We start from the raw sequence: 70,684 nt of genomic DNA on the forward strand, positions 1-70,684 counted from the left end.
TTAAGGGTAGACTTCCATTTGTTTGCAAAGCTCTGTCCTTCAGTCATGGAAGCACCCAGAGTTTTCTGAATCGTGCCTTGAACCTATAAAACTGCTGTAGCTACAGAGAGTGCATAAAACAGAAGCAGTCTTAGCAACTATAGCTTCCCAATATGCATCCTAGAATTGTGGGTGTGCTTGCAAACATGTTGCTTTGTGCACATTCACATGCTACATTTTTATCCGCACACTTAGAAGATCTCCTATGCTCGTCTTGAACATGCAGTACAGTATAAGAATTGGCCCTGAGAAGTGTAAAAACTTCCTGGATCTGCAATCGCCACAGAATCATTGCCTGCAACCTTCAAAGCTCAAAGTATTTCTCAAACACTGTCATAGGCTTTATTGTTGGTGTGGTGAGATTGCAGAGCGCTAGGTGGATTCTGATGGGGGGTAGTTGGAAGAGGTTTTGAACAAAGTACTGGCACTGGGGAAATGCCCAGGAAAGAGCTCACATGCTATCAGAAACATAACATCACAGGGTTATGTTGCACAACAGAATGCACACCAGCTCTGGCTCCCTGCAACTTCTGAGAATAGTACCCCCTGAGCATTGTCCTCCTGGGGCTTCTACTGCAAAGTCTCCTAGGGCACTTCCAGATTGGGGTTTGATTCAATCACATACTGATAAATGCAGGCTGCACAACTATAGTTGCTTGGGAGGTCTTGTGCAACAAACCCCAAAATATTGGACTTTTTGCAATAAGTGAGAGGGGAAACAAAATAAAAAAATTCCTTCCAGTAGCACCTTAGAGACCAACTAAGTTTGTTATTGGTATGACCTTTCGCATGCATGAATAGGTATCTGAAAAAGTGTGCGTGCACGTGAAAGCTCATACCAATAACTAACTTAGTTGGTCTCTAGGGTGCTACTGGAAGGCATTTTTTTATTTTGTTTCAACTATGGCAGACCAACACAGCTACCCACCTGTGATAGGGGGAATGCACTGATACGCTGTCTAGCCTCTCCACAAGCAAGTCAGGGTGAATACTCCATCTGGAGGCACCCTTAGCATGTCTGGCACACAGCACAGTTGGCCATTTGCCATTCCCAGCAAGAACCTGACTCTGATGACCAACAGCATCAACCACAAATATGGTTTGTGGATATGCTTTAGTGCAACTCCCATTCATTTACACAGATCTTGTGCAGGAGAAGCTCCTAGTGGCTCGTGTGACCCCTGACTTTTATGTAAGTAAATCCAAACAAGTCAAAGTGCATTACTGAAACATTGTTTATATCAGTTTTGTATATAAATATATATTTACATACACACACAATTTCTCATCACGCTTGTTTCAGGAAAAATAAAACCAGGAAACCCCATGATAAGAAATCCAAGAAAATGCTGCTGCTCACCCAGGTTAGAAGAAATCATCATTGTGATGAAATGTCAGAAGTTGGGAAACAAACCCTCACTGATGTACCTTTTTAGTTCAACAGATACTGCAGGTTGGAATTAAACAAAAAAAATTCCACCATCATAAAGACAAGACCTCAAACAACCCAAAACTGAGCTAGATTTAATTTGTTAAAAAAATCAGAGAAACCCACAACACAAAGTCAGCTGTTCCTTCGCAAAGGACTATTTCCTTTCTTTCATCAGAAAGGCAAAGCTCTTGAGTGAAGGCAGACAAGTTGCATACATTTTCTCAAAGTGAGCTGGAGAAAAACCACACTGCAGGGATGGTTTTTAAGGGCTTTCATGGCCCCACGGACGCACAATGTTATGGAAGATGCTTGGAACAGATGACAGGGGACGAGGGGCAACACAATACTGAAGCAGTGATAACTCTGCAGAAGGACAGAGTGTCAGGCCAATCCCTTTTAAACCTTGTATGAATACAAGATGAGATGGCTGCATATTTCCACCTTTGAGTGTTAAACTCTTTCAAAAACACAGAGTTAACAAGACAACCCTCCCAGGCCATCAATGCTCTGTCAGTGAAGATGCACTTGATCCATCTGTGTTTTGTGATGCAGCTCTCTTGTTCAAGCCAACAGGAAAACTTGGGAAGTACCCATTTTCTTTTCAAGAGGAGGGGGGTGAAGGACATGCATAAATTCCAGATACCATGTATTCAAGGGCCTGCCTGTGCCTCTTTGCAGGTTCATCATCGCTGTGCACTGTTTTCAATGGGAAGAATAGAATGGTGGAGAGCTCTTGTGTGCTGCTTGGGGTCTAATGGTTCGTGTTCTTCTGTGAAACTGTCTGGGCTTCCTGCTCCATCTAATGAGCTTCCACAGCTTGAGTTTGGAGACAACATGTCCTGAAGAAGGTCCTCTTGCACCAGGCCACTCTCTTTGCTGACTTTACCCCTTTGGTTTCCTTCTTCTTCCTGGTCATTGAGCAGCTTGGCCAAGAAATTGATGTATTTCATAGCCAGGCGTAAGATTTCGTTCTTGCTCAGCTTTTTGTCAGGCGGGTGAGTTGGGATGAGCTTGCGGAGCTCAGCAAAAGCTCCATTGACATTCTGCTGCCTCCACCTCTCCCGGCTATTTGTGAATATTCGACGGACCACCTTTGTGTGAGGACCTACAAATAAAAAGAAATGCAAGTTTAGCAGTGACAGAATTCATGGGGAAACAGTAACATGAACACATCGAAACAACTTATTAAAGTGTGGCTTTCAAGTAGGGATGGGCGAATCTCTCGTTTTTCCCATCTTGAATTCAGTTCACCATATTTCTGCATCAGTTTGCAATTTTTTTGAATTAAAAAACCTCACAAAAATTACTCAGCATTTTAGTGTAAATTTCCCCTAAAATACACAATTTTGTTTGTATGCAAATGTTTCAGTTTGTGTATTTTTTCAGAAGTGTGAATTAGATACGGTTGCATAAAAACTGGATTTCTCCTTCATTCCTACAGTACAATCTGTAGATATCTTAGCAGAGCCAGCCAGGTACACTTTTCATCACTGGAACGGGAGACAGAAATTAGACAGGTGCCCAATTCTATCTTCTCATAAGGTGTGGCACAAACTATAATCAGTTCGTATTTCAACCCAATCTCTTCTGCAGCAACATAACCTGAAGTCTCATCCCACAGTGCAGCTTGGCTAGCTACTAATCAGAGAATCCTTAACAGAAAGGAATATACATACAGCACTTCAGGGAGACACTATCTCTATCTATCTATCTATCTATCTATCTATCTATCTATCTATCTATCTATCATCTATCATCTATAGCATATTGGTGGTGGTGGGTGCTAAATTGACACTTTTCAATAGTGGGTCAGTTGCTGTCTCTTAGCCTAAGCTACCTCACAGGGTAGTTGTGAGGATATGATGGGGAGGCGGGAAAGCATATATGCCACCTTGAGTTCCTTGAGGGAAAGATGGGATATAAATCAAACAACCAAATATTATGCAGACTGTGAATTGTTTCATCTTACAAAAACTCATAACACCCAGTTGGATAGTCTGGTGTTCATGATATGACACATGCTATGTGCATTGGGGTCCTTAAGATCCACCAAATACTCTTATAACTGAGGCCCAGTGTTGAGGAGGGGGCCAAGAGAGAGAGAGAGAGAACTTCAACTGCTTGGTACAGAATGCATCCCAAGTTGGCTTTGTTCCAGTGAAAAAAAGCTTCTGCTTGTGCAACGCAGGGCCCCTAATTTTTGTCACACGTACACAAAAGACCTCCATCTACTGCAACCCTCTGGTTCATATTCCATACTGATCAGGAGGGTCTCCTAACCATCAGAAACAACTTTTCAGGGGACACCTGGGTTGCAGTGGGTAGGAGAGATTAGTTGAGGTGCCCATTGAGACTGGTATGGCAGAAGTCAGAGTGGCGCACAGTAGGTGGAACCATGCCTAGGCAGAGCCAACTAATTCTAGTTTTGCCCCATCCTCCTCATTACTGAGTTCCATAATGATGACACTGAGGACTCAGTGATACAGATGCAAATAAAACATTTTAAATGTGTTGTGAAGTGCAATATACAAATGTGACACTAGAGGGCGAAAGTGAGCTATGCCAAATTCAATGTATTTTTCCAAACTTTTTTTAAAAGCATTTTCGCATCATTTTTTTAAAAAAAAAAAATGTGTGTAGATTCCACCTGAGAGTAATGAGGAGGAAGCTGACAACCAACACTGCCCCTCTCTGGGCTCACTATACAAAAGATGGCAGGCAGGTGGGAACTTCGACTTGGGCTGATGGGGCATTGCTCCATTCCTCCAAACAGACTAGCTTCTCCTGGAGATCAGTAAAAATCATCTTGGGCAAACAGAAATGATTTCCACTAGTGCAAAACCGCCATGGATACAGCCCAATAACTGTAATTCACAACCCATTTCCAGCAATTTGCACATACTCAATTTTAGCAGAATTCAATGCCCGTTGGCAGTCACCTCCCAAGGGAAAGGGGCCTAGGACCCAGCAGTTCCCCACAAGTTAGTCCACCCAACAATCGAAGCAGGAAATTGATCGTGTGGGATACGCCCACCTGATCCTAACAGATGATCCTGCTCAATGCTCCAGAGGAAGGCGAAAAAGCCCCGGTGTCTGCCAATGTGCCGCGGGGGGAATTTCCTTCCCGATGCCAACCCAGGTGACCAGGAAAACCCTGTGCATAAGAGCAAGAATCACCACATGTTACAGCAGAAGGCAGTAGCAAGTGTCATTCCCCTGTCTTTTCCATAAGCAATGTTTACCCTTATATTCTGCATGAATTATGCACTGTGCAGATGAAGGAGATTGCACATACTTGACTTACGAGGCATTGTGGAACGCCCTCCCTTCAGATGTCAAAGAGATAAACAACTACCTGACATTCAGAAGACATCTTAAGGCAGCCCTGTTCAGGGAAGTTTTTAATGTGTGACATTTTAGTGTATTTTTGGTCTCTGTGGAAGCCGCCCAGTGGCTGGAGAAACCCAGCCAGATGGGAGGGGTACAAATAAATTATTATTATTATTATTATTATTATTATTATTATTATTATTATTATTATTATTTACTTCAGCATGAATTTGGCATTTTTTAAATCAGCAGCACTGGTGGCAGTGGTGAAGGGTAACTGGTCTGAGTGGGCAGTCAGGTATGAAGGGTCAGGGGGCTGGAGATGTAATGAGGTCAACTGTTGCAACAGGGAAATCTGAATCGATAGGTATTAAGCGGAGGAAGCTGTTGCTCAAAGCTGGATTTGGTTCTCAGTTTGCAAAGGGATAAGCACTAAGGCAAAAAAACTTATTGATGGATCCCCTGCCCTCTGATCCAGAAGCCAGGTGAATGGAATTGACAGAGACAGGGTCAACTCTAGGACTCAAGGAGCAAATTGCCCTCTGGCGGGTCTTCTACATTCGTGGGCACTGCAGACGTGGTGGCAATGACATCCCGCTAGGAGGCTCCATTTTAAATTTCACACAGTGCCCCTGACAGAACATTGTCATGGGCCACTAAAGAAATCACAAAATGGTGGTTGTCAGGCTATATTGGCAGCATTGTGGGAAATTTTAAAATGCCAAATTCAGGGCAGACGTCACTGTCAGTGACCTCTGATTCAGTACTGGGGGCTCGGCAGTGGCCTGGTGCTGACACCAAGCCTGGACTGAGATGAATTAATGCTTAAGAAAAACAATTCTTTACATGCTCACAGACACTCTGCTTTTAGTCACACCAAGAGCCAATTCCCTCCTGACAATCCACACTTAATATACAATTATTTTGAAACCTGGAGTGGCTGTCTTCTCCCCCAGCAGCACCACCCTGTACATATGCCTGGGTGAGTCTGCAAGGACTGGCTTCCTGATGTATATGTTGCAAGGAAGAAATAGCCCAGTGCATCCATCTCTGCATACAAAATTACATAGTTTGTCTCTTTATTCAGAGTAGAGATGGGCAATTGCTGAGAAAAGCAGACATGTGTCAAGGATTTATTTAGGTGCCTATTTGAGTAGGGCTGCCATATGTCCAGGAATTGGAGTGCCAAAATGGCGTCTGGATGGATTTTCACAGAATCGGCCAAATGTCGGTGGGAATCCAGATGTATGGCAACTAGAGCAATATTTTTTTAAAAAAATGCTTTAAAAACACTTATTTTTTTGGAAGATGCTCCCCAAAGGTCAACAACTTTTCCGGATTTTAACTTTGGGGAATATGGCGACCCTGTATTTGAGATCCTTGTGCCCTTGTGCATATACAGATTATAAATCCCTCCTTGCAGGAGGTTCAACAGAAGGAGCTCCACCTGCCTAACAGTTTTCATGACAAGAAGAGTGGCAGTAAAACTGGAAACTGGCCCTGTTCCTGATCCATTTATGCATGGCTTAAAAATATTGAGGGCTTATCTTAAGAACATGTCATGACTGAGAAAACAAATATTACATCTACTTCCACTGAAGCGCTCAATCTGAGAGGATATTTTTCACAACCCATGAGCAAAACTTCTTTAAAAAAAAAAATAGAAATAAAAATCTAGCATTATCCAAATTGATCTGCCAATCTAAATTTTATATCCTGAGTTTTGATGGCTGAACTAAGCACTAAGCCCTAAAAACTCTTTGACTGTGGAGACATTTTTCTTAAGTTACGGGGGTATTGGTGGCATTGAGCTTTTTTCATTGGATCACAAACTTGGTAGCTGTGAAAAAGTTGTGAGAAGGCAACTCTCTATTCTCCAGACCTTATACTTCAGATCAACCTACTGCAGCAACGGTAGAGAATCTCTGGCCCACAGACTTAACTAGGGCCAGCAAGGGTCCCAGTTTGGCCTGCAAAGCTATTCCCAACAAGCCACACCCAACTGTCAAAGTTGATCCATTGGGTTGCAGATAGATAGTGATCTGGCCCACTGAGCCAAAAAGATTCCCCACCTTCTTTAATATACCAGAAGCCTTATCCTGTGGACTTGATTTCATGCATTTATTTTGGGGTGAAAGAGGGTCTCTGTTTGGGGAACTTCTCCAGGAACCCCAACCATCTTACCTGTGCTTGGAGAAAGTCATGTGTTGCAGGCACATCTGAAGTAATCTCAGTTCATAAATAAGATGGAATATGAACTCTCATCCCACAGATACAAATCCAACTTTTTAGTCCTGGTCCTATCAGTCTACCACATCCAATCTACCGCATCACAGAGATCACAAAGTTCTACCTTAGTTTCCCTGAACAAGGTGGCGTTTTGCCAGTTGATTGGTGCACATCTTTTAGACTAAAAATACTTCCCAAGTCTTGCCTTTGAGGATGAAAAGCAGGGGTAGTTCACCAAAAGCCCAGCTCCCCTCCCCCAAGTTCTTCCCTATGGCCCCTGAGAATTTGGCGGCAGCAATGGAACAAAAAATAATGATGATGTCCTCACCAGCATTGGGACTCTGCTGTCGCATGGAGGAGTACCCGCCATAGGTTTCTGCTGTAGAGGGGTGAAAAGAAGGAGGGTACAGGGAAAATTGTGTTCAGTTGTGGAAAATTGTCCTGAGATTGCTATCTAGGGTCATGGTTTCAAATCCCACCCAACCTCAGCAGTGTGTGTGTGTGTGTGTGTCCTGGAGACAGTGGGTGTGAATGTAGGGCAACCTCTTGATCACCCCACACACTTTATAGGTCACTGGCACAAGGCCCTTGGAGAGGTCCCCAGAGGTCAAAGCAGCCCACAGGCCACCCTTGACATAATGCAAAACTGCATTTAGAATGGATTGAATCAAATATATTAGGATCACTGTTGGTTTGGGCTTCTGTAGGCTTAGGGCTCATTGGGGTTGATCATTTTCTGCTTTCTTTTCTTAGCTTGTTCAGGTGACAGAACCACAGAAATACCCCACAGAGTTAATCCATCACAAAATTAATCCCAGTTTTTGAAAACGCCTGTAAAAATAATTGAATAGCCCTGGCGTGTGGATTCATTGTACTGCTTTTCCAGCAGCCTCCCAACCCAGGGTTGTGGCTTAGTGGCAAAGCATCTGCTTCGCATGCAGAAGGTCTCAGGTTCAATCCCTAGGAAGAGCTGGAGGAGGCCCCTATCTGAAACCCTGGAGAGATGCTGCCAATCTGTATACTTTTCAATGAGGCATCCAAATTATATCCAGTCCTTTTATAAATTGTGGAAATATCAATAGGTGAACAACTGAGTTAGCAACAGACAAAGTCAAATGTTTGATGAAATATAAAAATGGGCTCATTAATAGAGCCAGCACGACTGTTAATGTGAATATTGAGGATTACTAAGCATATGTAAAGCAGCATAGCTAGCAAGCAAGCAACCACCTTGCCAATATGGATGGAGGAAATGTCAAACCTGATATTTAAAATATAATATTAAAAGGGTGGGAGATATATTTCAATCTTTTCAGGTGATTTTGTTTTGTTTTGTTTGATGCCTAATTTAAACATAAATGATTGAAAAGCAGCAAGATCATGACCACTGGATATTTCTATTGCTTTGAAATACATTACAAATCCTCACCATGTTCTGTAAGTGGCGACCTCTCACTGGGAAGGAGTTCTGACCTCCAAATGGCATTTTGCCAGTTAATTACCCTGGGATTATCAGGCTGCCATGGTCACAATAACCCAATTTCTCCATAGCAGTTCTTGAGCAAATGAGGTGTGGGTGACAGCATGTGTCCCATTCATGGAATTAGTTCCAGGGGTTTTTAACAAAGTTTCTACTTCATGTCATTATCCCACATCAATAAAACCTGTTCTGCATCCTCACTTTGGCTTCTTTGATTCTCGACCTGCACAAGTTGTGCCCCACTAAGGCAAACCCTCTTTGTCATATTGCTGCCTGCCTAAGGCTACGAAAGGGCTGCCGAGAATCTGGACATGACTGATTGGGCTGTGTTCAGCTTGGTGGTTACAAGAACACATGCCCAGTTTATACACAGTCCAGACAGGCTAGTAGTACTTCTGGGGCTTAAGTTCATGTCCTCAGTATATATAAGCCAAGAAGGAACATCTCACCAGTCAAGTATACACTGATGCTTCACATGGTTCAGGTGTAAAGAAGCCTAAAATCAACCTTTTGCTCATAGGCAGCTTTTAAATTATTCCATGAACTTCAAGGCCAGTATATATACATTCATAGTTTCCAGCAACTGGTGCTCAGAGGCATATGCCTTCTTTGATAGTGGAGGTAGAACATAGGCATCAGTAGTAGCCACTGATAAGCCCTCTCCTCCATGAATTTGTCTAATCCTGTTTTGAAGCCATCCATGTTGGTGCCCATCGATGCCTCTTGTGGAAGCAAATGCCATAGTTCAATGAGGCTCTATCAAGGACATTGTTTTGTCTGCCTGAACCTTCCAACATTCAGTTTCAGGGGATGAAGAGAGAGGGAGCGTGACTTCTCTCTCTCCACTTTCTCCACACCTTACACACCTCTATCCTGCCACCTGTCTTACTCATCTCTTTTTGTTTTTTTAAACAAAGAAAGGCTCAAGTGTTGTAACCTTTCCTCCTGTCCTGTGATCGTTTTGGCTGTCCTTTAGCTATTCTTTTTCCAGCTGCATAATATCCATTTTGAGGTAAGGTGGCCAGAACTGGACACAATAGGTTCCTATAACAGCATCACGATATTGGCAGCTTTATTTTCAATCCCATGGAATTTGCATTTTTCACAGCTACAATATTGTGTATTGCTTCAAAATGTGGTCAGCCAGTCCTGCTGCTTCAGAGGACCCTCCTTCTTGTTCTGCTGATTGAGGCCCTGGGCTTCTGCACCCAAGTCCAGCCCTGAAAGCTCCAGAACATCTGGACACATGACCCAGCTGAAGGTCCAAAGGCCTCACCCCCTCAAACCCCATCCAACACTGATGGCTACGCTCCTTTGATTTCCAAAAACTGGTTTTGCTTAGTGCATATTGCCTAAATACATGAATAACTACAGGACCAGGGCAATATAGTAGGCAAATATTGTCTTCTCCCTCCTAGGGTGGTCATCAACTAAGCTTTACTCAGAGTAGAAGAACCACAGAACTTAATGGACCTAACTTAGTCATGCCTATTCATTTCAATGGATCTGCTCTGAGTAAAACTTTAATGAATACCACCCAATTGGTTTCATCCCAACATTTTCCCATTATTGCTACTGTCACCATCATCATCACTACTATGAAGCCAACACGGTGCCTTCCAGGTGCTGTAGGTCTATAGCTCCCATCATCTCCGGCCATTAGTCATGCTGGCTGGGGCTGATGGGAGTTGGAGTCCGACAACTATGTTAATTACCTCTGATTTATGTACTTAGGCATCGTATATTCACCAAATGCAGATCCTTAAGTCGCCAAAATGACACACCATCCACACACAAGAGGGAAGTGATAGCAGGCTTGGGGGAACCTCAATGTTTGCTAGGTACAAAAATCATTTGGAGGGGGGAGGAAAACCTGAAAGCAGGACAACAGCCCAAGCAGAACTCAGCATGCTGAATGGCTATGGAATGCTGTGGAGTGAAGGAAGCATGACAGGAGGTGTGGCTGGCTGGAACGCTGAGCAGGAGGACTGCTACTACAACGTTTTGTTGCAAGTTCCACCTGTAGATCATAATCTGTCCGTCCCCCGTCCCCCCGCCAGCACAAAAATAACAGGAAATTAACTAGCAGCTCACAGTTCTTGAGACTCTCAAATTTAAAAAGCTTCCTCACCATCAGAGAGCTCCACTTCATAGGGGGACGGTCTTCTTTTTACTCGGTTGTTGCTGTACATTGAGAAGTTATCTGGCTCTCCAAAGAAACCACTGCAAAGCAAGAGGCAGAACACAGGAGAAAATGAGGAGAGAGAGCACAGTACTGCAAGGCAGATCTCTGCTGAGGACACTGGGCAGTCTTTGAACGTACTCCCATTCAGCTGAGCATATGCAGAGAGAGTGTGAGTGTGGGAAGGGGGGCATTGTGTGATGAGCATTCATAACATCACACATATATGCACATATTACAGATGCTCATCACACACACCGAGAAACCTTGAGCTGCAATTCTAAGCACATTTATTTGGATGTAAGTTCCCCTGAAACCCATTCACCTTCTAAATAAGATGCTCTTAGGATTCAGATGTATTACACACGGGCCTGAAGCACTTTCAGAGTGCTTCTAATGGAAGAATTAAGGTATACTTTGCAGCACCTTTTTTTAAGCCCAAGGGATGCTTACCAGGGTTAAAGGATTTGTGTAACAAGGGGGGGGGGGGGAATCATTGTGGAAGCATCTACTAACCTCAAAGAAGGCTTGGCCCTGGCATGACAGAGCTTTTTAATATACATATGAATTGCGATTAAACTGCATTGCATTTCTGCAGGCAGTGAAAAGGAACCTCAACAATTTCCTAACTAATGGAGGCAACACATTGATTAAACACTCAGAATAATCCCTGGGAGGAAATGTTTCCTCTCTGTTTTTGATCTCTTCCACTATAGACAATTTCTCGGCGAGGGAGGGTGGGAGAGGGATCCAGAGCGCTAGCATTACCTTTGTTACTTTAAGGCTATCAACGTCTGCTGGTTAGTAATGCTAGTTAGTTCAATGGCATTTCACGGCACAGCCTTTTTTACAGTTCTAGCCCGTACACTTAACAAATGGCATTAAAAAAAAAAAAAAGACCTGGCAGTCAACGGGTTCCTTCATCATTATTGTTTTAAAAATGATGCATAATTGTGGTTTAGAAAATGACGTATACAGAGGGGCCACTGAATTTGATTGTCAATAGAGAACAGGCGATCCACCAGAGAGAATCTGTTTCCTTCTGGCTCCTATAGACGAAGGTGGCGGCTATTAATTTCGTAGCAAGTAAGGCAAAAAATCAATTCTCTCTATAGCAAGCGGACAAAAGGGAAAGGCAGACACAGCTCAGGTTTGGCACTCAGAGGGCATAAGAAGGCGAGAGGACAAAAAAAAAAGAGCGGGGAAAGAAACAGATGTTGGTTTGTAAAAGAAAAATGAAGGAGAGAGAGGAAGCGTGGGGGCATGGCAAAGCCCCCAAACCAGAGCATGAGACTCTTAAACTCAAGGTCGTGGGTTCGAAGCCTACGCTGGGCAAAATATTCCTCCACTGCAGGGCCCTCGTGCTCCCTTCCAATTCTACAATTCTGTGATTCTGTGAAACCGGAGGACATCCTCGACAATGGTGGCATATGACAAAGGCGACCCTAAGCAAACCAAGCCGAGAACGGATGGCCCAGGCAGAAAAATCCCTTCCTCCCCCCTCTCCCTCCCCCGACGCTGCGGCGGACCTGCTGGCGGTGCTGAGCGGGGGGCCGAGGCCGTAGAGCATGGCTCGCGCAGGTGGCTGGAGCGGGAGCGCAGGGGCTGCCGTGGGGCTGAGCTGCACCATGCGGGCGTCGCTGCTGGCGTTGCTGCTGCTGCTGCTGGTGAGGTTGGCGCCGGCGGGGGGCGTGCCCGTGCCTGTGCCCGCGGCGGTGGCGAGGGCGAGGGCAAGGGCGCTGGCCGGCTCGGCGCGCTGCGCTCGGCTGTTGGTGCTGCTGCTGCTGTTGGTGCTGCTGCCTCCGTCTCGCTCGCGCTGGCTCTGCCTGGCGCCGCTCGGCGCGTCCGCGGCTTTTATAGGGCGCCCGGCGCGCACCAGCTCGATCACGGGCACCGGCGCGGCGGGGGGCGCCGGGCCGGGGGAGGGGGGCGGCCGGCCTGTCTCCTTGGCAACCCCATTGAGCAGCGCCGGCTCCCCCGGGAGGGCCATCCCCCCGCGCCTCCGATCGCCAACGCCGCCGACGCTGTGGCTGCCCGAGCCCAAGCCCAAGTCCGGCTCGCCGACGCCCTCCGCTGCGGCTCCGGCTCCGTGCGCGGCATCCCGCGGCGGGTCACTGGGGGGCCTCTCCATCAGCATCCTGGGGAGAAAGAGGGAGAGGAGAGCCGTGAGGGAGGGAGGGGCGCGCGGGGGGGCGGGGAGGGGAGGGAAAGGAGGAGAAAGGGAAAGTGGAGGAAGAGGAAGGAAGGAAGGAAGGAAGGAAGGAAGGAAGGAAGGAAGGAAGGAAGGAAGGAAGGAAGGAAGGAAGGAAGGAAGGAAGATGAAACGGGGAGGGAGACGAGGGAGGAAAATTGCGCTCAGGGTGAAGAAAGGAGAAGGGCGAACGAGACGAGCTTCCACCCCAAAAAAGGGCTGGAAGACTGGGAGGAGGAAGGATCGGGAAAGAAAGCGACGCCTTCCCCGCCCGCGACGTCGCCCGCTTGTCATTGGCAGCGCAGCGGGCGCCCAGAGGGGTTGGGCACCGGCTCAGGGCCGCTCAGCAGCCGCGGAGGACAGTTGTGCGGCTAGCATGGCGCGCCGCGTAGAGCGCGCGGCCCTTGTGTGGCCCGGTGGCCGGGCAAGCTCGGGCGGGGACCCCCACGCGAATCTAAGACGGGAGAAGAGGGCAGAGCAAAGGGGGTCCCTTCCCCAACCTCCGGCTCTGAGACTTCCCTGCGTCCCAGGAAAGCGAAAGGATTTTCTCTTCAACCCGCCCTCCATCCTCTTGCGGGAAACTCTTTGCCTGCCCTGCCCATATCTCGTTTTTGCTTTTTAATTCCACACACGCACCCTTCGGACTTCGTGGCAATCGGGCGCGCATACCGCGCAAAGGTGTTGCGCGGGTGCGTTTCCTAAGAGAGTGAGGGTGGCCTCGGGGAAGTCATGCTAACAGATATGAGGTGGGTGGGGAGAGCGGCCGGAGGATCAGATATCTACCATTTGGTGGAAGAGGAGGACGGTGGCAGAGTGACAGTGTCAACCAAAAGAGGAGGAGTTGTGCAGTGGGGAGAAGGAGACGGAGACGAAGGGAAGCCAGCAAAGCATCTTTGTTGCTGAAATAAAAAGAAAATCGCCACCATTCGCTGAAGCAGCCTGCGCGGAAGAGAAACTTTTTCATTCCACATTAATGTCAGGGATAATTGGGGGGGGGGGTGTAATAAGAAATCATATCACAATGGAAGAGTGAAAAGGAAGGAAAGAAGGAAAGAAGGAATTCACCTGTCTGTAATAACCTCTTAAAAAACAGCGCTGTAACTGCGTTCCCATCTCCTTTTTTATTTATTCTACCGATCCAAAATTAAAATGAAATGAAAACTCAGGTGTTTCTTGAGTGAATCGCAATGCTGATGTATTCTGTTATGGTGTTTTTCCGGATAAAAAGGTAAAGGACCCCTGACAGTTAAGTCCAGTCGCGAACGACTCTGGGGTTGATATCAGCTTTTAAATTAACTTTGCATAGCCATATCGATGCCTTCAACTAATAATACTTTGGGGGGGGGGTAATAGGACTCTCGTCCTGAGTGTTCCCTCTAGCCAACACTTGCCTTGCCTTCCTCGCTGCAACAAAGCGCGAAATAAAGGCACTTTCCCAAAGTCGGCTGCGCCCAGGCTCTGAGAACAGAGCCAGATTTGTTAACCTCCAAGCGCTCCACGAAATAGATGAATTATCCCGAACCTGGGCGCGCGCACACACACACAGCCAGTTAAATTCGAATATTTGGGCTTCACAACACATTTTGACTCGAATTCTCCCGATTACGTCAATAGGCCTTTCTCCAAGTAAATGTTCCGATCGGCGATAGTATTGTGATCAGCAGAACCAAACGTGTCTCAGTTCCAACTCTTCTGGCCGCAGCCAACACAGTTTTATTATAACGAACGGAGACCCTCCCCCTCTATCGCTTTGCAGCCATCAGATTTCTGGGGATCGCGATGAACTCTAAGGCTATTTGGTGGCACAGACTGCTGCGGGGGTGGGGAATGGCTTCCGGTTTGATCCAGAAACGCCAAACAACAGGAAGCTGTCTGTGAGCCCAAACTCGGTTTTTCCAACTATCTCCATAATACTTGCAGAGGGAGTAGCCGTGCTGATATCTTGACACCTCTCCCCGCCCCCCAAAAGGAGTACTGTTGCACCTCAAAGACTAAAAATTATTACGGCATAAGCTTCATCTTAAATACTTGGTAGACCAGGTAGCCCTTTCAGATGGCAATCCGATATGCACTTAATTGGAAGCAAGTCCCACGAGAATGAGGGGTGCTATCTTCCGAATATACATCCCTAGAACCACCCACCTACACACACACACAACACATCGCTGGGGTGATTTTCCCGGAGTCCCTCTGAGTCCAAGGAGATTGGTTCCCGAGGACCGAGTGAAATATGTTCAGGATTTCAGCCTCAAACCGGCGGTCCTGGTTAGCTAGTGAATGGGTTGGTTGCGTTCAAGCAAACAGTAGATCAGGGCTCCCGTTTAAAGCAAGAACAAAACAAAGCACGAAGAAATAGAGGCGTTTGAAACGCAATTTATATTGGGGCTGATTGGCGGAGGGGGCCTAGAGAAATCCATATTTTATGGTGTTTCGTTTAAATCGCTTAAATGCAGCGGAATTATTCCCGTCCGGCTTTCTCCGCTGAGCTGCGGGCTGTTAATTTCACGCCTGGAGCATAAATCCGGTCAGCGCCTCGCTCGGCTGCATAGAAAAACCGAGGCTTATATTGGTTTCTGGCGAACTGAAACCACAACAGCCCCCGGGGATCGGCCGAGGAGTTGTCTCTGCCCACCCAGCGGGGCTCTCCTCCGAACACTGGCGCGTCGAAAGGCAAGCAAGACCAGCGGCTGAAGCGGGGAGCGGAACGCGGGGAGCCCAAGACCATTGAGGGCGGGTGGCCTAACCCAACTCCTACGCTTGTTGGACCTCAAAGGTCAAAACACCACACTGAGTTTCTCGAGTACATAAGGAAGGATTCCCAACGCCTTGGCTACTAGTGCATAGGGTCTTAATTTAATAATAATAATAATAATAATAATAATAATAATAATAATAATAATAAATTTTATTATTTATACCCCGCCCAGGATTTATACCCCGTAAGGGCAGCATGGAGAACGTTTAGAATATCTAGCATTCAGACCTGCCCGACTGTCCCCAGACTTACGCTGCAGCCCATAAGACCCATGAACTCGATAGTATTTTATCATTTATCTCAACGATTGGTATGACGCTTGATTGCGGTTGTCTCTGTGTGCAGGAGACCTAACCTATCATAAAAAGACGAACGCGAGTTAAAACTATAAAATCATAATTCATCCTGCAGGAAATACGACGACAATCTTCAGTAAGTTCAGGGGTGGAAGGACTTGTCTGGCCTCAACTGGGAGGGAGCTGCACAAAATTAGACCTCGCAACGTTGAAGGCAGGAGGACTCTTTGTGGTTACAAATTGAGCATCATCCCAGCCACCGCACCGCCCCCAGTGACTTCCCTGAAGACTTCAGTAGTCCAGCAGGGATATAATGGATCTGGCGATCCCTGGTACCTCTGGACCGACCCAAGTTGGGAATTAATACAAAGACCTGACCCAGCAGCGAATATGACAAGTGGCTTATATATGCGATTGTCGCTTTGCTGCTCGGAATTAATCAGTTCGTATGCTGTGGCAGCAAAGCATCATTTAAACCAAGGGACCTGATTTCAAGGCTTTGTAGGCAGACGGACCTGCCCAAGCCCAGCCCAACCATACCAGTGAAGGACCACGCCACCAAGAATGTCCTAAACGCCCGCGAAACCAGCAGGATTTCCTTGTTGTCAAAATCTCCGTTTGGGACCGGGGCTTTTCTTTCCATTCCTTCGGCTTCTGCCGGGATGGGTTGGAAGAGGGAGATCTTTGGGTGGCAGCTTTGGAGAGAGTAAGGGGGCTGGAGGGGGGCGTCGTGGAGAAGGAGGAAAGCGCCATCAAGATAGCACGACTCTATCTTTGACCAGTCACGACCCCTCCCCTGCTTTCAACTGCCTCGGCAGCAGCACCCACCCAATCCGGCCGCCTCCTTCCTCCTTTTAATTGGACTTTCTGATACTGTACAAGGAGGTAGAATTGGCCTCTGCCAGATGTTAAGCAGCGGCAGCCCCTCGCCTCTTGCCTCCACAAAGCCCCTCTCATTATCAAGGCCGCCTCTCCTCCTCCTCCTACCTCGAGGGGGCTCGCATTTAGGGAGGGGCTAGCCCAGGATGCTGCCTCCTGCCACGGCTTAAGCAGAGGAAGAAGCATCTCGGATCAGGAGGGATCCGTCCCGGATATGGGACTGAGGAAGTGGAGCGCGAGGAGAGCTATTTAGATCTGGGCAGGGTAGGGGGTATATTTAACTAGAAAGCCAGGGGAAAATGAGTGTCTGTGCAAATGGGCCATAACATAATATTTCACATCAATGCTCACATCCTAAACGCATTCTCGGTCTGAAATAAGTACAATTGATTTTGATGGGGTTAGTTTCGAAGGAAATGTTAAGGTTCGCAGTCTGGTTTCGATTTCCGGTTCATGCGTCAATTATCATATGTATGTGAGAAGTGCCTTTCCTACCAGTAACCACAGGAGTCCAGCAGGAGGGAGGGGGGGACAGAAAGCTTCACCCCCATCTCTCCATTCCCCACGCCACTAACAATCTTGTCTCAAAGAAGTCAGTCTCACCAATGAGAGAGAAGTCGTCTACCACTGGTATGTCTAGCCTAGTAAAGGAGACTGAGAGGAGATATGATAGACATCTTCAAATATCTAAAGGGCTGTCACACTGAGGATAGAAAAAGTTGTTTTCTCCTGCTCCGAAGGCTAGGGCCCGAACCAATGGCGTCTAGCTACAAGATTCCGACTAAACATCAGAAGTAACTGTTCGACAGTGGAACAGACTCCCACCAGAGGTGGTGGACTCTCCTTCCTCGGAGGTTTTTAAGTAGAGATGGGATGGCTGTCTGTCATGTATGATCTAGTTGAGATTCCTGGATTTAAGGAGGCTGGACTAGTTGACCTTCAGTGTCCCTTCCAACTCTACAATTCTATGATTCTATGACAATTTAATTTCGCTTTATGTACCCCTAAATATTTGCCGAACCACATTTTGGGATGTGAAAAGTCTGAAGGAACGGGATAGCTTCTATCTCTTACCACCCCCTCCTTCTAATCGAGTATGCTTTTGCAGGCAAAAAAACCCCTACCCACAATATTATTATTATTATTATTATTATTATTATTATTATTTGCAGCTTCAGGCCTGGTGAAGATTCCTGTGCGACTCAGAAGCTTGTTTTTGTACCCTGCCTTTTGTATTCGCTCTTGGGCGCAAAGGAAACGATCGTTTTCTTTCCTTCGACGCTTCCTTCCCATTGTATTGTTGTGGGGGAGAGGTGTGGGGCTCTTCCTTTTACATAGAAGGAAGCCGCGATCCCTGCGGTAGTTGTTCGCTCTGCTCCTGACACAAGCCCTGGATCTCCAGCAGCCTTGAGTCTGTCCAACCACGGAACTGCGGGAGAAGCGAGCGGCCAGCAAATTGCAGATAAGTGGCGGGAAAAGTCCGGCGCACGTCTTAGCAGGGTCTGGAGGAGTGAGCTGCGTTTGGGGTTTTGTTGTACGCACGCTGTACCCAGAAAGAAATGTATGAAACGCGAAAATGTGTGTGTTTGGGGGATGGGGAGAGAAGCATTCGAGAGACGTGGATTACACGCACACACCATACTGAATTCACCGTCAGCATATGCACTGCTACAAAATCGAGAGATGGCCAGGAGAAGCAAGTTTGTGGAGGAAGATGACGTCTGTTAAAGGTTATCTGCGGAGCTTCCATTTCGGAGGCAGTCTACCCCTGGTAACCGGATGCCTGAACAAAAGAGGAGAGTACCGCTCTCTTGCCTTGCCTTTTATTCTAACAATAAGTTACCAGTGCCAAATTTAATTATTTAAAATTTAGATGCACGGGCTGCTTTTAAAAGACAAAATAAAAGAGTTACAAAAAGATGATTAAGACATAATAGGGATGGCATAGGACACCATTTAAAGCTTAAATTGAATTAAACGAGAGTTGTAAACTAGAGTATCATCCAGCTGCATTAACTATTTATTTATTATTGGACTTATTCGTCTTTTTTACAGACTGTAAACTCAAAACAACTTACAATGTAATCGCAAAACTAAAACCAATATAAAGTTTCAATACAACAACAACACCGATATACATTAAAAGCATTCTGACACAACTGACCTACTGAAAAAGGCCTCAATAGCTAAAAGTCTCCAGGATAAAGGTCGGGGGCGGGGACACGTTCGTGATTGGCTCCCAAAAGCAGCCAGTAATCGCATCAGGCGCAATTCCCTGGAGAGAGAGCATTCTATAAACTGGGAGCCACCACTGAAAAGGTCCCTTATTGTGTTGTCACCCTGCAGACCTAATTCAGAGGGGGCACATGGAGAAAGAGCTCCCGTGATGATCACAGGGCTGGGGTTGGTTCACCTGGCGAGAGGCGGTCCCTGAGGTAGTGGGGTCCCGAGTGGCACAAAGCGTTACAGGTCGAAACCAGCACTTCGAATTGAGCTCGGAAACTAATTGGCAGCCAGTGAGTCGTGTCAGAATTAGCTTTATACGCTCAGATCATCTTGCGCCCGTCAGCAATGCGGTCGCGGAATTTCGCACCGGTGTGGTTTCTGAACTGTCTTCAAGACAGCCCTACGTATAATGCATTGCAGTAATCTAGCCTAAATACGCATGCTTCTGTCTGGCCACAGTTGCAGAGAGGCTGCTGAGCCGATGGGCTTGTAAAGGTCATTCTGTTCTGAAGCATAGCTTAGCAGCCTTGAGGGGCTGTGGGTGTCTTCTCCTACAAAGTTATCACGCATTTCAAGCGAGATGTGGGTTTTACCATCAGGACATCGCGCAGCCTGCTTGTGTGTTTACCTGATCTGTCTGTCAATAAATCAAGGGCGGAAGCGCGAGTGGAAACGTCTACAGGGAGAAAGCCTCAGTACAGGCTTCTACACGATCTGGATGTTTTTTGCGTGTAAGCCAATACACGCAGAGGGAAGGAGGAGGAGCTGCTTGGTAAGGCTCCGCCCCCCGATTTGGACCTAGGCGACCTTTCTACATTCCCACACAAACGTCTATCTATCTATCCATCTATCTATCTATCCATCTATCTATCCATCTCTCCATCATCTAAATGCAATGTATTCTTTTGCTCTCAGTTCCTAAGCGCGCAGATGCCATAATTGTGGTGTACATATTTTGATGGATGCAAATATATCACTTTTCTGCTCTACTGTAAAACACACAACGCTCCCTGTATTAGTAGGCAGATGATAGTCTATTTTATTTATTCTTTGTACCACGAGGAATTAGAGGACTGTATGCACCAGCATGCTGGCTGCAGGAAACCGAAGGAAAAAAGAGAACGAAAGGAAACATTTGAGCAGGCTAGCGCCTCGCTTGGCTTTTGGGGCTATATTATTCAGAAATACCGTTTTAAGTGAAAATTGGTATGGGGGAGGGGGGAAGTTTTAAAATTTTATTTGAAGGAACCCGTTTTACAGGAAATATTCAGAATCGGAATTCCTAAAAGACGAAGAAGGGAGCAGGGTGCGACAAATTACAGTTCGGAATGTGTTGCATTTTCAGCCTTCTGCTGTTTTTATGCACACGTGCATTAGCTGAATACTGTAACACGGTAGATCTTGACAGCATCTGAATTGGGAGAACGAAATTCCCACCCTCTGCAATATTGCCCATCTGCAAATAGGTTCTGTTTTAAGTTAATAAATAATAATCATAAAATAATAATAATTGCACTGCTCCAAATGAGCTTTCTTAAAGAATCCACCTTGTCTGCTCCCAAATCTTTAGCTTTCTCGCGGAAAACATGGGACGACAACGCACAGAGGGCCGCCCAAGCCTTCTCTTCGCGGCCTGTTAGGCTGCCACGCACTTCGGTATCCGCTTAAGAGAGATTCTGCGCCTTCTCAGACAGGCCGTCTTTCCTGGACGCTTCCCATCCCTCTCCCATCAATACCTCGCACTTCTTATTAGTCTTTTAGTCTAATGCGCAAAAAAACGCATTTGATTTCCATCCCTGCAAATCCAAGTATCTCAGGGAGAAAAAGAGGCGACTAGAAGCGGGAAACGAGTCTGAATCTGGGATCTGAGCGCCTGAATCCGCCGGCTAACTCGGTTTGCCGCCTGCGGACTGGCTTAGCTTCTTTTGTTTTACCGATCCGCAGCCACCACCGTAGACATTTCCCCCGCCTTAAAATACCGGGCCAAGCCTGAGCTTCTTAGTGCTGGTTATCTACAGCAACAGGGATAAAGTCCAGCTGCAGTCTTCTGTACACGCGTGCCGGGGAGCAGACGTGCAGAGAATGCGGGACCGGGTTCGCACGCAACCAGCCCGCCTCCCGCTTCCACTTTATTCCACATTTGCTTCTGGACTCACAGCAGGCCGTTTGCTGGATGGGAACGGGCTCCAGCACAAAGAAAAATAGAGAGTTTTTAAAACAACAACAACTCCCAGATAGCAAAAGCAGCTGAAGAGCAACCGCCCTGACGGATAGCTACCTCGTTTCGTTAGCTAACCTGAAAACATCCAGGGGTTTTGCAGTGGAAAGGCGAGGCAGCGAGCGGGCGAAGAAATAAATGAAAATACACATCCACATAATTTGATATTTCTTTCATCCTGCTTTCCTCCCTTCCTCAGTGTGTATATAGGCGTTTGTGTGTGTGCATATATATGTATATGCACATGTGCGCATGAGAGCGACCTCAGAGTCTGGGAATGACGCGGGGATTTATATATATGTAAGTATTTCTATTACTTCTTTGGCCGCCTCCCATCCCTCTTCTCTGTCGGAGGCAAGGCTACCTAATCCAGGCCCATTGGCAGGCCGGCTGCGGAGCGAAGATACCCAAAAAAACACACACACGCACAAAATAACCCGCGAGAAAACAATATCGAGCGCGTCTCGATCGTCTCTCTCTTTTACTCACCATTTGCTTTTCATTGGTGAAAATGACTGGAGCCATTTTGTGGCCTATTCATGGCGGATGGATGCAATTTTTTCCCCCTCTCCCCCTTTTCCTTTCTCCCCGCCTCCCTCTACCGTAAAAAAAAGAAAAAGAAAAAAGATAAAGCAAAAAAAAAAAAAAAAGGAGAAAAGAGAAAGAGAGTGTTGGGTGGCTTCGCAGCGCCGGGATCTCATTCCCACATCACGTCCAGTTTCCTATTTAGTATGGAGAGCGGAACACCGGAGCAATGTGGCCAAGAGAGATAAGGCGCTCGCAGTGGCCCGCCTGCCCTGATAAGCCCCTAAACCCATTATTTATGAAATGATTCATTATTATTTGGCAATTTTATCGAAGGAAAGCGGAAAATTATTGCAGGGATATGCAGAGAGAGGGACTTTGGAATGCATGCCGGATTGCTTTTTTAGACGGGTGCGCGCGCGCGCAAGGGCGCGCGTTTAGATGCGCTTTAAAAAGAGACAGAGGGGGAAAAAACGTGGGAGGGAAGAGGAGGAATAAAATATTCGCCAGGACTGCCCACATTTGAATAACGATCTTTTCTTTCAGCTTTCTTGGTGGTTACGATTCTCCCCCACAGGCTTCCTCTGCGTGCCCCCCCTCACCCGCCCACCCGCCTCCACAGCACACCCGGCATTAAATATGGAACACCTACTCGGCTCTTAATTTAATTTAATGAGCCAAAATAAAATGGATCGAGATATTGAAAAGGGGGAGAAGTGTGCGAGCGTGTAACTAAATGGCTGAGGGGAGCAGCATGTCTGGTACAACTGGGTAAACAAAGGGAAGGGATATAAAAAATCCTTCCCTAGCCAATAAATAAAGAAATAAATAAAATGTGTGGGCATAAACTAGCGATATTTGCTGGTTTAATTTGATATTCGACGGAGGGAAGTGGGGGCAATTAAGGAAATCAGAGGTGGGGGTGCTATTTAGGAATAAAAGCTCATTGAAGTGCGCAGTTATGGTTATTTTTAAATAACCCGTCAAATATGTAACCTTTTCATGGGAAGGAGATGGGCTAATATTCCGGAGGGGGGCATTAAGGCGCTCGGTTGGGGAAGGGACTCAGAACGACCACTGGAGATAGATGCAGAATTGAGTTGGCGGAGCTAAGATCCATAAAGTTCAGAGGCGCTGATGGATGGAAGAAAAACAAATAGAGCCTTTTTATTCCCGTCTATTCTCTCGGATCCTAAGCAAGTATTAGCAGGATGTGCGTCCCATTCATTTTAACAGAGCACCGATGAGCAGTAAATGTCACATTTCCAAACCAAATTTCGTCTCCTTTCAATAGAGTCGTATGTGTGCAAGGCGCGTTCTCATTTGCATCGAACTAGGCGAAAAGCAGCTACAGTTAATCTGGAATACATGGAAGCCCTTTTGTGTCGGTGCATTTATCTCAAATCGGTGGGAAACCGTTTAAGTGTGCTCCCGGTTAACTACTGCGGAGTAATTACCTCCCTTCGGGATCGATGCAGATATAGCATTCCCGTCCGAGGTGCCTTGAAATAAAAGGATGAAAAGTGGAAGTGACTCCGGGGGTCATTAATAGGCGTTGACATGACTTAGGGATGCGCTCAAGGTTTCTTTTTAAGGCTGCCGCAGCTCCTTTACAGAACAAGGGCTCTTTAAATCAGTCCAGGAATCGGGGTGAGCGGGTCGGGGACGACGCAGGAGCAGGAGTAGACTTACTTTGTGTTCTGCCACCTAGCTTTGGGGAGCTGGCTTCAGCCTGCTCTCCTCAGACTATTTTGGACTACACGATGCGACTCAGGAAGGCAAGGCTGATAGTTTTAGGAGACTGTTCTGCATGATGTATTTGAGATCATCATGCTGTTTACACTCAGACGAATCAGTTTGGAAGAGTTCCACCGTATGAAATACAACCTCTTGGCGTTTTATTTACGTCCACACGACACACCAACTACAGGCGCTATGCTGCGAATCTAGAGGCGCCCTTGTCCTGTGAATCCGATTCCGACTGGGTTCCCCATGAAAATTAAACCCGAAAGTGGCAGCAACCATAAAAGAATGGTTGTCTGCCCCGCAATAAATATGCTTTCAGCCAGATTGGCTTGAAATCATCCATTGTCTTTCTTAATACAACATAAATTGTTACTTTGCAGCTTCTAGCGGGGTAGTCTCCTGCCGCAAAAAACAATGAAGATGATTGTGGCACCTTAAAGACGAGCACATTGGTTGTGACATAAGGCTTGGTGGAGTCCAGTCCACTTCATCAGATCAGATGCACTCAGTCCACTAAAGCTTATGCTATAATGCGTGGTTTTTATGGCCTTCTCTGCGGTAGCCCCTTCGTTTTTGGAATGCTCCCCAGGGAAGCACGCCGCAACTTTGCTATCATGTTTTTATCAGGTATTATTGTAGATCTCAGACACTGAGAGATCTTTCGCAACATAAAATTACAAAAGGAAAAACATTGGATTGGATAGTTCAGTTGATAGAGCATGAGACTCTTAATGTCAGAGTCGTGGGTTCAAGCCTCACATCGGGCAAATGATTCCTGTATTGCAGGGGGTTGGACTAGATGACCCTCGTGGTCCCTCCCAACTCTACAATTCTATGATGATATAATAATACAGTGGTACCTCTGGTTACGTACTTAATTCGTTCCAGAGGTCCGTTCTTAACCTGAAACTGTTCTTAACCTGAAGCACCACTTTAGCTAATGGGGCCTCCTGCTGCCGCCGGAGCACGATTTCTGTTCTCATCCTGAAGCAAAGTTCTTAACCCGAGGTACAATTTCTGGGTTAAGGGAGTCTGTAACCTGAAGCGTATGTAACCCGAGGTACCACTGTAATGAGAACAAAAACAAGCCAGCAATCTCTCCTCCCACTTCTATCGCGCTTCTTATCTTTCTGAAAGTGGCTGACCGAAAGGGGAGAGACTGGAAGACGGAGTAGCGATGAGCAAACGTTAAACGCGGGAGTCGGTCTGTCAGTCATCCGGACATCAAGGGGGGAACTAGGGCTTCGTGATCCAGGGAAATGCAAAGAGCCCGATCAGCAGATTAGGCCCGCTTCCCTTAGACGCGAGGATTTCCCTAATGATGCTGCTTCAAGGGGACTCAGCCGCCGCCTGACGTCTCTAACCCAGGCTCTAAGATCGGAGGAAGGAGGCCGAGGAAGAGCTTCCTCCCCCCAGGGAGGCCGCTCACGACGCTGCTGGGAAGCCAGGAAGATCAGCCCCAGAGCAGTCACGACTTGTCCGCCAGGCCTGTCCTGCACGCTGCATCCGGGAAACACGAGCGCCACTTCCTCTATCCAGAGAGGAGAGAAAACGAAGGCGGCAGAGGGACGCGATCGCGGGATGGGGATGAATTAAGAGTCACGTCTCGCCCTCCTTAACCCGGCACAAGATCCTAAGAGAGCTCCGTTTAGGCCGGAGGGGTGTCTGCGCTCCCGTATGACCTCGCCACAGTGCGTAAAAGTAGTGCTCCGAGCATGTGCAGAGTGCTGCAGCCTTGTCCCTGAAAAGTCACATTTGGGCACTCCCAGGACTTGAGCTGCAATGTATCTTGTTATACAGAAGGAACCAGCTGGCACATGGTGACTTGAAGTTCACCATAATTGTGACCTGGTACAGTATGCAGTAATATTTCAGCTTTAAGATGCAGAGGCAGAGTGGGGGTCTGTCAGCATATCTACAAGAAGCCATGATAGAATAATCAATGCAATTCTAAGCTTATTAATCAGTGGTTAAACACTTGGCATCTTAATAATATAATAATTTATTATTTATACCCCGCCCATCTTAACTGACCTCCATTCAAAACTTCCCTTTGGCAGGGTCTTCAAGCTCCCATTGCACTCTTCAAAACACTTGCTACACATTTCTTGGGACACAGGAAATATGCAAGAAAAAGGCAATGAGGCATCTAAGAACAGCACAGATTGGGGCAGAGGAACAGGCAGTCTCAGTGCCAGAACAGATGGCAAACAGCAGCAGTCTCAATGGGAAAAGCATCTCTCACATCCCTCAACCATAGACAACCGTCTCATGCATCAATATTCCAGTCTCAGCCACAATAGGGCTGAATCTCAGGTGCATAAATGTTGTTGCTAGAGACTTCAGTCCTTTTCACATCCATGCTCCCCATACCAAAGGGGCAACCTCACTTTTTTGCACTATGGAACACAACTTGGAATAGCAGGGCCAGAGGTAGTAGTGAAAGAAATTAGAAAAAGAGAAGGTTCTTTTTACACAATACCTTAGATAAGGTATTTCTCCACTGTCACATAAAATAAATATTTTAAATATGTGGGAATACAGAGAAAGGAGATGAGAATTAAGTTGCCATAGGAGAAAAATGAATGTGAAAAGTGCACGAAGGAAAGGAACAGTAAAAGACGAAGATGTGGTGGTGGGGTAAAGCTTATGGAACAGATTTTGCAGAAAAGGGGGGGGAGGAGTTATACCTCTGCAGCCAATGTCTGTATTTAGCTTGAGGAAAGCTGAAGTTTGGAACTTCTTGCTAAAGGGAAATTGCTGTGGTAAAGAATTCAGCAATTTCCAAAGAGGGACTGGATATCAATAGTTGACAGCTAATTACAGTGGTACCTTGGGTTACAAACACTTCGAGTAACAGACTCTGCTAACCCAGAAGTAGGACCTTGGGTTAAGAACTTTTCCCCTAGGATGAGAACAGAAATCGCACAGTGGCAGCAGGAGGCCCCATTAGCTAAAGTGGTACCTCAGGTTAAGAACGGTTTCAGGTTAAGAACGGACCTCCAGAACAAATTAAGTTTGTAACCAGAGGTACCACTATATGTCAAACTCCACCTAAATTTTGTAGCTTGTTCTGGCCCTGCATTGCCAATTTGTGCCTAGTGGGCTTCAGTAATTTTCAGCTTTCTCAAGTGGCCCTAGGAAAGTTTGAGAACCCTGTTTTAGGCAATTACCAAGAGTCGTATGTAACTTCTGCTAAGCTAATATAATGCATTTCCCCACCACATCCAGCAGTCCCCACTCTGCATATACCAGCAAAAATACTATGAAGTGAGGGACATCACTGTGCAATAATGATGGATATCATTCCAATTTTTTTATTGGAAAAAACAATGTAAAACAGGCTAAAGGACCTGAAGGCCTTCATGGAAGATAATGAATTAAAACTATTATGGTAACACACAGAGAAATAAAATAAACCAAATTTAATTTTTAAAAACCCTGAGTATAACAAGTCTGCATATTACAAGTGTCAAGTACATTTTATTTAGACATTCAAAAAATGTTAATGATTTCAAACACAAATAATAGATAAACAGTTCAGCAATTTATCCAGCATTTGTTCATGTTCATACTACAAGACAAAAAAAAAGATAAGGATGACCTTGTTTTTGTTTCATGATCATAGTAAACATTATGAAATTTTATTTCACATTTGTGTAAGAATCGGGGCTGTCTAATGAAGTGCATTACTCCAATGCTTGAATGGACTCAAAAAAGGTTAATGCTTTAAACTGAGTAACCAAAATAATCTCATCCTAAACCCCCTTTTCACTTCAGCATTGATTAAGTTGCCAAAGTCCATTTTACAAAATTCATACATATGTTTTAAAAAGTATGTCCCATTAGATATATATTTGCTGACCTTTAAGAGTATAAAGACACATCAATAAACATAAAGGTAAAAATATTTATATTTGAGGTAACAGTCAAGCCATCACACCAGGCACACATTGAACCCTTTCCTCCCATTTAGTTTGTTGTCAAAACCACTTGAAAAGAGTTGGTGGCTTCTTGATTAAATTGAATTACAGAAAACTGGTTCAACTTGTATTGAAAAGTCCTGCAAGGAGTTGGTTGCCAATGAATCAGACAGGTTAAAATAACTTGGGTAACTGTCTGAGTTTTTGTACATCAAGGAAAGTACCCACTGAATTCATGTTGTCCACTTGCTTTAAATTATCAACAATAGGAGCTTGATGAGTTTCAGATACAATTTGATTATCTAGATTCTCTTTGTCCGGATGCTGAGTAAACTCTGCTTTTCCAGGTAGAAGTTTCATTTGGGGGTTCATGTCTTTAAAAAATGGATAGGAACTCTCATCTGACTGGTGAAGGATTCGAAGTGGAATGACTGCATTTGTAACATTTCTTAATATGGGGCCCTCTGGATTAGACAGATGAGTACTAGATAGTTCAGATTCATGATGTGCTGGATTAACAGAAAGTCTCTCACTTCCTCTTTCGTAGGGGTCTTTCTGGCAGCTAAAGCCATCTAAAATAGGGTTTAAATTGAGTTGCAGAACAGGTTTTATGTTCTTTCCTCTACTGTAGTCAGTCTGTTCTTTCTCTTCATCATCACTGCCATCACTGCTTTGCAATAGTCCATACCTTTTCATGTACTTCTTGGTTGCAAATGACATATTGCTTGGGGAAATTAAGCCAAAGCCCACCAAAGTCTTATCAGTATTAGTGTGCAAGAGAGTCTGTACAGATGAAGCCATAGAATTTTTTTGGCTTGAGTGACTCAGAGAAAGCTGTGACAGTTGACTTTCACTTAGGTACTTGAGTGCAATAGCATTTGCTTCCATACTCAGATCTACTCCATTGGGAGTTAAGCCACTCATGCCAACATTAGCAAAAGAGATGTAGTTTAGACCTGGGACTACAGCTTCAGGATTAATACAGGCCAATATGCTAGAAGAAAACAAAGAAAAACAAGTTATTTTAACTCGATGCAAGTAAGTATACGGGGTGTACCTTATTCTACCTAATTGTAGCCATCAGGTCACAAAATGTCAATGTACTTTAAAGATAGGCTATCCTACTAGCTAAGGAGCCGAGGACAGTATTTAAAGCTTAGGTTGACAAGTCAGTCTTTGGAAGCCTAGTTCTGTCCTACAGATATAGTAGCTGCTAACTATGGCTTACCAGCTCAGACAACATTGATAAATGCTTTTTGGTCCTTTGGAAACAGACTGCATGCCAATTCAAACTGCCAATGCTTATATCCATCCCTACCCACAAAAGTCATTATTTTTGGCCCTCTGAAGTATGGATATGGGGAGCCCTCCAGATGATGTCGTCTACAACTCCCATCATCTCTGAACACTGACTATACTGTTGAAGAATATCCGATTCCCATCCCCCGCTTTAGAGGGATGAAGCCATTTATAAGCTCAGTCAGACTTTTTTGTTCTTTATTTAGAGCAATCTTTCTACCTGGCATTCTCTACTTTGTGTGCACTGTTCATCATCTTGTCAGGAGAGTCAAATTTTACTCCAAGGTTCCTCAGTTGTTTCAAGGTTGCATTCAGAACAATATCTTTATCACTTAGGAGTGGATCAGGATTGACTGAGCCTCTTCTTTCTGTTTTGTTCATTTTTGAAGCTGTGGTACATTCACTGCTGGTAATGTCCTTTTGTACTGATGAACTGTTTTCTTCAGAAGATTCCTTCAAGAAGTGGTTCACTTGACCCTAAGGAAACGTAGAAAGGGAGGTACAGAGAACTGTAGAAAAAGCTAATCAAAGCTATAGGATATTAGCAGTCTCATACTTAGCATGCTAGGGAATAGTTTTGTATGTCAAGGCCAATCAAATATTCACAGAAGATCAGAACTTTTTTCATAATGAAACTTCATTTTAGATACTAAGAGTGACATCTGACTAAGTCATACTCAGAGTCGGAAAGTACAACTTAGATATCACCCCCAGTCATTGCAATCTTAAATTATTGTTGTGCCACATACTATTTGAATTGAAAGATACACAAATTACATCTTAAAAAACTATTCTGGCATGCAAAATATCAGAAATGCCTACTATGGACGGTAAAATGAAACATGAAGGCTCAATAAACAGTTGGACAACACAAATCTGTTTTATAAAAACTGCATTTTTTTAAAAAAATAAAGCCTGGTAGCTTCTCTGCTAATACCACTAAGGAGCATTGGGTTAAGGAATGATACATCGAAATAACTTACCAATATATCCTGGTAAAACTTCTGGTCATCTGGTGGGGCATTTGGAAGGTAAGTGATAACATGCTCAATATTTTGTTCATTAACTGCTACCAAATGACTGTCAGCTCTCTCTGATGGGCTGGTCTGCATGCACATGCTAACACTTTCATTCATTGATGAAATTGGGGCAAGTCCTGAGTCAGCATCTGGTCCACTACTAGAAGCAGAGAATAGTGAATTAATAGAGAAGATTCAAATGAGTTGATTTTCAACAGAAGTGGGAAAGTGGGTCAATACTAGTGTGAAGGCTATAAAATGGGATGGTCATTATCAGCAATGCCATGGCAAAATGCAAAAGCTGTATTACGATGAGTATTCAACCATATTCTACACAGCAAGTTGGAATAACTTCAATAATGGAGAAAAAAAAGTATGCCGCTTAAGTATACTCTTGTCATTCCCAAACCTCAAGCACTTCCTTGATGGAGTAAGTTTCGACCAAACAACCAAGTTAGCAACACCTGTACATTTGCTGCACAGTAAAGAATTATGCAGAGTCCCTTAATTAAATAAGACTTAATGCATATTTGCAGATCACAACAAGAATTGCTATTTTAACAGCTAAGGCTAGAAACATGGATAATTAATGCCAAAATGCCTACTAGATCATCAAATGACCCGAAGAGCAACATAGGTATTAATGGTATTCAAATAATGCAGCTTAAAGCAATCAATTGTGTATGTTGAAAGAGATAAGATTAAATCATGTACTGTCATTACAGGTTATCAGTTACTGCCAGAGAAGTGATTTTTCATCACTCAGAAAATTTTTGAAAGCTCAATATGTGAAAAATCACTTTTAGCAACTGGGACGCAAGCTTCATCAAGAGATTGCTTGCTTGATTAAAGTAAGTTCTGTATGCCCATGACTTATTTCTATAGTTTGAGATCCTAGTCATCAGTAAAGCTGCACATGAAGTTGCAGTGAGGCAGGCATGCTTTTTTTAAAATTCATCGCCTCCACAAATAAGCAATCCATTTTTACCCATGAAAAGTGAAGTTAGGGTTGATTAATGGGGCTGCTGCATTGTAGCTGCCACTTAACTCAGTCATTAGCATTTCAAGCAAGTTGTCTGCAGTATCTGGTCATATAGGAGGAAAACATCTGCTAAAGATGCACAACTTTGAGTGGCTGTAGATATATTGTAGAATCTTTGCTGATTAATTCATTGCTGCAGTCAGTGTTCTACATGGTTTTAGCTGCTATACTGTTTATTTAAAACAGTGAACATAATACAAAGTCAATTAGACTCACTTTTTTTGGGGGGGGGGGAATGAAAATAGCCTTTTTGAAACCAACCCAAATTTTTGGAATTAACATTTTAGTTCTGACAGGTGACACACACACATAAAATGGCTTGTTCTGAAGCTGAGCAGAGAAATACAGATGTACAACAAAACAATCATGAATGAGAGATTACTGAACTTAAGTGAATAATACAAACCACTTCAGCTCAGGCAAACAAGGCTGCCAACTGTGGTCAACTTCTTCTACAAATATGCATTATTGAAGGCAAAGGGAGGGAACTGAGGCAAACCAATGTGGAACTGTATGCCTCCACCAGTGTACTCCTGAAAGATCAGATGGGTTTCACACAACATAGTATATGTAGGTTATTAAAGTATGGGGAGTTTAAACGAGGGTTGTTTTTTTACCGGAGTCCAGAGGGTTGACTAGCTCCTTCTACAAGATGAATACTATCCACAAAACTGGGTATGTCAACAGCATTTAATGAAGAGGCAATGCTTGCTTGACTCCTGTTCTTCTCAGTGTTCATAGAAATATTGATGTCTTCATTGGATATTTCAACATCATCTTGTTTCACATGCTCATTTTTATTTTCCAAAGTAGCATTCCACATCAAGCTAGCACCTAAAGTAAAACAGGAAGAAAGCCTTGGTTGAATTTAGCTAGGCTGGTGGCACCACTCTCTGTCTCCGCATGTATTGTGTATTCTATCCCAGTCCCAGTTGTCCATCAACTTCATGCGTTATAGCAAATCACTGGTACAGCTTGTTGCAATTACTAGCAGTTCGTTAATGTGACACTCAGTGTTTAAGTAACTGAAAATGACAAATATTAGCAGTCCTCTCATGGGCAGTTTCACAACATGATGAGCTTGTGCATTTCATACAAATTTGGTAATCTTGATAATACCAGTTTTGGACTCTAGCAGCAGCCATCAAAACAAAAGTAGTTGAAGTCACAACACACTGAAGTGTGATTTGAGGCTGTGACGATCACATTAGTAACTTCTCTTTAGCAAGACAAGATCTACTGCACTAACCCCTCCCCCACAACTTTAACATTTGAACACTGCTATGAGCAAACCAACTCAATCACATTAATTATTACACAAAATTTACAGCCTTTCAAGCAATTAATATCCAGTTCTCAGTCATACTATACTGTATTGGAATCTACCATGATATAACAGTCTGGGTACAGGACCCAAGTTTGTTAGCAGAGTGGATCAAATAGGAAGACAGCACAACACTACTGGATCAAATAGGAAGACAGCAGAGCAGACTCTGGACAGCTAAAATGGCGCCCGTGTCAGGTATTTTCCCACTGCTGAGTTATACCAGTGTAACTTCAATAAGGTGTACAATAAACCAATACCTGTGCTCACTGCAATGCTGACACTTTTCTTCATGTGTAACCCTGTGGACGATTGGGTTTCCATGGCAACAAATTCTAGTTGCTTCTCAGACTGTATGCTACTGTTTGCTATAGTTTTGGTTGAACAGGGCTGAAGAGTTTGTGCTTCTAAAAGCCGCTGAATCTGTAACCATGTAAGATCAGTGTTAATTATACTGCCAAGATAATAAAAGTGGGAGAAGTAATTAGTAAATATCACTGTCATATCAATTTGTCTCTTATGAATACAGAACTATTCTTTCTTTAAGATGATTAAAGGCAGCATCTTTAAGTCCTCTTTATATAAAAATGCAACACTGCTAACTGTAGAATGTAGAAAAGCACATATTGCTATTAAAACAGTTGAGTTTCATTAATTAAAACCTAGTTGGTTTCTATTCTGCACTGAACTTAATTCCAAACAACTTAATGGCTCACTAAATTGACTAGTAAACCAGCCAGCTTAATTCTGAAAGCATAGCTAACGAGCTATGTGAAACTGTTAAAAGACATAGTATTAACCCACTAAATATTTCTACTAGGCTCTGAAGAGGCCACTTATTAACAGACAAGTACACAAGACCAAAGTTGTAATCTGATAATATCATAAGTACCATGAGTATAAAGACCATGTTCCTGTGATGAACCTAGTAAATTCTAAGCATGTACACAATAGATTTAACCCAACAAACCTGAGCTTGTAGCAGTTTGATCTGCTTATCTTGTTCAGCAAGAATTTTGTAAACATCTGAAGGTAAGTTCATTATTCCATTATTGGGTCCCAACTTTGATGCATGAGTGTGCACACAAGCCGGATACACTGCATGTGATTGTGCACTGCCAGGGTCTGAAGAAGAACTCTTTACTGTAGCTGACATGTCATCATTATGGGGGCAAAACTTCCCCACTATTCCATGATGGCCAAGGTTCATAGGGCTACTTGTGGGACACACTGGGTTGCAGCAAGCATCTATATATTCTGTATTATGATGAAACATTAATTGTGTACTCTCCTGGGAACTACTTGACTGGATTTCAGGTGTGTGACCGGGACCCACTGTAGACATCCCTTGCCAAACATTTGTTGGACTGTATTGCATATGGTCACGTAACTGGCAGCTGCAGACACAATGGGGACAGCAAGGTGAGCTCTGAGATGGTATCCGAAGTTCCATGGGTCTTCTCATGTGTGGAGATGACAAAGCACAGCTGTGCCAGGAAGGCTGGGAAACTAAATGAGATTGTTTAGAGTTAGATCCTGAGGGTCCATTAAAAGGAAGCTCTCCTTTGCTTTGTGTAGGCTCATTATTTGCCAAATGTTGTTCTGGTGTTCCAAGCTGGTGGGAAGAGGTGTTGGGAGAGAACCCGCTACAAGGAGTTGAAGGAGAAGAAGAGGAAGAAGACCCAGAGCTCTTACTCGCTTGAGATCCAATTACACCACAGTTGGACTGCTGTTGTAGTGGAGGTTTCTTTCCATTGGAAGATTTTAAAACTGAATTTCTCTGCTTTATCTGGTTTGGTAACTGCCTTGGAGAAGGCTCTCGGGCACAGAAACCCAAGCTTTGTTTCCCAGAATCACAGCTCTGAAGTTGGTGGGGTGGATGCCCTATGGAACATGCCATCTTAGCAGGTTGATGCCCCAATGAAGGTTGGGGTTTTTTATCCATCACCATGACATTTTTGGATGTTGACATAGATTCTGTGGAGATGCCATCAAACACAATAGACAGTTCAGGAACCGAAGGCTGGATCTCTGTCATCTGGAAACGAGGACAATATAAACTTAAAATACGTGTTGATCTATGCATTTCTTATGTTACCAATTTAACTGGAATGTTCCTCCCCCACCTGAGAAACTGTTGTAGCAGCTTCCACTACACTATGGAGAAAGAGAAAGCAGACATCACTATGTAAGTCATACCCCATTGTAAAGGAAACCTACTTCTACCAGGAGACCTTTAATAAGATATTATCCCAAGTCCTGCCAAAATACGAGTCCTTGTGCCATGTTAATAGAACCTCAAATAATGATACTATACATGTACTGTAGGCAGATGCACAGGTGAAAGTGTTTCAAATGGAAAGAAAAAGCTATTGCAGAAAAACACTGTTTCTATTTTGTCAAAGTGCATAGAAGTCTCTCTATAAAAACACTACCAGCACAGTTATTGTCTACATCAAGAGACAGTCATTGGTTCCATCTTTAGCTTAGGAAGCAGAAAAATTGAAGGCAATCAACATTTGCATTCTTAAGAAGCCTATCTGTACAGCTCAACCATTATTTCTTCTCCCTCCTTCAATGTGCTTTTAGAGGACCTCCCTAGTAAATTAAGTCAAACAATGGGGCTATGGGTCAGCTGGTTTATTTGGTCTACATGCTTCCCACAGTAGAATATGAAGTCTCCTTAAGAGGTTTCTTTATAAGGTTAATCTGAAACATGTACTTGCAGCAATAAAGGGTTAACAGCACCACAGCACAACCTGGTGGTAACAGCATGGAATACAACTATCCCGGCAGCACTGATGCAGAAGCTGAATGCTTAAGAATTCCTACCAACTACACAAAGGTACTGATATTTTCTCTAAAAACTTGAAGATACTTAATCTTGGAGATACCTGCTGACTCACTGGGTGAGGATGGGGAAATGGTCTTGGGGATGCATCCTCTTCCACACCAGAGTCATGATCACTAACAGAAAGTTTACTAGCTGAGGAACCTTGTGATGGGCTAAAAAAAAAATTAAAATCAAGTTTTGAGTTTTGTATTACATAGAAAATGTTTTGATTGCATAATAGAAAACAAAAATGTCTGATTAAATGCATAAGTATTTGAAAAAGGTCTCACCTGCTAAAGGAAACATTCTTTGAAATTTTACTGAAGCACTCCACTTCTGCATTTTTATTTTCTGAACTTAGTTCAAATTGAATATGGTATTTATCTGATGGCTCCACGTTCTGAAATGAAGTAGATGTAGTCAGTAAGCTCCATTTGACAATTACCACACAACTTATCCTAACCAAAGTCATGTAAGAACTCTTCAAATAAACCCTAGTGCTGGTGCTACCTTCTTGCTTCCTGTGAGTTTTTATATTCAGGGGACCCTGGACTGGAGTAAAGATTAATGTTAAACAGGCAGGTACTTAGTAGAGGTTAAGAGCTAGAGCAGTGGTTTCTAATTGGTGGTCTGTGGACATCTGTGGCACATACCCATCAACTATCCAGGACATCCCATTTGGGGACTGTGCTCTTACATGGGTCATGCGACTCACATGGGAGCACAGCCCAGAAGACACGTTTGGTCTTCTGGGACATGTTGGTGCTAGGACAACATTTTCAAAAGTAGGGGGTCCATGCCTTGGCTTCTGAAAAACAGGGGCTACACAGTACTTAGCCAATTGACAACCACTGAGGTAGAGGATCATTGGATACAGCAAATCCTCAGCTATAGCACCAGATCTAGTGTACACAAGTATTTTGGCACACAGAGAAATGAGCAATAATTCCCAAAGGGAATCTGCCTGCTAGAACAAGCTTACCACATTCACAGTCCTGAACAAAAAGCATGGGCAGAGATATTGGAATACTTATTTGCTTCCTAGTCCTATGAAGTTGTTCTCACTCCTGATTGTTGCTTTAAAGCCATGACAGTACCTGGCCTTCACCTGACATCACATATGACTTCAGAGATAGGGAATGGTTAGTCAGGAATGGTTTGCTGGGCCAACTTTGCCCCTGTGATAAACAACCGTTGACAAGCACCCCCTTGTAGCTGCACAGCCAACTTAAGTATGGAAATCAAGCAACTTACTTTAAAGCAACGTAATGTTTCTTTGCTTGTAAGTAGCTGGAAACCTAGTTTAGTATGTCCACCACAAGGAAGGCATTCATAGAACTCTGGATCTTTATGCGTCAGAGAATAAAGAATTACAAGGAAACTTCCTGATTCTGAAAGTACCCTGAAGAAAATAAAATAAAATACACTCATTAAACAGAAACAATAAATAAAAAAAAATCATTTGGCAATGTGATGTTCTGAATTCAAATGAAATAAATATTTTTTTAAATTGAATTCAAATGGTAAAGCTTAATATAACAAATGCCATCAGATCACCTACAAGAACAGGAAGCAAAGGGGTAGTTCATATTTCAAATATAATTCAGCAATTGTGCTTTCTTGTTAAACTAAGTCCAGTTCATTTATCTTCAGCAAGTTGCCCAGCTCACTATCTGAAAATCATATTGCTCACTTAGTTCTGGGGAGCATGTAATTCTGTTATAGAAGCTATAAGGGCTAGCAGGTACAACAGTTTCCAATTCACAACCCAGGCTCAATTAATAGTGCTGCTGATCATCTTTGAATGGTTTGAGTCAGGTTATCTTAAATATTATCTCTTCCTACATTAACCTACTTAGATCTGTCTGGGACAATCAAGCAATCTCCTGCTCCCTGATTTGTTTAATCTCTCTCACACACACCCTTTCTCTGTGGTTTCTGCCCAAAATGGCTGCCACCAACCAGCAAAGAACAAAAAAACCCAAGGATGTAAGGAAGTAAGTTGTTTGGATAAGTGAATCTGTGGGGGATATAGTGAGGTTTGGTCATAACTCTAAGTGTGGATAAATGATTTTTTGATAGTGAGCTTGCAGGTGGCGGGACCTGTGTGTACTTATCATTTATTGAGAAAAGTTCATTTTAATTATTATCACCTTTCTTGAATTGAAGAGTTGAATAAGTAGTGCAGGCTGCAAGTCCAGACTTGTGGGCTGTTGATATGAGAGATTCCACTTAACCAGCTAAAGGAAGAAAAAAAATAGGTTTGATGCTATAAGCCAGTGCATTCTCATGTAGCATATATATTTTACTCAACTGAGTTATCCAGTTTAAGATTAATATTTCTGCAGTACATATTAAAACATTCTGCTTTTCTGGTCAATGCCAAGCTAAAAGAAAGAAAAACAGAGGAAAGGTTCATACTTCATCTAAATACTTACATGCCAATCAGTGGCAAAGTATAAGCTTTGGGATCAGATTCAAGAACTAGCAGTAGTTTTCTGGTCTGGTCCATTGTAAGATAGCTGTAAATAAGAAAAAAAATCCAAACTGTTTGAAAACCTATCTCAATCACTTGAGTCAACAAAAAGCTAGCCTTAAAAAACCCCCAATAAATTCCTTCTGAGGATTTTTCATTGGTCACAATCAGGCATGTTACTGGTGCAGGGAACTTGTGATGCTTTTAAAATATTGGTTGTATCCAATGGTGCTCTTGTGCTAGAAAAAGTGCTTCTGCAAAGGAGGGCGTCTGATTTTCACTGACCCATCCTACACAATAAAGTCCCCTGTGCCTCCTCCCACCAATCTTCTGTGGGTTTAGAGGACCCTCAGCATAGAGTTGCAATTGATAGAAAGGGGATTGGTGAAAATAGGGTGTCTTGCGGAAGTGCTTCCACTAGCTTAAAACCATTTTATATCCACAGTGTAATACTAGAACTTAACACACAGGACATCTCTTATAATGATACACAAAACTATAGGTGGTATGTTCTCACATGTGTCAAGGAAAACCTGATTTCTAATACCAGAGTGGGCACACAAATTCAACCTTTGACTTATATATCGATTGAAAGAAATGACTGAACTTGCTTGTATAGCACCAGTTTTAATTTCAAAATCCAATAGAAACTAAGAATCCTCTGTGTAGGCCAATTCTTACACTAGAGCTGTTGAGAAGTCTTCCGTGTGGTGGAGACACAATGTGTAAAAGCTGCATTTCATATGACTAATTAGTGTATTTTCCCCATTGTGTGGAGTTTCAATACCAGTCGATATACTATACTGACCAGCAAACTGTTCACAGGATAACAGGCAATTTACGTGGTAGACAATATTAGTGTGTTACAGACACTGTCTTAAGCTGCATTTTCAGCAGCTTCCACATGACAATAAATAAATCCATTCATGCTAGGCCAGTAATTTAAAGTGAGATGTAGAAGGTTGCATCAGTTAATAATACGAAAGAGAGACCGTGTAATATAGCACAGTTTAGCTGTGACTGATGAAAATAGTCTTTAAATAGTGTCAGATCATTATATTCAAAACAAAGAAACTCCCCTAGCCCTAGTCAATTATATAAAAAACCTGGAAATCATATTGGATGATTTGAAGGGACTGGAAGCTACTTTCCAAATCTCCTTAGAAATTATGCATTGATATATTTTACTCCAAGACCAAATGAAACAATACAGACAACTGAAATTTACCAAAGTGAATAGCAATGAAGCTTAACATACCCACATTTGCAGGTACCCTGAACTTGTGTAATGCTCATGTGGCTGCTCAGATTTCTAGCAAGAGCTGTAGGAATTATTGGAACAGAATTCACAGGAGTGTATTTTAAGGCATTGGCAAATGTAACAGCTGCCCAGTGAAAGTCAAAGTTTAGGTTGTCCATATCTTCTGTGGAATAAATGTGAACTCTTAAAGTCAGCAATTTCGAAGGTTCCAAAGAATCTTGACTGTTCAAATTCTGTTGCAGTATCTACAGGGGAAAATTATGTCCGAATTAGTCTCAGACACAAGCATGTTAGCAGGGTTTGTTCAAAGTTTAAGAACTGTAATGGCATTCTTTTTAGGCTAGGCATCTAAACTTCTGAAAAGAAACTTAGCTGGTCAGAACTGTGATATATGGAGATTATTTTATTTCCCCTCTCCTATAAGAGTGCTCCAGAGAAAAAGATGTGAGAGAGTGAAAACAGAAATAAACAGAAGGGAATGTTAAAGAAAAACAGTCGCCCTTTCCAAACTTATACTGAATAAAAAAGCTACACCCAGATACAGCTTTTCATGTCTAAGCATCTACCACTGTCCGGGACAAACTGAGAATAGCCAATGGATATTAACATAGAAAGACAGCAGCTATTCAATAAACAACCTTTGTGTTAAAATAAGGGTCCCAAGTTTCTTACCTTAAAAGCCAAGCTGAAATCTTCAGAATTGTGCACTATGACATCACCTGATGAAAATCCCCAAGCACTAACAGTACATGGAATCAAAAAATCTCCAGGAAGCGATGCTGTTGGTATTTTCCCCAAGCCACCAGTTACTTCACGACCCGGATCAAAACGATCTATTGTTAGTGATACACCTTCACCATCTGTGCCAGAGAAGTTAGGCAAGTTAGAATACATTCTATGAAGATGGCTCACTGATCCCAAATTTCACCAAGGCTTAAAACAAGACCGTTTGTTAGACTTATCCAGCACTATGATGCTCACTCACATTTCAAGGTTAACACAAACCCTGCCCAAAGTAATTAGAAAGCTGTAATTTTGATGAAGTCTTATTTAAGTGATAGTCATCTTTGCATACAGCAGGTTGCTGGTTCAACATTTCCAGTTAAAAGGACATAAGGTAGCAGAACAGAAGATATTTTCCTGAGGTTACAAAGTCACTGCCAGTTACAATAGGCTAGTAGACCATTGAGGTAACACTGTAAACAGGTTTGCATGTACTTAAAGTAACACAAACATCAAAATGCACAGTTCAGTGAAATAGTCATCAACATGCCATCACTGTACAGTGCAACCTCAGTTGTCAAACGTAATCTCTAGTTGAATCTCAAGCAGCAGGGTTGGTAAAGTCACCTCAGACCTTGAAGAGCCATTACCTGTCAGGAGACAATATTTAGATAGAACATGTGTAACCAAGAGGGTCCCCCACCCCCAATATTGTTGGATTACCAACATTGTGAGTGGCAAGGGGCATTGGAAGTTGTAGTCCAGCAACATCTGGAGAAAGCAATGCTGATTCCACTGGCCTAGAAGGATCAATAGCCCAACAATGTAAGGCAGGCTCATGTTTACACCCCTTGGTATCACTCACAAAATAATCATGTTAGAAAGACACACTGCTGTAAGGCTTATTTGTTGAGTCAAATAGAATGGCAATGGCCTCTAACAAGATACCTACCTTCATCTACTGCAAGATTTCCAATCAGAAAACATGTGAAGGGTTTTCTTCTACTCTGCCTAGCATGACGATGGGTCAGTCGCAGTGTTTTCTCATGCATTATCAGTTTAGGATTTCTGAAGAAACACAAATTAAAGGTTTCAGTACTTGAGTTTACTATTTCTAAGTATACGAAGACTGATATTTATCTCAAAGAATAATTCACTACTGCCACATAATACAAATGATCCATGTTACCAAAAAAAAAAAAAAAAAAAAAAAAGGGAAAGCAAGAATTGATGTGGGAAAAATTGGAGAGCACCTTGAAAAAGTTGCTTAGGTTTGAAATTGTTCATTTATGTGTTATTAGTCCAAAAGCAACCATGATGCATTGTAATTATTTTTAGTAATTTTCCCAAGCTCAAATTTTGTATTTATTTTGCTACAATGAAAATAGTTGAGTCTATCAGTTCTGAGTTGTTTATTGATTTAAAAAAACCATTACACTTCACTGAAATTATCTTGCTCCATGTATGGCAGGAAAATCAACTATGTCACTCTTGTGCCACATTACAGAAAGCACAAACTACAGTATTAGCTGTGGCTTCTAGGGACACCTTTTTCTCCGCCCTAAATACAATTTGTACTTGCCCAATGTCTTTTCTTGGGGTGCTGTATGATTTGTTGTTCCAATGGGTAAAATTGAAGGAAAGCAGTTACTGGCAAAACTTTAATAAAAGTTTCCTTACAGTACAAAATTGTTCAAACATGGAACAGACCGCATATGGTGGTACTGGGCTTCCCTTTACTGGAAGAATGTAAGCAGCAGGTAGTCATCCATCTGTCAATAATACTGCTGCTGCATCCTGCATTAAACAGGACTTGGACTAGATGACCTCCATGGTATTATAACAATTGGATTCAGAGTTGGAGGAAGAGTTATTGATAGATGAGTAAACAGTTCAGGGCAAGAAAAACTCTTAATCTATATGAGACACCATACCTATAACACAGGTGAGAGACAATGCTTTCTCCAACAGGAGCTGGATTCCAAAGTGCACATTTTGATGCAGGAAAGCTGAAAGGCACCATTTTCCCCAAAACACCTCTGAAAAGACATACAAATTTACTACTTTTTATTTGGGTACAGTTGGAGATAAGCAGAAGACAAGTTTGCCAAATTCTCCCAAAAGAATAATAATAATAATAATAATAATAATAATAATAATAATAATAATAATAATTTATACCCCACTCATCTGGCTGGACTTCCCCAGCCACTCTGGGCAGCTTCCAACAAAATATTAAAACACAGTAATCCATCAAACATTAAAAGTTTCCCTAAACATGGTAGGAGTGTGCTCCTTTAAGATGGAAAATGTAGGTTTTTCATATTCTCTTTAAATATATGTATTGCAAAGCAATGGGTGGTATTCACCTAACTTTTATGCAGAGTAGACCTCCTGAAATGGCTCTAAATTAGTTATGTGCATTAATTTCAATTGGTTTACTCTGACTTAATTGAATACCACCCATTAACTACTTTTATGGTATTTTTCAAAAGAAGCCATTTCAAACAGAACACTTTCAGCTTAATTCAACCCAGTTGTAAGCAGTGCTGAATGTTTCATACACAAACTCAACTTAGAACTCCAGGGCATACTAGGACTGAGCTGAATAGCCTTTTTAAAGAATCATTCAAGGGCTGAGGAAATCAAATAGGTCCTCAAAAACAGTGCAATGGGAAAAAGCTTTGGACAATTCTGCTCCTTTTTTGTGGGGTGGAGGGTTGTGTTTGCCTTATTTTACATTACAAGTTACCTGAGGGGAGCTTTATTTTTCTTTAAACACTATGTTTAAGTAGTGCAGCGCTCTCATGCTATCTTCCACGCTAGCAACAATTCCTGAGTTGTCCACATGGTCATGTCAGGAAATGCTGCCAGGCTGGGAGCTAACTTGCAGAGAGCTCTGGACTGCTACGAGTGCATGCAAGGCTTTAAACACATGTGGTACAGTCAATGAATATCAATATGATTATCTCAAGGAAAACAGCCCACACCTCTGGTTTTCCCAAGCAACAGTGGCAAACTGGTGTAGTAGAGGGGAAAGGAGGAGGGAGTACACCAGCAAGTAATATCAACTACAGTGGTACCTCTGGATGCGAACGGGATCTGTTCCGGAGCCCCGTTCGCATCCTGAGCAGAATGCAACCCACGTCTGCGCATGTTACGATTCACTGCTTCTGTACATGACATTTTGAGCGTCTGCACATGCATGAGCGGCGAAACCCAGAAGTAACCCATTCTGTTACTTCCAGGTCACTGGAACACAACCTGAAAACGCTCAACCTGAAGCTACTTTAACGCGAGGTATGACTGTATCAGGAATAAACATGCACCAGATACATATTACTGTTAAACACATAAACAAAGCCAAGCTACTGGAACATATCATGTTGTCCTGGGTTCCTTAGATGGTAGGGCAGAACCTAACTTTAAAAAATAAAAATAAAATAAATATCAGTGACACATTTAGGACTGAACTGTTATAATTAACAAGCAGTGATACAATTTCTAGCTATCCATACTTTTCAACGTCTTCAGGGTACTCTGTTCTATTTGCCTTTATAGTGACTGAGTCAGAATCAGGGCCTCAGGAAATAAACATAAAAACCCCTGAACAAATAGGAAACGCTGCTGACGTTGACTTGGATCCCTCATGTGACAGGCTGTAAATCATATTCATATTGAAAGAGATCAAAATTTCTGCAATAATACCTTTGGTTTTGAGACACAGGTGAAATTAGTTCCATGAGGCTTTAAGCATCCGTTTGATCACTTCACCCTCTGAGAAAATGCAAGAACAGGAATAAGATAAAAGATACAGTTAAGTACTGCGAAGTAATCATGTCTGATACCAGTATTTTAGCATATTCCATTTCTGATATATCAAGGGAAGTTATTTATTGTCTAACTTGCAACATCTAATCTGCAACCTACCAGCAAATAATTGTATCTTGGCTCTCAAGTTTTACTTTTACATTATTCCAGTGCTAGGTCTGGTATGCCCATGTACATAATACCCACGTACATAAAAACATAAGAGCCTGCTGAATCAGGCCAATGGGCCATCTAGTTCAACATCCTGTTCTCACAGTGGATGAACAGTACACCTCTATCATGGTTATCACAATTTTGTGGAAGGGCTATTATTGACCATGGAACTTTTAAATAACAAGTAGTCAATGTGGTGCCCTCCAGGTGTTCTTGAATTACAACTCCCATCATTCCTGATGACTAGTACTAGTCATTCTGGCTGGGGCTGATGGAAGTTGTAGTCCAACAGAATCTTGAGGGCACATTGGCTAACACCATTTTAAAGGCACAAATTCAATAACCGTCTCATTCCCCAGCATAAGTTATTGCTACTGTGTTCTACTTTTTCTTCCAACTGCTCAAAATCACAGTTAAGGTGACTAACAGTCATAATTTTAAATTTATGAAACAAAAACTTTTGTTTAAAGCAAACAAGAGTTTGCTTTCAGAATAGAAAATCAGCGGTGAATGATTCTATACTCCCCAAGAGTTGGTAGTCAAAACTCCATCCATCTGACCTGCTCATTTCTACCTGCCCAAGATTTCTACTTTTAAAGATCACCATCACTTTTTATTGTGCTTCAGTGGTCTTTGGGGGCTTTGTCTATTTTGCCCAGTGAAAGAAGCACTGCACTCAAGAAAGCAAACAGCAATGCTAGTTCAAACCACTGCTCTCAGATTTCCCTCCCACCAGGTCTCCAGAACCATCCCCCACAGGTCAAATACTAGTTGGCAATCATCAGCTTAACGTGGTGAATTACCGGTATTGAAATCCTATTAAATTCATAGGTAGCCAGCAACCAAAAGATGGCCTGAAGTGGCATTTTTTTTTTGAGACAATTCATAATCAAAAGTGATCAGTATTAGAGGAATATTAATTTATGAGCATTTTATATAACTGGGTGGTAGGCAACATCACCCTAATTTCAAATATTAACTGCCTCAATTTTTATGACTGCCCCCTCCCAAACCCATTTGATTCAAGGTTTGGGTAGTTTGCCTACCCATGTGCTAGTCCTTCTGGTGTTGTGCACTGCTACAACTGCCAGTATTCTTGGCATATACTTTTATTCTTATTTTTGTATACTATTGTGCTATTTCATAACGGTGAGCCGTTTATACCTAATGATGATGATGATGATGGGGGGGGGACCTTAATAGTAGATAAAACAGCTGCGGCTCTGGATTTTTCCCAAGGCGATACACTGAAAAACACGGATCTGAGCCATGTTTTCCCCAACCCAACCTCCGCGTCCCAGCCCCTACTGAACCTCACGGCCAGGCAGAGGGCAGGTGGGGAGACGAGGGGACTTCACCTATTGAACGTCCACGAGGCCCACAAGCTGTGACAGAAAGAGACAGAAACGCTAATTTGCTCGTGGACACAGCTAGTTATGAGGGAAGCGCACAGGGAACCGAAGGGGCGGAAAGGAAACGGCGGGCGACGCAGGCAGAGAAAAGCCACCCAGCTCAGGCGCAGCGGTTCCCCACCTACCTCACGACTCCTCGCCAGAGCCCCCTTTTCCACGCGCCGCCAACGCACTCTCGGCGCTCGAGAGCCTGGCGCGGCGACCAAGATGTAACCGAATTCCTACCTCCTCCCTGTTGTGGCGGCTCCGATGGCGGCACGGGCGGCCAATCAGCGATCCCTCTCCCGCGAGGTCCACCCAGCCAATCGTGGCTCTCGACCCCTTCTATTAATCGCTGACATCGCGTCAATCAAAACCGTCGCACCCGCCCAGCAGGTCTCCGTAACCAATCCAAAAGCCCTAAATGAGACTAAGGCCCGTTGCGCGCGCGCGGACTTCTTGTGGGAGGGATATTTAAAAAAACATGGCTTTGTTTTAAACGGTCGCAGCAAGGGAGCTATTGCGCAAGCGCAGAGTCGGAAAGTGGAAAGAGGAAGGGGCGTGATTCCTTTTGTTACCTTAGTGATAACAGATACCTAGGCTTCGAGCGATGCTTCAGAAACTGTTTGGGTAAACATAGTTGTGGGAAGGTCTATTCAAGTCATGCTTACATATAATCTTGTATACGTTTTCTTGAAAGTAAATGCCGCTATATTTCAGGGGATTCGCCCCAGTAAGTACCTCCGAGGGTCGTTGGTAGGACTACTCGGCATGTCTTATTCAGAGCGAAGTCCATTTTCAGTGGGTAAGCGAATACAGGATGGAAGCCTAAATACATCGCAGCAAAACCGTTATTTTGGCGCCTTAAAGACGAACAGGTTTAAGTGGCATCATCTGCAGACTGGTCCACTTTCAGCTGATTTATGTCATCCCCGGTTGCAAGATGCTTCCTCTACTACACTCTCACCTGCCAACTAGAATGCATCTGAGGAAGTGGACTCTTGTCCACTAAAACGGGAGGGGGCCACAATGCTTCGGCTTTGTGGTGCTTTGTCTTGCCCTCTTCCCAAACAATGCCAGCATAGTAGCATTTCTGCTGCCAAAAGTTTCTAAGCAATCGCAGAAAGGACAGAGACCTACAGGAAGCTCCTTTCGGGCGCCTATCGCATGCATAAATCCATATATACTTCCAAACGAGAATAGGTATTTATAGATGTCTATCTCTCTGTGTGTATATGTGTGCGTGTGCGTGCGTACACACATACGCGTTTCTTTGTTTCTTTTTTAGTTGCTCCTGAAAGTGTCCCCTCCTCATCCAAGCAGGATCCCTCCTAGACAAGGCGACTCACCCCCCGTCTAAAACAGCCTCTCCTCCGGAGCCCTTCACGGGACGCCGCGCGGGCACAAGCGCGTAGCCCCGCCCCCTCCCTTGGCCCCGCCCCTCCCTGCCCGCCATGTCGCCCCTCCCCCAGCAGCAGCAGCGAGAGTGACCGGGCGGGAACCCGGAAGCGCTTTCCCTTCCCGGTGACACCTCAGCAGCCACCTCAGCCGGAGGAGTGAGGTGGCGTCGGGACAGTTAGCGAGCCCACCATCCTGCCGGCGCGGCGCTCCCCCCCCCGGCGTATGTTCTGTCGCTGCCTCTTGGCTTCCGCGGCTCGTGTCGGTCCCTCGGCTCCTCGGCTGGGCGCGGCGGCGGCGTCCTTGGCTTCTTCCGCCCCTTCCCCTCGCTTGCTGCTCCTCATGAAGCCGGTGGTTGTGTTCGTTCTCGGCGGGCCTGGCGCCGGAAAGGGGACCCAGTGCGCCCGCGTTGTGGAGGTAAGGGACGGAAAGGGCACCTCGTCTCTTCTCCCTCTTTCTTCCCTCCGCGATAGAACTACCATGCCTAGCAAGCAGCGCGCCCGTAGAAGCGCCCTAGACCCTGTCCACTGGCGCCCAGAGGATGATGGGGGTTGTAGTTGTGACCGACTTGGCTTGTGGCCCTCGAGATTCTCAAATGGTTTGGACCCGACTTGATATCGGTGGGATCAAATATGCTACGAGTCTGGTGTTGAGGCTCAGAGCTAGAAATAGCAGTTGCACGGTAAGCAGGGCAACGGATGTTATAAGATACACGTGATAATAAAAGAATCTTTTCTTTTCAACAGAAAAAATAAATAAATAAGCAAAAGCTGTAGCCGTCTCAGGGATGCTTCAGGGGAAGGTATTCCACAGTCAGACACAGAAAAGCAGTGGCGTAGCGTGGGGGGTGCAGGGGGGGCAGGCCGCACCGGGCGCAACATCTGGGGGTTAGGGGGCGCAAATCCACGGGATAGGGGGCGCAAATCCATGGGTTAGGGGGTGCAAATTACTTGCCTTGCCCCGGGTGCTGACAACCCACGTTACGCCTGCAGAAAAGGACAGATCCTCGGTAACTAAGCAGGTGCTTATGGAAGGAGGTGGTGGTTACCGGTATATTGTGGGCTAGAAAAAGCTTGGGTTCAATGCTCATCTAAACCTCTGGTGTGATTGTTTCTGTTAGTAATTTATGAAGATCCTATGTATGGAGGGTAAAGAGGGGGGAAAGCAATTTTGTGCATCTTTGCATTCATTCTTTAATTGGGGAATGGTTCAAGCTATTCAACTCTCATGGCTTCCAACTAATTGAAAGAATCTTCATAATCAATAAGCTGCTGGTCTTAAGATTCATTGGGAGATGCTGTTGGGTTTAAACCGACTTCAGTTTGTAGTATAAGTATGCCCCTAAGTTCTAGAAACTCGCATCAAGGTGTAAAACCATGTCCACCTTCAAGGCTACTATTACACGTTGAGGGGGTATGAGGCAAGTACACACAGCACTTCTGCCTTAGAAAGCTTGTTGGGAAGAAACAAGGAGTGGTCTACTTAAGCCTCTTTCTCTTGAGGCAGGCAGGGTTTCCTTTGCAGGCTTGGAGACCGCAAACATAACTTGTTAAAATAAGGGTTGGTATGAGTCACAAATTTTGTGGCACTATAAAACCTTAAAAGTCCAATTTATGCTGAAATCAAAAGTTGGCAACACAATTAGGTCATAAATGGTATAAATGCATGTTGAGTTATGTGTTCTAATACCTTATTCCACTCTGAATGTAACCTTTTCTGTAATCTGTGGTGATCATGAAAGCATACATTGTGGCTCAGTGCTTAATCCTTCAGTTTAGCTTTCAACTTAATCAATTGAAACAAAAAATACGATTTTGACTAGTTTCTCAGTACCATTGCAGTACTACTAATGGTAATCTTACACCACATACAGTCATGAGCAACGGAAGGAATAAGGCATAGGTCACATGTCACAATGATTCTTAGTAATGACTTACAGCTTGGGTGTGGCTCCCAACTGTAAAACTACTTGCATTGCGTCACTAAGATCCATTATTTGTATTGGCAAATTGCTGACCAGAAAATATTGTCTTACAAGGCATCTTAAGATTTTTTTAAAAAAGTTTAATGTATTGTACAAAGCAGTTAAGTCAGAATATGCTAACTGAGTTGTGGGTTAGATTTACAGATACATAAATGGGTGCCAAATAGTGATTTATTTCTGCCTGTTCTCTTCTATAGAAAATGTTTTTAAAACCATAATCCTCAACTGCAGACAGAAATGCTGCATGTCGGTGTGAGGGTTTTCAGGGTAAAACTTCTTATGAAAAGCTTTGATTTAGGTTATGGCTTCTGCAGGTAATATTAGGAATAACAGACTTATTATTTATATACAACATTAGTTTAAAATATGTAGTAAGGCTATGGAGCACACCATGAGGATCCTTTGAGAGATATCAGTATGCAAAATTTTGCCTTGATGTTTTACAAAGTAACATACATTTCACTGAGATTTAGGTGAATGTGTACAGTATTCCTAACATCGTCTTCTAGCATAACTTTCCTTTAGTCCTCTGTTGGTGGAACAGGAATTCAATGAAATTGTTCCTGCTTTGGCATCTGTTGGGTTGGTGTAACATCTGCATATTGTGCTGGCCAAATTAACGTTCTAAATTCAGAGCAGTAAACAGTAATTATATAAACAAGCAGAAACTTATGGTGCAATTACACACCCACCCACCCACCCTGCTCTTTAGCCAGGTGGCTTACAGAGCAGTAAAAGCAAGGCAAGGTAGACTCCTGCCCTCAGGCTTGCAATGTAAAAGATGCACCAGAAAAAGAAAATGGAGAGGAAGGAAGGAAGGAAGGAGAAAATAAGCAAGCTTGGATAACAATTCTAAGTTACAGGTTCCTATAATGATTAGTTGGGATGGAAGCAGTTCAGGAAGAGGAGAAACCAAAATCTACTTCTCTCCATTGCCTTGCATCCTTTCTCTTTTTCTGCTACAGCTTGATGGAATGATTCTGTTCAGGTGACAGTTGTATTTGATAACACTTGTAACAAAATGATAACCTTATTTTCAGTTAATTGTTCAGAAGTTATCAATTGCTATTAACAGTTATGATTATTGCGGATGTGAGGGCGATCTGGCTGCGACATCTGTCACCCCATTGATCGCCAGGGTTGATTCGGCTGATCTGACTGGCTAGGTGGGTGTCCCCTTCCTCCCTCACCGCTCCATGTGCGTCCCTCCCGAAGCTGCGCGCTCGGTGGAAGAGGACGACCATCCCAGATAGAAGGAGTGTACCGTTCTTCGGTCAAGGGTATACGATAGCTGCGCTCCCCTGCTAGAACCTCCAAACAGTTATGATTGTTGCATGCTACTTTCAAATTCAGAGGCACAATGCTTCTGAATACTAGTCACCGGAGAGCAATGTTGGAGAGGTCTACAGGCCAATTGATGCGTGTCCAGTTGACACATGACCTTGCACATGTGCATCCCCACAACCTGGAAGTGGCTGGGAAAGGGAGTGGGGCAGGCTTAATGTGTGCTTCACCAACAGCAGGGGAGTCAGGAAAACAACCCTTGTGCAAAACAGTCATTGCCTATATTGTCCTTCCTACTGTACTTGTGGGTTGGCCACTGTGGGAAGCAGGATACTGGTCTAGATAGGTCCCTTGTCTGATCTGATGGGGCTGCCCATATATTCTTAACATTGCCAGCTTTCCTTGACACCTGGATTGAATTGTGAGTCATTTGTCCAAGTGAGCTTGCTATAAGGGAAATTCAGTGTATTTTAAAAACCTGTTGATTACATGAAGGTGTTGAGGAAATGGAAAACATATTAACTAATAGGTTTCTGCAAAGTTCCATAGAGGAAATAACTCCAACAAATGTGAGAGTTCTTACAAAATTACATATTAAACTTTGGTGAGGGAGCCTAAAGGAAAATGTTCTATGCATATGTGGATTGCATGTTGTCTTTTAGTAATAGTGATGCATGTGGTGCATTTAAAAAGAAGAATACGTACCAATTTCATTTAAGATGTTGCTTATACTTAATTATAAGATATTTAAATGTATATTTTTCTTTTAGAAATACGGTTACACACACCTCTCAGCAGGTGACCTGCTTCGAGATGAGAGGAAGAGACCGGGCTCTCAATATGGAGAGCTCATTGAAAGTTACATTAAAGATGGAAAAATTGTTCCTGTTGAGATAACCATCAGCTTGTTAAAGAGGGTAAGATTTTAACACTGCGCTGAGTATACAGTTTTCCATGGGGAGCTATAACAAAACAAAACAGCTTAAAACAAAACTTTCACGTGGTTAGATAAAAATTTGCTTTCCCTTTGTTAGTAGCTAACAAAAACATGCAAGACCAGTGGGGGGGGGGAGCTTTTTCAGCTTGACCGCTGCATTCCCTTGTGGGTAGTCTTCAAGGGAGGGGCACATGCAGACATACCAGCCAGGCAAAAGAACTCTCAAGGGGTGTGTGGAGCAGAACTAATGCTAAGTGGAAGCCCAAGTGCCAGGCAGAGAGGTCTGGAGCGCTACATTCAGGCTCCAGGCCTGAGATTTCCCACTGCTGTGCAAGACAGATAGATGAATTACTTTTGTACCTGTTACGTTTTTCATAAAAAACAATGCTTTTCTCTTTAGGGTTGCCAGAACCCTATGTGGAACAGAAACCAGCAGATATTTGGTCTTTATGAATACACTGATCCATTGGGACTTCTGTCTATATTATTGCACTTTATATGTTGTTAAATGCAAGATAAACATTTGATATTGTGATAAGAATATATAGAATAGTATTGTTTATGTGAATGCACAGCCGGTTACGTCTTGTGTGCTTTAGAGCCCAGAGATAGGCAAATCACTCATCTACGAAGGATGTTTTTTATTAATAAATGCTTTACTGCATTGCTGCAAGTAATTGGACTACATGGGCTATATATTTAGGATTCATTTGGCTAGAGCATGATGCGGATAATGTCAAGGTTGCAGGTTCGATTCCTGTAAGGGACAGCTGCATTTACCTGTATTGCAAGGGGTTGGACTAGATGATCCTCAGAGTCCCAATTCTGTAATTGGATCCAGAGTTGCCATTCTGTGAATGGAAGTGGCTGAGATCCTGCAAGGACTCCCTTTGGAGAAAAGGAAGGGAGAAGCAATTCTCTTTCATCCCTCTTGTAGCTCTCACTGCCATCTCCTATTCTGATCTATGAAATCCTCCGCCTTTCAGAACATCTTCTCCTCAAGTTGCAGAGTGAACAAGGAATGAGTGGAAACTGTCTCTCCCTTGTTTCCTTCTGTGTGAATGTCTCATCTATTTTATTTTTGTGGTACACATTTGTTCATTAAAATGCTTTTCCAATTGTGCCATAAGTATATTGGTATTAAGATAGTATGGAATTAACTTTAAGGTTGCAAGAAATGTGTTTGGTACACCTGTAACAGTTCACATGAAAAGCACACGTGTATTTGTAGTACAGGGGGATTATTACTTAGATGTCACAATACTATGCTTGTAGAAAATCATGTTTAATATGAGCTCTCTGTTACCCATCAGGCTATGGATGAAACTATGGAAGCCAATGCACAGAAGAATAAATTCTTAATTGATGGATTTCCCAGAAATGAAGACAATCTTCAGGGCTGGAACAAAACCATGGATGGAAAAGCAGATGTATTGTTTGTTCTCTTTTTTGATTGTGACAATGAGGTAATCACAATATCAAGACACTTGCAACTTTCCTCTGTGCTGTATGAAGAGAGACAATGAAAAATGTTCCATTGTTCCATTTCTCTTTTCCCTTCTATACATTTTGATACTAATTACAGTATGTGCTAATTGGTTCCTTCCAGCAATAAGCCTAGATAATTTTGTGGCAAAATTGTCTCGCAATTACAATTAACTGACATGGTGGAAAAAAGTTCTATTGAACTGTCCCATAGCAGAAAGAAGTATTGATTACCAGAGCACAATTAGAATTGTAGAAAGTGGGGGATATCTTTTTTTCTTTTGCTTCCAGCAGTGAAGAAGTCTTTGCGAGCACTGATATTCTATAGTATTCAGGCAAAATTAATTCTTATATCAACCACCTCTTTCCCCCAGTTCTGTCATCTTGAAAAATCACTTTGTCCTTTGCATTAGATAGGGTATTCTCTTTAGGAAATAAAAGACTGCATACATTCTTGAATGCTGTACATAAATGATAGTTCAGTATATGTGTTGTATTTTGCCTGGTACAGTGAATTTCAGTGGATAATTAGACTTCAAGGGCTTTTACCACAGTATGCTAGGTCCGTTTTGGAGATGCCTTTCTGTTCTACTGATTGTGAAATGTCAGATTTCACGTTGCTGGAATAAGGTCTAAATTCTTATTTCACTTGAAAGTTTCCAAAAGTGGTGTTATCGATATACAGCATAAGTAATTGAAGGTAAGCTGAATATATTAGTGCAAAATGTTTAATGTATAGCTTTAGTCTTGTACCTTAAAAAAGTCAAGTATTTTGTTTACTTTTTGTAGCTTCATGTTTTGATAGTGGCTTCATGTTTCAATAACACTTTTATTTTTGTTTGAAGGTATGTATTAACCGTTGCCTTGAAAGAGGAAAGAGCAGTGGCAGAAGTGATGACAACAGAGAAAGTCTGGAAAAAAGGTACCGGGTCCATGCATCATTTCTGTGTTAGACTTCCTGATGCTTTTCAATTTCACGACTTTGCTGTATCTTTCTTTCCCTTAGAATCCATACATATCTAGAGTCTACCAAGCCCATAATAGACCTCTATGAGAAAATGGGCAAAGTTAGGAAAGTAGATGCCTCTAAATCTGTTGATGAGGTAAGTTGTGAAGAGAGAAGGTTTGGTTTTGAATTTCTTTACATGACCTATTAACCACACACAAGCACCAGGATTTTCTTAGGGCTTAAATATCCCAACTCTTCATTGCATTTTAAATTATCTTCTTTCTCTTACATGGGGAAGATACCAGGTAAATCTGTGGTCAGCGTTAAAACAGAAATGTCTTAACGGTCAAGCGATTTACACCTATTTTCAGTTCATCAATTCAAAACAGCTACCCAGATCCCAGGCACAAGCATGGCTGCACATAAGATTGAAAGTGTGTGTGCAGGGGGTTTGTTCAGGGCACCATGCGTACAGGAATAGGGCATGGATCCAAGTGCAGTGTACTTCATCATACAATTGGCATGCCCTTATTGTCTAAGACAGGATGGCACAATGGTTGATGTGGTTGGCACAGTGAGACAGAGCTGCAGCAATAGCATTAGCATTGCTTCTACTTACCAAGAGGGGGAGCACTGAGGTGGCACTGAGATTGGAATTTTGAGAGCACATTGACATGAGCACTAGATTCTCTGCCAGTATGCCCATGCAGTCCTGACCTCCCTTGCCACTTTGCCCTTCCTCTTCTTGGTAAGTGTTAGTGACTTGGCTGCAGAATCCTGAGCTTGCACTCCAGGGATCACACTATAAATTTGATTGCCAGGATTGGAAGCTCCTTGAGACCGTCCATTATAGTTTCTGATTTTTGTACTGCAGATGACATTCAAATGTTCAAATCAGTGCAACCATAAATTATTATCAAGGTGACAATCTATATAGTGAAGACAGGCAGTTGAAATACAACTATGGCCTTCTGTCAGGAGAACAGACACCATTAGTTTCCTTCTATCCCCTGAAATCTTCTATGCACCCCCAAAATCTGCAAAAGATTTGGGACCCTTGAGCAGATAAGTAGGAGAGGGGCAGAAGTCCCATTGTGTGAGTGGAAGTTTTCTTGTGCATCACAGTATCATCCACAGGCCTCACATTAACTTCAATGACAGATATATCAGTTAGAAAATAATGATTTCACTGTCAATCCCGTCCCTTCTGTGTTTCATTGACTACCTGACTTCCAAGCTGCCTCCATCACTGCTCTAAAACATTTACATCTGTTTTCACCTCTAATTGCCTTAGGCTGGGTGCTACATGTGCATGGTGGTAGATTGTAACTTGAATAGGCCTGTTGAACATAGTGATTATAAGAAACTCACAGTTCCATCCCTTTTAAGACTCTGAACACTTTGTGTTAGTGTTTGTCCTGCCTTTTTATACTATGAATGTGTTTTTAGCTTTTACTCTCTTTTAGCTTTATGTTTTAATGTGCAGTGTGTGCTTTTTTGATACATCACTTGAGTTTATTTTTTCATTTTTAAAAAGGAGCTAATAAGTGCAATAAATAATTGTTTGCAGTATTCATGAAACGTGCTTGTTGGTATAATGTAGAAAAATTATGTAATGTCTTTTCTTTTGCAGGTTTTTGGCAAAGTTGTGAAGATCTTTGATAAAGAAGGCTAGTTCTCTACTTGAACACTGTTTTCAAACTTGCTTGAATCTTGCTTTAAGAGCTGCTACTATAGTTCATTTTATAACGGTGATAAAATATGCCTTTTTAAACACTTTTGTGTTGAAAACAGTTTAAAAATGGTTAATTCGAAAGCCTGGTTTAAAATATGAGTTAGAATTAGATGTGGCTTGTCATTAAGATAGATACAGTCAAAAAGATTTGCAACTGGTAAAGAACCCTAATTGCAGAACAAAAATAGTAATTAAATGCTAATCCTAGCTATTTTCAGAAAGCATCTGGTGCTCCCCTTAATTTGTCTTTTCTTACTGTCCAAAGCCATGTTATTTTTTAGAATCCCGTATACTGAAATTGTAAATATAAGTAAGAGGGCCTGTTGAATTTATTTTCGGTTTCTTTTTCTTTTAGTTTTGGACCAAATATAGGGAAATCATATGTGTTTTTTAAAAAAAATTATGATATTTGCTGTTTTGAATGACAGGCAATTGCTGTAAGCAAAAGTTTTAAACAGAGTATCCCCTTTGTATTGAATAGTTCTTGTTTAGTTGGTTGCTAATAAAGCAATGACCCTCATGAGGCACCCCAATATTAACCACACTACTTGGAAGTTGTCCCATTGCTTTCACATTTTGGTGCTCCCTGTATCCCACACAAGCTTGAAGGCGAAGCCTCTGAGAAAAGGAACCGCACAGTATGCAGAGTGTTTGCAAGTGTGGCAAGAGGGACAGCTCCTTTCCCAGAGATAATGAGGAGCAACAGTATCTGGAAATCACGTACGTTATAGTTTATAATCGGTGGGTTGGATTCAATCTACGTTGCACTTAGGTCCCACTGAAATCAATTTGAAAAGTTTAGTCATGAGTAATTTTAATCCCATTGATTTTAATGGGAGAATGCAATCAGCAGAGCAATCCTTAACAGCTCCTGCAGGATCCATCCTGATAATCCCATTTTGCGAGTTTTGCACTGTCTATCCCCCTGAGCACAGCAGAAGCCTCCATCACAGCAAAACCAGGCAAATACATACCATCTCAGAGGGTTAGGACTGCAGCCTAACTTAAGTTGGGTCAAGCCTAGTGCATTTAGGGCTGAGGATTCAGATTATGTAGGTGCTGCACACATTTAGGTGTCTGTGTATTTGCAAGTAATATGGGCATTTTGTATTTGCAGTACCCACAAGGGTTAAGAAATCAGATATTTGAAAGCAGCTATTACGGTAACATTCACTTGCCACACAACTCTAGCTGCATGATAAAATAAATCTAGAAGCTTTGTAACAAAATTATTTATTCAGTGATTTGAAGTGTATGTTTTGAGATAGGTTGGAGGGGAAATTCTTATGATTATATTTTCCACTAAAATTGTATAACTTGGACATTTCGACTCAATTATACGTTTGATATGGTTTGACCAATATAAAAGCATACTAGATCTGTATTGTTTAAATTTAATGTGTTACTGGTGGCAGAAATGACTTTTTAATAACTTGATTAATTTGGATAACAAAAACATGCTGAAATGCTTGCACAACTGTTCTAATTGCACATTTCTTTAATTTAAAAATGGCATAAAAATATGGGGCTGGTTACTTACATTTTTGGGGTTATTATTCTTTTTTCTTTTCTTAAAATGTCCATTGAATAGGATCTGGGAAATGTGATGATGCATACTTATTAGTGCACTCATTAAGGTTTCTTGTGATGGATGCTTCATAAGCTACCATTTTAACTATGTTTACAACTATTATTTTTCCTATTTTTGTCTCCCTCTCACAGAATAGCTTTTAGTGATATATTTTGTCTTTTAATTAAAATATAATTAAGGAACTGCAATTGACTTTGGCCAGCTGAACATTTGTGCTTTGACTTCACCGGTGTTCTCAAGAAGTAGAAAGCCTAGGTGAAAATGTGCGGTATTAGGATGAGATTTTTGCATTAAAATACACCATGTTATTGAGATTAGTTGCAAGAACATTGAAAGGTGCAGCTATTTTGTGGGGGGAATCATGGCCAACTTTTCTCAGAGCGTGTACAAACCAACACATAGTCTTATTCTAGAGAATTGGCTTTTCAGTTACTTCCCCACAGGGAAACCTTGATTGTCTGCAAGAGAGCCCTTTATATCTGCCATAGAATCTGCTTGTTGCACAGGATTCTGGGGAGTATTTTGGTGTGCACTCACAAAGGACTTTAGGAAGGTCTGTTGCAGCCCAGCTGTTACTCCTTGCAGACTGAGTACTCCATGCAGGACACACATTCCAGGAAACCCTCTCCTGATCCATTGTTACCAGTTTTGTTTAGTTTTTCTGAGGATCCCTTAATAAGCATCTATGGAACTCTTGGTTCCTTATGACTATAGTTTGAACCACTGTAATAAATTAACATACTGCTCCTACTTGTAGTAACAATCACTAAAGCTGATTAAAATCATCATCAATTCCCTCCTTCCCCCACAAAAATCATTCTATATACATCTTTGAAAATTGGAAAATCTACTCTTCTCCCTTTCTACTGTGAAGGACAATCTCTGCGATTTGCTTATGCCTTAGTAGACATGCTTAAGGCCTAAAATAGTGAATTTGGGAGCTGGGATCCTTCTTGTTGGTAGGTAGCTAGCCAGCTGGTGAGCATTTCCTGGAAGTGGGGATGAACCTGGTGTTTATAAGCATGCTGTGTTCTTGGACTTGTCTCTCCCAAATAGGAAAGGTAATCTATTTGTAGTGATTGTCTGCTATAGCAGGAAGACAAAAAGGGATTCAGTGGAACTAAATTCAGGCCTGAGTCAAAGGAAGCTTGAAGATGGATGGGTACACAAAGGACTTCTTCAACTGCTCAGATAGGAAACCTGTATAACCATAGTTTGTGTGCAGAATGCTTCACATGCTTTGATTGTGGCATTTACTGCACTTCAATGTGCTGGGGGTAATGGATCTATGTATGTTGATCCTGTCTGTATGCTATCAAATAAGCCAACATGACCTGAAGTGTTACCAGCAAAACCTTTTAGAAAGTCCTTCCGTAAAGTTAGTCATTAGATAAGAATCCTCATTGTAGTGATATTGCGGTGTTTGAATTTTACGAATATTAATCGAAGTGAGTATGTTTTCTTACTATGTATTCTGCTATCTGTTTGAAAACTGAAACAACTGTATTTTTTATTTTTAAAAAATATGCTACCAATATTGAATTTGGGGTTTAATCGTGTCGTTTAAACAATTGGGATTGATTCCTTTTGTCACTCTTACAGATGCCATGAATGCAGTGTTTTTCTCTCCAACCCCCCTCCCAGCGCCATTTTCTGCAACCAGAAAAAACCTGTATAATTCCATGGAGCAGCAAATTGTAAAAAAAAATTCTAAAATGTACACAAATAAAATTTTGTTCTCAAATAACCTACTGGTGAATCATTGCCATTATGTGTCTGCAAAACATAGCAGCTCTACTTTAAAATACACCACTGTTTTTTGTAGGAACACATGTGGGGGAAGTAGGGCAGAGCTGTCTGAAAATCGAAACACCATCCTAGTGATATTTGTACTTGACTACAGATGGGACGGGGGAGTGTTTGACTTGTAGCTATGCATTTTGGAAGAAAGCCCTGCTAAATGACAAGACTCAGAACGTGGCCGTACTCATCTTCATTACTCCAGATTGCCACAAGGAGGAGTGCTTGTTTTGTATAGAATGGCTCGAGCTCGCAGGTGAGAGGTTTAGGCTCTGTACATTACTGCTAAACAAAAGTTTGTTTTAAGTGTTCATCATCACAAAGTAATGATGTGGTTCAAAGCGGGTGAATTTCCTGAGCCAAGAACAATTTTTTATGGTTTTACGGACTTTTCAAGCTGCCTGTGGAATCTGCGAGAAGTCTCTAGATAAGAAATGCAAGATCAGTAAGAAGAATCAAGTGCTTCAGTGTAAGCTCTAAAGACTGCCATCCTACAGAGCCTCCAAATCACAACTTGGGAGGTTTGGTGTACTACGTGGCAGCAAGCAAGAGCAAATGCAAGGGCCAGGTACAAGTACTTCCTCTAAACCCTCCTCCAGAACAGCAGAGAGGAGGTGTTGTTTTGTCTGGGAAGTAGAAATGCTTGTGCATGCAGAATGATCAAATCAGAACAATATTGAATTTCTCCCTGTGTTATTAGCAGTCATCAACCAGAGTGATGAATCAATAAGAGATCTTGTGTTGCATGTCTTATGAGACTGAGCTTCAAATGAAGATCCCTTGCTTGAGTCTTGCCACTGCCATGAACTTACCATCTTTTTAAAAGCCAATATGTCTCTGAGCCTCAGACCCTCTCTGCAATACAGAGCTAATAATACTGACCTACCTTACAAGGTTGCAATTGGGGCACAGGTCCTTATGAAACTCACTGATTGTGTTTGTCAAACAGTACAGTAAGTACAGTAAGACAATTTTGTTATTGTTATTGCTATTATTGTTATTAAAAGTTGTATACTACCCTTTATCCGAAGATCTCAGGGCAGTTCACAGCATAAAAATACAATATAAAACAGCAAAAACAAAAACAAACCAATAGATGATCCTCGTGATCCATTCCAGCTCTTCAATTCTATGATTTTGTAATAACCCTCCTCTCCCACAAGCAGATTTAAAAGGATACAGGATGTGAAATGCTTTGAACGCCTATGTTTTGATGGTGTGACAGCACTGCAGGGCCAACCTCCTGACACAGGGACCACTATAGTTTATCTGTTTCGGGCAGGACAGTAGTAGTGATGTGTTGGGGCTGCACAGACGCACCAGCAGGAATCCCAGGTTGGCTCTGCCATTGCATCTGTGCAGCCCTGTTGCTGTAAACCGTAGCAACTCGGGGCTTGTAAACCGCCAGGAGCTCACTTGGTTGCCTTTTGGGCTTGGGAGTGCCCTGCCCTGCCTTTCCTAGAGACTGAAACTGGAACCTTTTGCAGGCAAGGCATGTGATCTATCACTGAACTATAGCCCTTTCCTTTCCCAACTATTTGCTCCCATTGAGAAAACTTCAACCCACCCATTCGGGGCCATTAGCCACTACAGTAATCTGCTTAGGCAAAGGAAATTTGGTCAGTCACTAACAATATTAGTTTTGGTGAATCTGGAGAGTCTTTTCTTTTGTAATGCTTATGAGACATTAGGATGGGAAGCTTGAAGGATGCTTTGAACTTGAAATGTCAGTGTTACTGTAAAGACAGTATCATTTTTGTTGTTGCTGTGATTTCCTTTTTGTGTCTGGAGAAAGACATTGTGCCCAGGATGGGGGAAGGGGAAGAACTTTGCGAAATAGTGCTTTACTTTGCACGAAAATGAAAGATTTGATTATTACAGTTTGGATGACATGCTTGTTAAAAGTTAATTAAAAAGGCTCTCTTAATTAAAGTGATAAGGCACAGGTGACCTTAATAAAATGTCTCTTCAATATTAAGGTAAAATTACTCATTTTAGGGATGAATGTGACCTTCTCTCCCAGAGATCATTCACGGTAATACTTAATGTTTGTGAGTTTCAGACCTTTGATTTCTACAGTGCTGAAGTGGGTTACTGGTTAGCAGATCCTTATTTGCATGGAAGTTTGAAACACAAAGAAACTATTAATAAGGGCAATTACTGAATTGTTACAGTGGTGCCTCGCAAGATGAAATTAATTCGTTCTGCGAGTTTTTTGTCTTGTGATTTTTTCGTCTTGCGAAGCACCACTGTGCATTGACGGTTTCCCATAGGAATGCATTGGCGGTTTTTTTAAAAAGGCGCAAGACGTTTTCGTCTTGCGAAGCAAGCCCATAGGGAAATCCGTCTTGCAAAGCAACTCAAAAAACGAAAAACTCTTTCGTCTTGTGAGTTTTTCGTCTTCCGAGGCATTCGTCTTGCTAGGTACCACTGTATTTTTCAGTTGACAATTGTTCATTAATGAAGGGTTTTGTTATTGACCTTATTCATTAGAGAAACTTATCTTCTTCTTTTTGCTCTTAAATATATGAATCATGGTAATGGCAATCTCTCTCAACTGGGTCAGTTATTCAACAACACACCTGTGCGCCTTTTGCTACAGACCGTTCCCCTTATACTGCCTTGAGTGAGTGCTACTGAGGAATAAAATGATGAGTAATCTTAGAACAGGAATTTCTGGCCAGAGATAACACTGGACCTTCTCTTTGCTGACATGTGGACTTTTAAAGCTCTCCTGGTCCCTGAAGAATTCAAGGAAACTCAAATTTTGAGCCCTATTTTGTGCCATTTTGATTAGCCTGTTAAAGGCGTCAGCATCGCCCTTGAGCCAGTGCCACCAACTGGACTCACACTGGACTGGGCTAGGCGAGCTGGGTAGCACTTCCAGAGACCACCTCCTGCACAGGAACAGGTCAAAGTGCTGTGGACTTACAGCTTAGAGTTGTGAGCACTGGATTCACTCCAACAAGAAGACAGTCGTCGCACAGCAGAGTACAGCAGAGTATAGCAGAGCATAAACGACTCGGAGAGCAGCTCTGTAGAATATCTTCTTTTATTCTATCTACAACTATAATACACAACTATATACAGAGCTAAATGAGGTCTAAGCTTAAATGAATGCTGAACTGCACTGAGTGTCTGCAGCTGCTCTTAGCAGCAACCTTATCTATACACACGATCTCTAACACTCAGTCTCTCTCTCTCCGACACACTGACTGACTGACTGATGTTAGGCTGGAGCGGAATAAGTAGGGAGCAGAACACCGACCCTCCTCTCTGGAAAATCACCAGACTCATCAGCAGATTCTTGGATATGGGAGGGGTGAAATCTCCTTAAAAGGTATTGCCCATTTTAGATTTTTTCCCCCTTATATGCCAGTACAGCTACCTTTTACTGCTGTATTATTTTAGTCCAACTTCAACTACTCTTATATGAGATTATATTTGATGCAAGTCAGGCTAAGGAACACAAGTAGGGTTAGACTGGACATGGAGGTTTATTGGGGGACAAGCACTGTGGTTGAATGGGCTTAGGTATAGAAACATCTTGGATCCACTGATTCCAGGATCCACTTAAGCTATTGTTGAGTGCTTTGCATGAGAGACAGGAGGCTGTATTTTTACCTCCTGTATTGCTGCCAATTCCGAAAAAGTAATGTTGCTTTATGTCTCATGCATGTGAGGGCCACTGCCTACATCACTTGTTTTTACTTTCCTGGTGTGCACCTGCTGTCTGGTTTAATATATTTACAGCACTGGAGGCAGGGGATAGAATAGATCACCATGTTTTGCATGTTCCAATAAACTTGTGTGGCTCATGGCATTTACACTACAGCATTCCATGTGGTTGTATCTCATCACCTCATGCTGTTTAACACCTACATGAAGCTGCTGGATGTGGTTGGCTCTGGAATTTATTTACAGTGGTACCTCAGGTTAAGTACTTAATTTGTTCCGGAGGTCCGTACTTAACCTGAAACTGTTCTTAACCTGAAGCACCACTTTAGCTAATGGGGCCTCCAGCTGCTGCTGCGCCGCCAGAGCCTGATTTCTGTTCTCATCCTGAAGCAAAGTTTTTAACCTGAAGCGCCTGTAACCTGAGGTACCACTGTATTAAAAAAAATTATATACCAGTATATCATAAAAATATATCACAAAAATAACAACAATATACAGTGGTACCTCGCAAGACGAATGCCTCGCAAGACGAAAAACTCGCAAGACGAAAGAGTTTTTTGTTTTTTGAGCTGCTTCGCAAGACGAATTTCCCTATGGGCTTGCTTTGCAAGACGAAAACGTCTTGCGCCTTTTTCTTAAAACCGTCAATGCATTCCTATGGGAAACCGTCAATGCACAGTGGTGCTTCGCAAGATGAAAAAATTCACAAGACGAAAAAACTCACAGAACGAATTAATTTCGTCTTGCAAGGCACCACTCACTGTACAACCAAAATCAGACAATAAAATCATAAAAGTTGAAAAGAAGTTAAAAGCAATAATTTAAAAAGTGAACATCAATAGACTGTTGTGGGGGATGTACTTTTTAATTGCCCACTTAGGCCAGGCAGAATAGACAGAAATTCAGCAGGTTTTTAAGAGTTGGCACAGAGGCACCCACTGAATCTCTATTAGGAGGGTTTTCCACAGGACGGGGCTGATAACGCTAAAGGCTCGCTTTCTCATTGTCAAATGAGCCTCACCAACTTGGAGAATTGCTGTAAGGTGCTGTCAATACCCAGCTCTGTTTCTCATTTCATGCAATCAAAATGTCACATTGCAGGCCCTGAAAAAATTCACTAAGTAAAAGAGGGAACAAAGGCTAATAAACTGAAGCTACTGTTGGTCGGTGAGATGTTCTTCATCCCAATCAAGATGAGGTTGTATCTCAACCATTCAAGATGCAGTTCACATGATGCCAATGCTTTTAGATCCAACCTTTCTTGTGGATTTGATTCCCTATGGCTGCCAAGTTGGGTTTGGGTATGGCCAACTTTCCAGTACGGAATTAAAGATGCGACCCTAATGCAAAATTGTTTCTCCATCTCAAAATATGGAGCCACATGTTTCTACAAGCCAAATTCCATAAAAAGAAGAAACCAAAGCTCTCTCTAGCTGTGTGTCTGGGAAGAAAAATGCCATAAAAGCCTAATAAAGTCAAAAGCTTTTTATTATTCTAAAATGAGTTGCTCTGTGCTTTTGACCTTTCAGTACATATTGAAGACTTACCTGCCATAAAGATTTAGTCTGGGCCCAAATCCCATCACCTCGCTCCTTTCTTCTCCAGAAAGAGAGCTGTCATCACATTGCTGAATCTTTTAAGTCTGCCTCAATGCTTGTCGTCTCTCTTGCTTAATAAAAAAAAGAGAGAGAGAGAGAGGGATAGGAGCTATGCATTAGGTCACCCTTCTCTTTTATGGTGGGCTGCTTGTTCTTTTACTATTTTCCCTGACCGCCTGCTTGTGGTAATTCTGTCAAACAAAATTTCTGATTGAACGGCTTATTTTAACAGAAACAAAAGAAAACAAACAAGGATTCCCACATGTCTCGATGCAGGATGAGTTGGTTCGGCTGCCAAGTGTCTCTCTCTCTCTAATAGGGGAAATGTATTTAGAAGTTTGCTGCTGCTGTGCTGTTTTATTTGCTTGTTCCTTTTTGTGATCACTTTTTTAAAAGCCCCCCCCCCCCCACCACAATATTCTAGTTTTATACTTGAAGACACTTCGGAAATGTGTGTCAAAAAGGTGACTGACGAAAAACTACAGTCTTGCACGGAATAGAAAAGAGAAATAGCTTAATGTTCTTTTGTAGACATCGATCCATACATACGTAATTTTATTTGTATGCTGCCTTTTCGCAGTTCAAACCATGCTCAAGATGGCTTACAGCATGAAAAACTACATAACTACAACATATCAAAAGTAGTCAGAAACATTAAAATATACACAACCAAATGGCACAATTTCCACATAAATCACAAGAAGATCTTAAATAAAGATGGGGGGGGGGCAACAGCAGCAGCAGCAAACCCACCCATCCCCCTCCCAAAAAAATATCTTCAGTAGCCTCAGGTTTTTGTAGCTGGAGGTAGTCAGGGCCACAGCTTCTCAGGCCAGGTGGGAAAAGACCTGCAAGGTAGGGGAGCAGGTCTTCCAGGATTCACAGCCAAGATGGCATCCTTTGATCTGTAAATAAGTTTTTGCTTTCTCCACTCACCAAAAGTAGGTCTAGCTTTTTTTATTATAGGAGGAAATTGTCAATTTAGTTGTATAGGGAACTTAGTGGGGACTGAGGGAGGAAAGGAGAGAGGGAGCACCAAAAGAAGGGATATGTGGAAGAGGAAAGTGTACCTGCACATTTACAGATGGAATGGACCTCAGTTTAGTCACTCATGGGATTACTAAAATTTATCAGAATACTCCCAGAGGGAGTTGAAAGCTGCATTTTCAGATTACCCCTAGAAAAATGTGGAGGGGGGTAAAATCAATAAATTTCTTCTGGCGGCACAATGCTAGTAATGCAAACAATAGCTTCTGAGGTGGAATTTATTATTTATTAAATACTGGAGGAAAGTAAGTTTGATCATAGGTCATATATTTTTCCTGTAGAAATTAAGCCTTCTGGTATAGCTGTAGTGATTTACTGACAGCGTTGGTTGTTCAAAATGAGCTCTATAAATTGACAGCTAATCTCAGAATCATTGCAAGAACAGGATCTGATCATAAACAGAAGAATTGGGAATGCTAACGCTTATTAACATGAGTATGGAATACTAAGATGAACTGTATTCATGTCATATTTAGGAATGGAAAAGGAGGTGCATTGCCTTAATTCAAACTGGAACCTCTTTATACAATGTTGAGGTAAAATACAATCAAAACCAGTGTTGGAATCAATTCACAGACTTTGCTTTCCTGTGTAATGAATATTCCTTGAGGCGCACACCCTCATTTTACTTGTTTACCTTATTGTAAGATGTAAAAGTAATTAATAACATATTACGGTATCTGACAACTAATCCCAAATGTTAGATATCTGACACCGACACGAGAAAACAATGCTTTGTTGCATGTCAAGAGACTGACATGTCAAAATCAGCCTTGAAAGCCTTTAGAACACAAGTGACCCTGTAACAAGACCTCCTGGGTTGACTGGCAGCTTTTAACTTCAGCATTCGAGATTAGCTGACCTTGTTTATCCAAGATCCACCTGAGATATAGCAGACATGCCCATGTCTATTACGTTTCATGCTGTAAATGTTTGCTCAGGTATCAGAAACCAAGCGGAGTTAAGGGATCATAATAGCCATTTGGCCTCAGTTATAGGTCCTTGAGAACAATGCATAGATGGGCTAGCATTAAGTACAGACTAATGCAACAGTTAATGGTCAAGAGAGGCACTGAAATGACAGTATTGCTTCCAATTAAGCTTTGGCCCCCCAAATATCAGCAGAGATTTTGGAACATATCTGTGGGGGAACAGAGGCAGTCTTGACCTACAAGCTGTTAGTAATGGGAGATCTCGCTGCCTTGACAGGAGCCAGTCTTGACAGACGTCTGTTATGACAACCCTGGGATTGTCTCAATATGTGATATTTAATAGTCTCTTACATTTGTATCCGTTCTTTCCTATCAATGGAGCCCCGGGCAGCAAACACACACAAAAATCAAACCAATACAGTTAAAAATAAAATCTAAGAATTAGAAGCATCTGAAAACATTAAAAAACAATTAACATCCAAAAACAATCACATTCCCCCACTTTGCCAAGTGCTACAGCTGGTCCTGGTGATGCGCGCCCAGGAAATGGAAGAAGCAAAAGCAGATGTGCTCATGCCGACTAGATTATCGGCACACTGCCCAGTAATGTGATTCCGATGACTCAAAAGAGGCTTGAGTTGTGGAAGATGGAGGTAGAGGCTGGGATATCTCTCCAAGACAAGGTTTCAAAATAATAACAGCTACATTTGTATATCTCCCCCTGGTGGGGAAGCCTGTGAGCAGGGAATCTGTGGCTATTACTCGGTGTTCAAGTTGGCAACTTCAACCCTCATCAAGGGAGAAATCAATTTTGTGTGATTGTTTTGAAAGTCTCCATGCCAAGCCAGCCCCAGGCCCTTCTGGGCTACTCTCTATCCCTGAGACACAATGAATGATGGCTCCCCGCAACATCAAGAAGGATACATTTACTGTATACAGGTATATGTGCTTTAAAGGAGCTACAGTGGTACCTCGGGTTAAGAACTTCATTCATTCCGGAGGTCTGTTCTTAACCTGAAACTGTTCTTAACCTGAGGTACCACTTTAGCTAATGGGGCCTCCCACTGCCGCCACATGATTTCTGTTCTCATCCTGAGGTAAAGTTCTTAACCCAAGGTACTATTTCTGGGTTAGTGGAGTCTGTAACCTGAAGCGTCTGTAACCCAAGGTACCACTGTATTTGTAGTTACTGCTTGTGGCCACAGGGTATCTTACCTGATGAATTATTGTATTTTAATATTTTGCTGGAAACCGCCGAGAGTATAAATTTATCATCATCATCATCATCATCATCATCATCATCATCTCCAGTCATCTGTAGGACTTTGGGTGCCACTCTAATAAAATGTATAATGTCTTCACATTCCAAGCAAGCTCAGTGTCACAGAATCATAGAATTGTAGAGTTGGAAGGGACCCTGAGGGTCATTTAGTCCAGCCCCCCACAATGCAGGTCCCTTTTGCCGAACATGGGGGCTTGAACCCACAACCCCGAGATTAAGAGCATTGTGCTCTATCAACTGAGCTACTTGTTCTCTTGTTAATAGCTTGGGAATGTAGATCAGGCCACATTTGTTTCTCTCCCAACCCTCCGTTCTTACTGAAAACACCCACTAACTACCATTTAATCCTTTGTTTCTCCTGCAACCATTGCTTTCACATAATGCAAAAACGGCTTTGTGTTAAGTTGACCCCATTATAGTTGAAAAATCCTGTTGCACTGCAAAGTATCTTTTACACGAACAAGCGATTCATGGTGCAGGACAGGAAACAGGCTAAGCGCGAGCCTTCCCCTTCTGGCTCTGGATTACGTTTGTGGAAACGAGAAGCCCGCCATTTGGATATTTATTTAAGAAAATAAATATTATTATTTCAGGCGTTGGTAGCCTTCCGGGGGAGATACACCAGTGTGTAACAAGTGTGTGTTTAATGCAACTCTCTCCACTTGGATGTTATTTTCCTTCACAGTCAGGCAATTGAATTTAAGACAACTCTGGTTCCCTTGAGCAAACAAGAATGGTTGCTAATGCTACTAATGGCTCTACGCTGGGAGCTGCAACTTCAGTGCATCACAGGAACTGACTTGATGCTTTGCTTACCTTCAGAGCCTCTCTGTCCTATCAGTCTCAAAGCCATAGGAGCCAACTCCTAGGGGCCGGCCCCACCAAATAATTTTTTTGAGGGGGCTGGCCCTCCCAAAGCTGATGGGCATTGCCATTCAAATGGTGTGTGTGTGCCATGTCATGTGGTTGATTATGTGGGACAGGGCTCACCTGCCCCCCAATATTTTATTCAAGTTGGCAACCCTGCTCAAAGCTATGGGAATATTAGGGTTGGATCCAAACTGAACTATGCCACATGGAAATCTATGAGAAAAGTTAATAATGCCCAGGGATTTTTTCCCCAGCAGGAACTACCCAGAACTGATTTCTGGCACCTCTCAGGTGGGCACCACTGCCATTATAAGAAGACAAGGGAGATGTTCATAGTTCCGGCATAGTTTTTAAAAGAAAAATAGTGCTGGTGATAATAATAATAATAATAATAATAATAATAATAATAATAATAAATAATTTATTATTTATACCCCGCCCATCTGGCTGGGTTTCCCACTAACTTCCATGTGAATGATGTGTGACTAACTGAGGCTGTAATCCTATACTCACTTACCTCCAGGGCAGGCCCTACCATTAGGCAGAGTGATGCACTGGTCTGTGGATCAGAACAATGGTGTAGCATCGGGGTGGGGTGGGGGCTGTGGCCCCAGGCTTCATTTGTCAATGAACGTCTCCTCTGCTATTTGCTTTGTTGCATTTCAAGAAACTGCTTAATAATAATAATAATAATAATAATAATAATAATAATAATGTTCTAGTCAAAGGCATGGCAAACATGTCTTAAGCAATAGTATATTGTATTTTCTAAAATATCTACCCAGCCTTTCTGCATAGAGCTCAAGGCAGTCTGCCAAACAGACACACAACACTGCATTAAGAAAGCATACATTATTTCTGTGTAAACACTTATCGGATTGTGCTACAAATTTATCAACCAATACCACAAAGCCTTGATGGATAACTGGTGTGAACTGCCCTTTGGACTTGCTCCTCTGTTAAGTGAAGTGTTAACTCTAGTCACAAATTAATGCAAAGCAAAGTTTAGTCGGAAATGACTCATGCGAATTCCCCCAAGTTGTTTTGGAATATTCTGTTTAATAAATGTAGATTCCACCACCGCCCTCTCCAGAACTGTCCAGGTGGCTAAATATCTTGTCATGTGATATACCCTTGGGGTAAAGAGGACAGTGTGAGACACAGCCTTGAAGAAGGATGCCAATTAGAGAATGGTATAATAGTAGCCTTCCTTGGCGTTATCCAAGGTATGGATAGATGACACAGGCATAGCTTTCCTTAATGGTGTCTAAAATACACAGCTACCAGCTTTGCCCAGTGAAAGCTGCTGGCATTATCATTCCTTCATTTGATTTCTTACCCACTCAGGGCAGATTATGAGAATTTGAAATTCAATATTAGAAATGGTTTAAAGCAAATTACAGTCCCCAGACTAGGGTGGGTCCTGAAAATACATATCTCGGGTGTCAAAGGCCAGGGTAAGCAAGTCTGTCTTCAGCATACTATGGAAACTAATGAAGGTGCCAGACCTACCTTTATGGGGAGAGAATTCTATAGCCTAGGAGCTGCTGTAGAGGATGAGATCTCCTGGACCACCCTCACCCTCCTGAACCTCTGAGGGCAGTGGAATTACCAAGAAGGTCCCCTCTGCTGAGGGTCTGCAGGGAAGGAGGATAAGTTCATGAGCTGTGATGCAGCTAGACCTGCAGAACCAATGGGACTTTGGGCTTGCCTATTTACCAAACTGCCCTGAATGCTGCATGGCAAACAGCTTTTGAAGTTTGTGATATGCCATGGAAGTGGGCTGTAAAACAGACACACATACATGCATGGAGAAATATCAGTGGAAATGCCCACGTCATTGGACATGTCTAAAGTAGATAACTGGACAGTTTAAACTGGGTTATTGGGCATATAAGGGGTTTAAATATGCATCTTACACACACAAACACAAAGATCCCAGATTTTGTGTTTTGCTTTTAAAGAAAAGCAGCTTGAGAAAGCAGGGAGCGCTTAGCCATATGCCTGCTTGCCTGCCTGCTTCTTTGCTCTAAATTCCACTTCTTAAGTGGTTCTTTGCTCTAAATTCCACCTCTTAAGTGGTTTTTCTTTTTTAAAAAATAATAATGCTTCAGGACCTTATTACATGTGTTTGAGCATAATCTGTAGTCAGATCCGAAGAGCAGCAGGAAGAGGATTGTAGAGGAAGAGATATTTTTGAATGAGGCAGCATTCCAGATGTGTGCACTTAGCATTGTAGGGCTCGTCCTTCCTCTTCCTCTTCTTCTTCTTCTTCTTCTTCTTCTTCTTCGACTATTAGGAGCATTGTATTTGGAAGGGGCTGGAGTAACCCAATTTCAAATGCCATCACTGCCAGGAACCTCCTGATTGGCTTTGGCAACTCACTATCTCTCTGCTCCCCTTTCCCATCTGTGAAACAAGAATGACAGTGAGCAGCCTCCACTGGTTCTTCTGAAGGCAAAAGACACGGCAAAAGAAAATCGTAAAGCACCCTGCAATTTAGGATTAGGAAATACCATTGTTGTTCTTTATCCACCGAGAAATCTTCCCGTTTGAACAATGCTTGCTAGGACGGTTTTGGACAGCTTCATATCAGAAAGGATGCTATTTTAAAAACACCCTTTCTCCACTAGGTAAATGTCAGTGTGAAAACTCAGGCATAATTACTATGTTCTCCAAATATCTCTCTCCCTCCCCCCCTTCCTTTTTTTTTTCTTTTTTGTAATTGCGTGTCAGACCAAGTGCACTCCAAATGCAAGCACTGTTGGCTACAAGGAGAGTGCAACGAGATAATCCATGTTTTCATCATTCATAGGCTACTCTTTTCACAAGCCATGGTCCGTACTTTATTAGGTTGAGCAGCTCTGGGTCTGCAAGAAAGACCCAGGCCTTTCTCATCAGTATGAGAACGGCCCAGTGAATGGTTTCCAAGTGTTTACTCAGCATTTGTCTCGTGGCTCATCAGAGGAATGGGGAGGGAGGTGCCGACAGATCTTTTGTCCGACTGAACTGCCTGATGTGTTATGACAATGTTCCATGAATATGCAGAATGGCAGAAGGGATTAGGACCAGTACAATTCCCCCCAGGCCTCTTTTTTTTTTTTTTTTTGCCTAGGATGTTCAGAGCTTTAAGGATGACCTGTTCGCGGTTAGGGCACTAAACACCAGATTTCCCTGCAGATAGGAGTATAAAAATCCCACACTTGTCCAAAGCTGTTAACATCTGACTTGAAGGTCAGCCAGTCTTATTCACAGCCCTCTATCATTTTCCAGCAGGCAAAGGCAGCCTAATCAAAAGCTTTGTTTCAGAG

The 70,684-nt window shown here is 42.7% G+C and overlaps 3 protein-coding genes and 1 long non-coding RNA gene across 14 annotated transcripts; 2 read left to right on the forward strand and 2 right to left on the reverse strand.

The window, feature by feature from the left end:
- Nucleotides 1–1,256: 1,256 nt before the first annotated feature.
- TAL1 (TAL bHLH transcription factor 1, erythroid differentiation factor) lies at nucleotides 1,257–22,178 on the reverse strand. Of its 3 annotated transcripts, none has more exons than XM_083447193.1 (5): nucleotides 21,747–22,178; nucleotides 12,222–12,830; nucleotides 10,642–10,733; nucleotides 7,359–7,409; nucleotides 1,257–2,576 (listed from the first exon to the last, which is right to left on the reverse strand). In XM_083447193.1, the coding sequence occupies exons 1-5, from the start codon at nucleotides 21,758–21,760 to the stop codon at nucleotides 2,155–2,157; spliced, it is 1,188 nt and encodes a 395-aa protein (XP_083303319.1). In that variant the 5' UTR covers nucleotides 21,761–22,178; the 3' UTR covers nucleotides 1,257–2,154. The 3 variants fall into 3 exon arrangements, with proteins under 3 accessions (XP_083303319.1, XP_083303320.1, XP_083303321.1); XM_083447194.1 differs by having other exon boundaries at nucleotides 7,359–7,406; nucleotides 21,747–21,956; XM_083447195.1 differs by lacking the exon at nucleotides 7,359–7,409 and having other exon boundaries at nucleotides 21,747–21,848.
- Nucleotides 17,330–18,681, forward strand: LOC310680227. The gene is made up of 2 exons (XR_014512705.1): nucleotides 17,330–17,443; nucleotides 17,986–18,681. It is a non-coding gene; the product is annotated as an uncharacterized lncRNA (long non-coding RNA).
- Nucleotides 22,179–26,831: 4,653 nt separating the features above from the next.
- On the reverse strand, nucleotides 26,832–46,254 carry STIL (STIL centriolar assembly protein). Of its 7 annotated transcripts, none has more exons than XM_083447848.1 (17): nucleotides 45,545–46,254; nucleotides 43,137–43,205; nucleotides 41,363–41,467; nucleotides 40,381–40,496; nucleotides 39,378–39,565; nucleotides 38,703–38,950; nucleotides 37,407–37,490; nucleotides 37,122–37,208; nucleotides 36,223–36,370; nucleotides 35,259–35,368; nucleotides 35,030–35,141; nucleotides 33,106–34,173; nucleotides 32,396–32,558; nucleotides 31,429–31,645; nucleotides 29,734–29,929; nucleotides 28,971–29,227; nucleotides 26,832–28,445 (listed from the first exon to the last, which is right to left on the reverse strand). In XM_083447848.1, the coding sequence occupies exons 2-17, from the start codon at nucleotides 43,169–43,171 to the stop codon at nucleotides 27,626–27,628; spliced, it is 3,954 nt and encodes a 1,317-aa protein (XP_083303974.1). In that variant the 5' UTR covers nucleotides 43,172–43,205; nucleotides 45,545–46,254; the 3' UTR covers nucleotides 26,832–27,625. The 7 variants fall into 7 exon arrangements, with proteins under 7 accessions (XP_083303974.1, XP_083303978.1, XP_083303977.1 ...); XM_083447852.1 differs by having other exon boundaries at nucleotides 35,042–35,141; nucleotides 45,545–46,185; XM_083447851.1 differs by lacking the exon at nucleotides 45,545–46,254 and adding an exon at nucleotides 45,050–45,214 and having other exon boundaries at nucleotides 35,042–35,141.
- Nucleotides 46,255–46,269: 15 nt separating this feature from the next.
- On the forward strand, nucleotides 46,270–57,913 carry CMPK1 (cytidine/uridine monophosphate kinase 1). 3 transcript variants are annotated; one of them, XR_014512975.1, is made up of 7 exons: nucleotides 46,427–46,618; nucleotides 50,240–50,386; nucleotides 51,720–51,872; nucleotides 52,737–52,813; nucleotides 52,898–52,994; nucleotides 54,474–55,295; nucleotides 57,769–57,913. XR_014512975.1 is itself a non-coding variant. In XM_083447892.1 (6 exons), exons 1-6 carry the CDS (start codon nucleotides 46,427–46,429, stop codon nucleotides 54,513–54,515), a joined length of 708 nt encoding a protein of 235 aa, XP_083304018.1. In that variant the 5' UTR covers nucleotides 46,270–46,426; the 3' UTR covers nucleotides 54,516–57,913. The 3 variants fall into 3 exon arrangements, 2 of the variants coding, with proteins under 2 accessions (XP_083304018.1, XP_083304019.1); XM_083447892.1 differs by having other exon boundaries at nucleotides 46,270–46,618; nucleotides 54,474–57,913; XM_083447893.1 differs by having other exon boundaries at nucleotides 46,428–46,883; nucleotides 54,474–57,913.
- The last annotated feature ends 12,771 nt before the right edge of the window (nucleotides 57,914–70,684 follow it).

Source organism: Podarcis tiliguerta, assembly GCF_965153285.1.
Source record: "Podarcis tiliguerta genome assembly, chromosome: 6".
Classification (NCBI taxonomy): domain Eukaryota; kingdom Metazoa; phylum Chordata; class Lepidosauria; order Squamata; family Lacertidae; genus Podarcis; species Podarcis tiliguerta.

Bases quoted from the DNA above. Each gene is read 5' to 3' on its own strand.
- TAL1 (XM_083447193.1), bottom strand. The intron at 10,734-12,221 runs GTCCGCCGCAGC...CTTGCTTTGCAG, and splicing joins CCGCTCAGCACCGCCAGCAG to TGGTTTCTTTGGAGAGCCAG. The intron at 7,410-10,641 runs GTGAGGAAGCTT...ACCCCTCTACAG, and splicing joins TGAAGTGGAGCTCTCTGATG to CAGAAACCTATGGCGGGTAC.
- STIL (XM_083447848.1), bottom strand. From the start codon at position 43,171: ATGGAACTAATTTCACCTGTGTCTCAAAACCAAAG. The intron at 39,566-40,380 runs GTAGGTATCTTG...TCTCTGGCACAG, and splicing joins AAATCTTGCAGTAGATGAAG to ATGGTGAAGGTGTATCACTA. The intron at 37,491-38,702 runs GTATGTTAAGCT...TCTTATTTACAG, and splicing joins CAGGGTACCTGCAAATGTGG to CTATCTTACAATGGACCAGA.
- CMPK1 (XM_083447892.1), top strand. From the start codon at position 46,427: ATGTTCTGTCGCTGCCTCTTGGCTTCCGCGGCTCGTGTCGGTCCCTCG. The intron at 46,619-50,239 runs GTAAGGGACGGA...TTTTTCTTTTAG, and splicing joins AGTGCGCCCGCGTTGTGGAG to AAATACGGTTACACACACCT. The intron at 50,387-51,719 runs GTAAGATTTTAA...GTTACCCATCAG, and splicing joins CCATCAGCTTGTTAAAGAGG to GCTATGGATGAAACTATGGA.